Source organism: Danio aesculapii, chromosome 25 (assembly GCF_903798145.1).
Source record: "Danio aesculapii chromosome 25, fDanAes4.1, whole genome shotgun sequence".
Taxonomy (NCBI): Eukaryota; Metazoa; Chordata; class Actinopteri; order Cypriniformes; family Danionidae; genus Danio; species Danio aesculapii.
The window spans coordinates 35,813,073-35,885,161 of NC_079459.1; the positions used below are offsets into that span (position 1 = coordinate 35,813,073).

General features: G+C 33.7%; 5 protein-coding genes across 5 annotated transcripts in view; 3 read left to right on the top strand and 2 right to left on the bottom strand.

Moving 5' to 3' along the window:
* The window catches only part of itga11b (integrin, alpha 11b), an 84,040-nt gene extending 60,905 nt beyond the window's left edge, over positions 1-23,135 (top strand). Inside the window, exons 18-30 of the mRNA XM_056451307.1 lie at positions 743-853; positions 941-1,026; positions 1,321-1,525; positions 5,168-5,266; positions 6,271-6,347; positions 6,790-6,873; positions 9,056-9,146; positions 9,290-9,403; positions 12,031-12,117; positions 16,130-16,240; positions 18,136-18,231; positions 19,259-19,372; positions 20,282-23,135. Coding sequence (XP_056307282.1) covers positions 743-853; positions 941-1,026; positions 1,321-1,525; positions 5,168-5,266; positions 6,271-6,347; positions 6,790-6,873; positions 9,056-9,146; positions 9,290-9,403; positions 12,031-12,117; positions 16,130-16,240; positions 18,136-18,231; positions 19,259-19,372; positions 20,282-20,356 — 1,350 coding nt within the window. The 3' untranslated portion in view covers positions 20,357-23,135. The remainder of the gene's footprint in view (positions 1-742; positions 854-940; positions 1,027-1,320; positions 1,526-5,167; positions 5,267-6,270; positions 6,348-6,789; positions 6,874-9,055; positions 9,147-9,289; positions 9,404-12,030; positions 12,118-16,129; positions 16,241-18,135; positions 18,232-19,258; positions 19,373-20,281) is intronic.
* Positions 23,136-23,157: 22 nt separating this feature from the next.
* On the bottom strand, positions 23,158-29,164 carry fem1b (fem-1 homolog b). The gene is made up of 2 exons (XM_056451306.1): positions 28,327-29,164; positions 23,158-25,880 (listed from the first exon to the last, which is right to left on the bottom strand). Exons 1-2 carry the CDS (start codon positions 28,599-28,601, stop codon positions 24,245-24,247), a joined length of 1,911 nt encoding a protein of 636 aa, XP_056307281.1. The 5' UTR covers positions 28,602-29,164; the 3' UTR covers positions 23,158-24,244.
* Positions 29,165-30,967: 1,803 nt separating this feature from the next.
* cln6b (CLN6 transmembrane ER protein b) lies at positions 30,968-40,856 on the top strand. Its single transcript, XM_056451542.1, has 7 exons — positions 30,968-31,026; positions 31,680-31,797; positions 34,620-34,718; positions 37,551-37,739; positions 39,767-39,822; positions 40,017-40,139; positions 40,322-40,856. Exons 1-7 carry the CDS (start codon positions 30,968-30,970, stop codon positions 40,605-40,607), a joined length of 930 nt encoding a protein of 309 aa, XP_056307517.1. The 3' UTR covers positions 40,608-40,856.
* Positions 40,857-41,979: 1,123 nt separating this feature from the next.
* calml4b (calmodulin-like 4b) lies at positions 41,980-52,572 on the top strand. The gene is made up of 5 exons (XM_056451543.1): positions 41,980-42,030; positions 42,176-42,206; positions 45,020-45,160; positions 49,474-49,662; positions 52,316-52,572. The coding sequence occupies exons 1-5, from the start codon at positions 41,980-41,982 to the stop codon at positions 52,405-52,407; spliced, it is 504 nt and encodes a 167-aa protein (XP_056307518.1). The 3' UTR covers positions 52,408-52,572.
* A 2,493-nt stretch (positions 52,573-55,065) lies between these two features.
* rxfp3.3b (relaxin family peptide receptor 3.3b) lies at positions 55,066-58,102 on the bottom strand. Its single transcript, XM_056451314.1, has one exon. The coding sequence runs from the start codon at positions 57,947-57,949 to the stop codon at positions 56,738-56,740; it is 1,212 nt and encodes a 403-aa protein (XP_056307289.1). The 5' UTR covers positions 57,950-58,102; the 3' UTR covers positions 55,066-56,737.
* Positions 58,103-72,089: the final 13,987 nt, after the last annotated feature.

Here is a 72,089-nt window from a genome sequence, read left to right on the forward strand (position 1 = left end):
TACGGTGTGTTTATTCCTTATAATGCACAGAGATTTGAGGTAAGGGACGTTTTCATTTGCCATTCACTGACAGTCAGACAGGCTCATCCAGTTCATCAAACTCCGTCTTTTAAAATCGAAAGCAGAATATGTCTCCTTATAAATGCCGCCGTATCAGCTCGCTGCTACATTGAAAACATATGATTCGATTTGCGCCTTCTGATTGGTTCTCGGGATATAGCGGCTTTTGCTGTCAAAGGCAAGTGGTGTTTAGCGGCTTTTGCCAACAAACTGTTATTTCTGAATGAGCTGACGCTGGGATTTGGATAATTTGAAGCAAATCTATTGGTTGATGGTGTAGTACGTGCCTAAAGCATTCTCTCAATGTCATTAGCTCATTTTTGGCGGAAGTGGCGTTTAGCTTTTGCATCTGAACTCTTCATATATCTTTTATCATCACATGTGTGTGTATTATATTCATAAGGTATTAAAATCACAGCATGTATGCTATTTTTCTAAATTATTATCTATTTTTATGTAACAAATAAATTCTAACAAATCCAGAGCAGAGCAACAGCAATTCATTCCTGAATGAATCTGTTTCCTGAACGATTCATTTGAATCAGGGATCCATTCATTCACTCACCTTATTTCTAATTGAATCAACCATTTCGAATGAATCGTGACTTTATAAAATGTTGTTGAATTTATTTATTGCATCATTATTGCAGCATTAATAAAAACTGTGTGTTTGTTGACATAGGAAGTGACGGACTACACGCGACCTTTGACCTTCACTGTAAACGTGGGTCTGCAGAGAGCAGATGAAGGACCGGTGCTGGACGACGGCTGGCCAATAAGCCTGAAGTCAGAGGTGAAACAGATGAAGACTGATCAATAACTGATTCAATAACTGATCAATATTCTTCACAATGACGTGTCTCTTGTTTTTCCTCTTTAGCTTCCTTTCTGGAACGGCTGTGATAATGATGATCAGTGCGTTCCTAACCTCATCCTGCAGAGCAGCTCCGACTTATTAGATCTCAGGTTTGTTTTTGCCTCTTTCTCATGCATTGCAGGCTTTTGAATGGAGGAATGCATTATAAATCTTTAGATACATTTACAAGCGAAGTTGTAGCACTTTTGGGTTTGTTTTGACCCAGAAGAGATGCATAATTGTGGACAAAATGCATTGTTTTTAGTAGGGGAATTTTTTTTGTTCAGAACAGACCCGTTTTGAGGATTAGGAGCTTTTTTATTATGCTCCTACATACATTTCTGCAGATTGTACATTCATTTTTGAGTGAATTTCCTACATCTGTTTGCTGACGTGTGCTTCAGGGAGTTCTGCAGCCGTGATGAGCGCTCCTCGTGGCCGCCGTGTGTCCATCAGAGCTCCATAAACAGCCACGAGCGTTTGCTGGAGTCCAGCAGGAGGAAAGTAGTGGTGGAGACGCACTTGGAGAACAGAGGAGAAAACGCATACAACACCATCCTGCACATCACACACTCTCCAAACCTGCAGTTCTCCAGTCTGGTGGTGAAGGTGCGTTTTCATTTTAGATTTATTACATTTGTTCATTTAGCAGACGCTTTTTTACAAGTGAAGAAGCACTACAAATCATCAGTAAATTTTTATTTATTATTTTTCAGAGCACTCTCAGTATTGCACAATGAAACATATTTTTACTCAATTCTAAATTTACCCATTGATTTAATCCATTTTTTCTTTGCCCCATTACTTCCTACAACCTTTTTATTTTTATAGCTTAATCATTATTATTATTATTATTATTATTATTATTACTTAAGTTTGTTTATTTAATATTATTTTATTTTATATTTATTTTCTCTACTTTATTAATATGTATTATTATTACTTAAGTTTATTTAATATTATTTCGTTTTTTTTCTCTACTTTTATTATTATTTTATTATTATTTAGTTTATTTAATATTTATTTTTCTCTACTTGTATTATTATTTAGTTTATATATTTAATATTTTACATTTTTTGGATATATTTTTCTCTACATTTATTATTTTTTTATTATTATTACTTAAGTTAGTTTATTTAATATTATTATTTATTTTTCTCTACTTTTAGTATTATATATTATCATTATATTATTATTACTTGTTAGTTTATTTAACATTATTTTCTTTTCCTCTACTATTATTAATATTTATTATTATTATTATTATTATTATTATTATTACTTAAGTTAGTTTATTTATTTAATAATATTTTTTTTCTTTACTTTTATTAATATATATTATTATTATTTAAGTTAGTTTATTTGTTTTATATTATTCTATGTTTTATTTTTCTCTACTTTTATTCATATTTATTATTATTACTTAAGTTAGTTTATTAAATATTATTATTTTTTTCTCTACTTTTATTAATATTTATTATTATTACTTAAGTTATTTATTTATTTAAAATAATTTTATTTTTTATTTATTTTTCCCTAGTTTTATTAATATTATTATTATTATTATTATTATTATTATTATTATTATTATTTAAGTTAGTTTATTTATTTAATATAATTTGATTTTTTATTTATTTTTCTCTACTTTTAGTATTATTTATTATCATTATATTATTATTGTTAGTTTATTTAACATTATTTTCTTTTCCTCTACTATTATTAATATTTATTATTATTATTATTATTATTATTACTTAAGTTAGTTTATTTATTTAATATTATTATTTTTTTCTTTACTTTTATTAATATATATTATTATTACTTAAGTTAGTTTATTTGTTTTATATTATTTTATGTTTTATTTTTCTCTACTTTTATTCATATTTATTATTATTATTATTATTATTATTATTATTATTATTATTATTATTATTATTATTATTATTATTATTATCATTACCTAAGTTAGTTTAATTAATATTATTATTTTTTCTCTACTTTTATTAATATTTATTATTATTACTTAAGTTATTTGTTTATTTAATATAATTTTATTTTTTATTTATTTTTCCCTAGTTTTATTAACATTATTTTTTATTATTACTTAAGTTAGTTTATTTATTTAATATAATTTTATTTTTATTTATTTTTCTCTACTTTTAATAATATTTATTATTATTATTATTATTATTATTATTATTATTATTTAAGTTAGTTTATTTATTTAATATAATTTGATTTTTTATTTATTTTTCTCTACTTTTAGTATTATTTATTATCATTATATTATTATTACTTGTTAGTTTATTTAACATTATTTTCTTTTCCTCTACTATTATTAATATTTATTATTATTATTATTATTATTATTATTATTATTATTATTATTATTACTTAAGTTAGTTTATTTATTTAATATTATTATTTTTTTCTTTACTTTTATTAATATATATTATTATTACTTAAGTTAGTTTATTTGTTTTATATTATTTTATGTTTTATTTTTCTCTACTTTTATTCATATTTATTATTATTACTTAAGTTAGTTTATTTAATTAATCTGTTTTATTATTTTTTTTCTCTACTTTTATTCATATTTATTATTATTATTATTATTATTATCATTACCTAAGTTAGTTTAATTAATATTATTATTTTTTCTCTACTTTTATTAATATTTATTATTATTACTTAAGTTATTTGTTTATTTAATATAATTTTATTTTTATTTATTTTACTCTACTTTTATTAATATTATAATTATTACTTAAGTTAGTTTATTTATTTAATATAATTTTATTTTTATTTATTTTTCTCTACTTTTAATAATATTTATTATTATTATTATTATTATTATTATTACTTAAGTTAGTTTATTTAATATAATTTTATTTTTATTTATTTTTCTCTACTTTTATTAATATTATTAATATTATTAAGTTAGTTTATTTATTTAATATCATTTTATTAATTTTTTTCTCTACTTTTATTAATATTTATTAATATTAATATTATTACTTAAGTTAGTTTATTTAATAATATTTTATTTTTTATTTACTTTTTCTCTACTTTATTATTATTATTATTATTATTATTATTATTATTATTACTGAAGTTAGCTTAATTTAATATTATTTTATTATTTATTTATTGTTCTCTACTTTATTGTAATTTATTTATTTATTTATTTATTATTATTATTATTGTTATTATTATTATTATTATTATTATTATTATTATTATTATTATTATTATTATTATTATTACAAAAAATTGTGTCTCCTACAGGTGGTTTGTCACCGGCGTGAAGAAAACTAATAATCGCGTTGATAAGAAAGTGTCTGGTGCATATGGAGAGGAAAAGAGTGCGTCAACCCTCCAGAGCTTCAGCTGGATTTATGAGGGTTTAGAGGTTGAAAGCAGGAATGAGAACATGAGAATGAAGAGCTTGAGATAAAGAGGGCAGGAGTGAAGGAAACTGTGAGTCAGTGTGTGGATCTGCTTCAAAAACTTCCTCACTGACTTCATAGGCAACATTTCAAGCTCAGAGGAGTCTGATAAATGCCACTCAAACACATCCAGGAGAAATATGATCACTTCAAATTATTTAAAGTACAATAAATTATATATAAAAAAAAACAAGCTAAAACTGCTAAAAAATCAAGACCAGCAAAAAATAAATAAATTGTAATTTGTTGTTAAAATAATGCTATTTTTAATCAGTTTGTATTCCTTAAAATGTATTTATTTTAACAACAAAGGAAATTAATACATGTTTTTAATATATACTGTACATTTATATATGTTCTGTAAAATACTTCATTAATTGGATGGATGGATGTCCTGACATTTTGTTGTAGCTTAATAAAATAGTTGAAAAATAATACAGAGGTTTATAATCATATATAGGTGAATGATAATTAAAAAAACATATTTGGGCAAAAATAAATACATAATATTGATGAAATAGAAGTGATTTTGTCTCCCTCTAAATAATCGTAATACCTAAAAATCAAAACTAAAAAATTAAATGTATTTACACAAAACAAAATATATTTTTTATATTTTTACAGTTCTACGTTTCTTGTTTTTACTGTGAAAATCTCACAAAATTGTCCATGTTAAAACACTCAGTCTGATATGTAAACAGTAGCTCAGAGATAGAGGAATATGAAAATAATATGCAAAAAAATACTATAGAAGTCTCTGTTTGTCCATTTTATAATAAAATTTGTTTCATTAATTTTTCAGGCACCGTCAGACATTGCGATCGAGTGCCCGAACTCTGACGATATGAGTCTCTACCGAACCTGCAACGTTAGCGCGCCGTTCATGAGGTCCAGCGCTCAGGTGAGCACATGACATTATACTTATATATAATCATCTGATTGACTGTATATTGCTTCGTTGAACCATCTACTCACATCAGTTCAACATTTTTAAATGAATTGTTGTAACTAGCAAAACGTTTGCTGAGAAACTACATTACCCACAATGCAATGCTTGCTTACCAATCCACCAATCAGCAGTTATAGTGCATCAATAAATATTTTTAACTCCGCCCACTCACTTAAAGCCCAGCGAATTACATTGTCGCTCTTACAATGCATAAATCACTTTAATAAGTCCTTTAAACACAGTGTGTCAGCAGTGTGTGAATATAACCAGCCACTTGTGGTAAAAATTAATTAATTGTGTTTGTTATAATCAGACTTGATAGAAACAGTCTGCAGAAACACTTTGATTGACATTGTCCCTTTGTACGTGTCATCAGAGGGGGAAAAAAGCCCCGCCCACTAGTGCCCATCTCTCCCTCATTAGCATAAACAGCAGCCCTGAGTGAGAAGCAGTCGTCTGTCCATTAGAGCTTCGAATCTACCACTATGCTGACACACAGGCATCTGTAGCTCCGCAGAACGGAAATTCATCCCATAATTCTCCTCACATGCAGATATTTGTTCATACTTGTCGAAATGGGACTTATAAACAGTCATTTCTGTGCTCATTTTCTGCATAGCGTCTCGTCTTTCTCTCAGTGGGATTGTTCCTCAGAGAGTTTACAGGTACTATGTGTGATTGTTTGGTTTTTTGGTGTGATTTCCTGAACTGGCGTCACACCAGACTCTTCTTCAATTCCTCTAGTTTCTTTTGAGCTCGTTTGGAAATTCAGTACATAGCAGCAATTCCATCAATCACAGCATCTGCAATTACACAATGAGAAATGCAGAAGCCGTAAACAACTGCAGAGTAGATGGACAGAGTGTGTGTGTGTGTGTGCGTGTGTGTGTGTGTGTGTGTGTGTGTGTGTGTGTGTGTGTGTGCGTGCGTGCGTGTGTGTGTTTCTGTTTATTCAGGTCTATTTTCGCCTGGAGTTTGAGTTCAGCAGATCTGTCTTCTTAAACTATGTCAACATCTCACTGAGGGTCTCCAGGTAAGGTCACGATCCTTTGGTGAATGGATGGATGGATGGATGGATGGACAAACAGATTGATGGATTGGCAAATGAATGGATAGAAGGACAGTGTGATGGATGAATATATGGATGGATGGATGGATGGATGGATGGATGGATGGATGGATGGATGGATGGATGGATGGACAAAGTGTTGGCTGGACAGACAGATGGATAGATTGATAAATGGATGGACAACTGAATGGATGGATGGATGGATGGATGGATGGATGGACAGACAGATGGATTGACAAATGGATGGACAACTGAATGGATGGATGGATGGATGGATGGACAGAGTGATGGCTGGACAGACAGATTAATAATTTTTTTCCTATTGATTCCAAATTAGACTGATTGTTGTCATTTAGTTTTATCGTTTTGCTGAATTTAAAGGTGTTTTTTATTTATTTTGCTGCAGTGAAGGTGAAGAGATGTTTCCAGAGGACAACCTCAATAACATCCATCATAATCTGAAATATGAGGCTGATATTCTCTTCACAAGGTAACACAGTAGAAAGATTCTCACAATGAAATGAAAATAAAACAAGTAATTATATTTACAAGGAGTGTTATTATTATCATAGTTTAATCTGTCACACATGAAAAAATACTATAGTAATTTAAAGTAAACATAGTAAACATATAGTAAACCATACTATAGTAAAGTACTTGATTTATCTGGTGTGGTGACAACATCTACAGTATAGTAATAGATCTGTTTATTAATTCTGTAGTTGCTATGGAAACACAACATTTTAGTATAGTAATTGATCTGTTGGTAAGTCTATAGTTGCTATGGTAACACAACAACTACAGTATAGTAATTGACATGTGGATAATTCTAAAGTTGCTATGGTAACACAACAAGAACTACAGTATAGTAATTGATCTGTTGGTAAGTCTATAGTTGCTATGGTAACACAACAACTACAGTATAGTAATTGACATGTGGATAATTCTAAAGTTGCTATGGTAACACAACAAGAACTACAGTATAGTAATTGATCTGTTGGTAAGTCTATAGTTGCTATGGTAACACAACAACTACAGTATAGTAATTGACATGTGGATAATTCTAAAGTTGCTATGGTAACACAACAACTACTACAGTATAGTAATTGATCTGTTGGGCAGTTCTATAGTTGCTATGGTAACAACAACTAAAGTATAGTAATTGATCTGTTGGGTAATTCTATAGTTGCTATGGTAACACAACAACAACTACAGTATAGTAATTGACATGTGGATAATTCTAAAGTTGCTATGGTAACACAACAAGAACTACAGTATAGTAATTGATCTGTTGGTAAGTCTATAGTTGCTATGGTAACACAACAACTACAGTATAGTAATTGACATGTGGATAATTCTAAAGTTGCTATGGTAACACAACAACTACTACAGTATAGTAATTGATCTGTTGGGCAGTTCTATAGTTGCTATGGTAACAACAACTAAAGTATAGTAATTGATCTGTTGGGTAATTCTATAGGTGCTATGGTAACACAACAACAACTACAGTATAGTAATTGACATGTGGATAATTCTAAAGTTGCTATGGTAACACAACAAGAACTACAGTATAGTAATTGATCTGTTGGTAAGTCTATAGTTGCTATGGTAACACAACAACTACAGTATAGTAATTGACATGTGGATAATTCTAAAGTTGCTATGGTAACACAACAACTACTACAGTATAGTAATTGATCTGTTGGGCAGTTCTATAGTTGCTATGGTAACAACAACTAAAGTATAGTAATTGATCTGTTGGGTAATTCTATAGTTGCTATGGTAACACAACAACAACTACAGTATAGTAATTGACATGTGGATAATTCTAAAGTTGCTATGGTAACACAACAAGAACTACAGTATAGTAATTGATCTGTTGGTAAGTCTATAGTTGCTATGGTAACACAACAACTACAGTATAGTAATTGACATGTGGATAATTCTAAAGTTGCTATGGTAACACAACAACTACTACAGTATAGTAATTGATCTGTTGGGCAGTTCTATAGTTGCTATGGTAACAACAACTAAAGTATAGTAATTGATCTGTTGGGTAATTCTATAGTTGCTATGGTAACACAACAACTACTACAGTATAGTAATTGATCTGTTGGGCAGTTCTATAGTTGCTATGGTAACAACAACTAAGGTTTAGTAATTGATCTGTTGGGTAATTCTATATTTGCTATGGTAACACAACAACTACTACAGTATAGTAATTGATGTGTTGGGTAGTTATATAGTTGCTATGGTAACACAACCACTGCAGTATAGTAATTGATCTGTTGGGTAATTATATGGTTGCTATGGTAACTTGACAACTACAGTATAGTAATTAATCTGTTGGGTAATTCTGTAGTTGCTATGGTAACATTAACTATAGTAATATAAACAAACGGCTCAATACTGTAGTTTTACTCTATAGTAACTATAGGGTTACATACAGAATACATAGAGTAAAATACACTTAAGCATTTACTATAGTATATTTTCATGTGGTGTAATGAGGGGATTCAATCTTGTCAATGTATTTGCACAAAATAAGATATTTTAATGAATATTTTGTCATGAAATATGACCCTTCACAGCTTTAATAGATTCAAGCAGAAATAAATGTATCTTTGACACATTTGATTGATTCTGGGAGTATAGCAGTGTTTTTCTTCCAGAGACTCCAGTCCGTCCCGTTTTGAGATCAAACCTGAACAGGCTCAGAGCATCCCTGTCGGGTCTGGACCACCGTTTAACCTCTCTTATCAGGTGAGCTCCTCATTTACAACCAAAAAATTCTTTAGAAGACATTCTTCAGCGTGAACCAGGGAATCGTTCTTCATTTGCTGTGCATCTGAACTAAATAAATGTTTGCTTTGGACAAAATCTATTCAGAGCGATTTGTTTTGCAGATCCAGAATCTTGGCCTGTTCCCCGTATCTGAGCTTCTCTTCACATTAAACGTCTTCGCCGTGACCAGAAAAGCAAACACTCTTTTGCACCTCTCAGACCTGTACATCCAGCAGGTGCGTTTTTAGACAGTGAATAGCTTCTAATTGAATGTTAAAGTTATTTGATTGAGTACAAATATGTCCAAGATACTATTTACTTATTACACATTACTGTATAGATTTCATTTTAATTAATATAAAAGTTATATAACATTCTGTTAATGAATTACATTTTAAAGCTACTTCATAATGCAGAGAAATGATTTGAATACTCAGTATTTTAAATGTTTTAATAGCACAATTATGTAAACATATACTATAAACATATACTGTTACCTAAAAAAATAAATATATATAATTTTCTTAAACTAATATGAAATTTATATAATATTCCACCAATTAATTTCATCCTTAACCTACTTCCCATTGTAGAAAATAGTTTTCATTACTCACCATTATTAATTGTTTTTAAGCACAAGATATTGTCATTTAAACTGCAAAATAGGCAGCACGGTGGTTCAGTGGTTAGCACTGTGGCCTCACAGCAAGAAGGTTGCTGGTTTGCATTCCAGCTGGGCCACCTGGTGTTTCTATGTGGAGTTTGCATGTTCTCCCCGTGTTTGCCGTGGGTTTCCTTCGAGTGCTCCGGTTTCCCTCACAGTCCAAACACATGTGCTATAGGGGAATTGAATAAAGCGAGTGTGTGTGTGTGAATGCGAGAGTGTATGGGTGTTACCCAGAACTGGTTTGCAGTCTGAAAGGGCATCCACTGTGTAAAACATATGCTGGAATAGTTGGCGGTTCATTCCGCTGTGGCGATCCCTGATAAATAAGAGACCAAGCTGATGGAAAATTAATGAATACATGAATGAATTGATTAATTAATGAAAGGGAAAACAATTAAAAATATCTACATAAAATGTAAATATATATATATATATATAGAAATTAAAATTACATCAATTAATTGCATCTTTAAATTACTTCACCAAATTATTTTATTATTCATATATTTTTAACACAAATATGGCCAAGATACTGTCATTTTAAAATTTAACAATATATATTTTTAAATGTGAAGCCAACTCAGGGTAAACCCACAGAAAAATGATAAACAAAAATACAACAAAACAAACTAAACACCCAAATGAAACTTACTACACCTAATAAAATAGCAGAAATAAAAACACTAAATCTACACCTGTCTCCCTGACGAAGAACAAAACAGGTGAAAATATTTACTAAAAGAAAAGTGGCGTCCAACCCCTACTGCCTCTTACCGTGTATATATTTACAATATTAACAATCAACAAACACACAAAACAAAACAATAGGAAGGGGGAACACGGATGGGTATACAACACAAAGTCAAAACTAGTACAACAGCACGGGAAACACAATCAACGAAAACAAATCAGCAACAGGAATAACTTTATCACAACAACCTCAAACAACACGCCAAGAAAACTCGCTCTCTCTCGTTCCCTTTTTAAAGGACGCCCTGGGTAACCTCCTCCAATCCCAGGGCACGTCGCCTGCGTAGTTAGGGTGGGGCCTGCAGGTGGAAAGAGAGGGAGAGAGAGAGAGACACACACAAACACACCTGTTAACGCAACAATGTATAAAAAATGAAATCAAAAGTAAATAAATTAATTCATTAATTAAGATTATTAATTTTAAATACTCAAGACATAATGGCTCAGTGGTTAGCACTGTGACCTCACAGCAAGAAGGTCGCTGGTTCGAGTCCCGACTGGGCCAGTTGGCATTTCTGTGTGGAGTTTGCATGTTCTCCCTGTGTTGGCGTGGGTTTCCTCCGCATGCTTTGGTTTCCCTCACAGTCCAAACGAGCCTGATCTCACGAGAAAACGTAAGTATTTTACATTTTGTCAGTTTAGTGGCTAATTCGTACGAATTCGTATGAGGTCAGTCGTACGAAATTGTACGATTTTAAAAAGGAGGCGTGGCACCTAACCCCACCCCTAAACCCAACCGTCATTGGGGGATGAGCAAATCGTACTAAATTGTACGAATTAGATCGTACGAATTCGTACGAATTAGCCACTAAATCAAAAAGTTACGAATTGCCGTGAGATTGTGTTGGCCAAACACATGCGCTATAGGGGAATTAATGAACTAAATTGGCCAGAGTGCCTGAGTGTGGGTGAATGAGTGTGTATGGGTGTTTCCCAGTACTGGGTTGCAGCTGGAAGACATATGCTGGATAAGTTGTCAGTTCATTCCGCTGTGGCAACCCCTGATGAATAAAGGGACTAAGCCAAATGAATGAATGAATAAGTAAAGAATACAAATTTTTAATGTATCAAAATTAAAGAAAAATAAGTGCCTAATAAATTAATTCAAATTAAGTTTTGCAGATGTTTGTTTCTGCTATAAGCATAAAACCACTTGACTTTTATATTTTTTTGAAGACAAATGTTGTTTATAAATGTGTCTTCATTTAAAGTAAATGTGTCTTCATTTAAACGCGCTCAGATATTTACTGAAAATCATTGTTGGCTTGTTTTGAAAGGAATCGCTGATCTGAACCGAAGCACTGCTGTAAACAAACGCTTTAACTGCTTCCAGAGTGTGTTGTTTGCTAATGTGTGTTTGAGTTGGATCAGTAGTTGTGTTTTAGTAAGTGCTGTTCTTGTGTAAATCCTCATTTGTGTGTGTGTGTGTGTATGTGTGTGTATCAGATGTCAGGATCGCTCTGCAGTTTTCCACGTGTCATCACCGCCGGCTCATCCTCGCAGGAAGAAGATCTTTCCCTCAATGCACACATGGTACACACAATACACACTGTCCCTCAATACACACACACACATCTCACTTTATTTTACACTTTGTCTGAACTTCTCAGAAAGTTTTCAATATACTGATATACAGTTTAAACCAGAAGTATTCGCCCTCTTGTATATTTTTTCCCCAATTTCTGTTTAACGGAGAGCAGATTTCTCCAACACATTTCTAATCATAATAGTTTTAATAATTAATTTCTAATAACTGATTTATTTTCTCTTTGTCATGATGACAGTAAATAATATTAGACTAGATATTCTTCAAGACACTTCTATACAGCTTAAAGTGACATTTAAAGGCTTAACTAGGTTAATTAGGGTAAAGTTAGGGTAATTAGGCAAGTCATTGTATAACAGTGGTTTGTTCTGGAAACAATCCAAAACTAATAATGCTGAAGGGGGCTAATAATATTGACCTTAAAATGGGTTTAAAAAAATTAAAACCTGCTTTCATTCAAGTCAAAATAAACCAAATAAGAGTTTCTCAGAAGAAACATTATTATAGGAAATACTGTGAAAAATTCCTGAATCTGTTAAATATAATTTGGGAAATATTTGACTTTATCTGTGTGTATATTTTATATATGCTTCTTTCTGCCATGAAAAAAAAAGTTAATGTCAAATTTCGAACTATTGCTAATTAAAATTTGTACATTTTAGTTTACAACTTGCCATTCTGAGTTTTTGTTGAATTCAAAATTAAATTTAACATTTTTTTTTATATATTCTGAGTTTGCATATCGCTATTCCTATTTGTTTTTTTATTCTTTGTTTACGTCTTGCAATTCTTACATTTTTTTATTATTACTTTACATTTTGCAATTCTTACATTGTTTAAAATTTACTTTATGTTGAGCAATTCTTGCATTTTTTAAATTATTACTTTATGTCTTGTAATTTAACATTTTTTGAAATTGTAAATCCACGTCTCGCAATTCTTATATTTTGTAAATTATAACTTTACGTCTCGCAATTCTTACATTTAGAAAATTATAACTTTACGTCTCGCAATTCTGACTTTTTTTTAAACTAAGACTTTACGTCTCGCAATTCTTACATTTAGAAAATTATAACTTTACGTCTCGCAATTCTGACTTTTTTTTAAACTAAGACTTTACGTCTCGCAATTCTTACATTTTGTAAATTATAACTTTACGTCTCGCAATTTTTACATTTGAAAATTATGACTTTACGTCTCGCAATTCTTACATTTTGTAAATTATAACTTTACGTCTCGCAATTTTTACATTTTGAAAATTATGACTTTACGTCTTGCAGTTCTTACATTTTGAAAATTATAACTTTACGTCTCGCAATTCTGACGTTTTTTTTAAACTAAGACTTTACGTCTCGCAAATCTTACATTTTGAAAATTATGACTTTACGTCTCGCAATTCTGACTTTTTTTTTTTAACTAAGATTTTACGTCTCGCAATTTTTACATTTTGAAAATTATGACTTTACGTCTCGCAATTCTGACTTTTTTTTAAACTAAGATTTTACGTCTCGCAATTTTTACATTTTGAAAATTATGACTTTACGTCTCGCAATTCTTACATTTTGAAAATTATAACTTTACGTCTCGCAATTCTGAAGTTTTTTTTAAACTAAGACTTTACGTCTCGCAATTCTTACATTTTGAAAATTATAACTTTTACGTCTCGCAATTCTGACTTTTTTTTTAAACTAAGACTTTACGTCTCGCAGTTCTTACATTTTGAAAATTATGACTTTACGTCTCGCAATTCTGACGTTTTTTTTAAACTAAGACTTTACGTCTCGCAAATCTTACATTTTGAAAAATATAACTTTACGTCTCGCAATTCTGACTTTTTTTTTAACTAAGACTTTACGTCTCGCAATTCTTACATTTTGAAAATTATGACTTTACGTCTCGCAATTCTGATGTTTTTTTTAAACTGAGATTTTACGTCTCGCAATTTTTACATTTTGAAAATTATGACTTTACGTCTCGCAATTCTTACATTTTGAAAATTATAACTACGTCTTGCAGTTCTTACATTTTGAAAATTATAACTTTACGTCTCGCAATTCTGACGTTTTTTTTAAACTAAGACTTTACGTCTCGCAATTCTTACATTTAGAAAATTATAACTTTACGTCTCGCAATTCTGACGTTTTTTTTAAACTAAGACTTTACGTCTCGCAATTCTTACATTTTGAAAATTATGACTTTACGTCTTGCAGTTCTTACATTTTGAAAATTATGACTTTACGTCTTGCAGTTCTTACATTTTGAAAATTATAACTTTACGTCTCGCAATTCTGATGTTTTTTTTAAACTAAGACTTTACGTCTCGCAAATCTTACATTTTGAAAATTATGACTTTACGTCTCGCAATTCTGACTTTTTTTTAAACTAAGATTTTACGTCTCGCAATTTTTACATTTTGAAAATTATGACTTTACGTCTCGCAATTCTGACTTTTTTTTAAACTAAGATTTTACGTCTCGCAATTTTTACATTTTGAAAATTATGACTTTACGTCTCGCAATTCTTACATTTTGAAAATTATAACTTTACGTCTCGCAATTCTGAAGTTTTTTTTAAACTAAGACTTTACGTCTCGCAATTCTTACATTTTGAAAATTATAACTTTACGTCTCGCAATTCTTACATTTTGAAAATTATAACTTTACGTCTCGCAATTCTGAAGTTTTTTTTAAACTAAGACTTTACGTCTCGCAATTCTTACATTTTGAAAATTATAACTTTACGTCTCGCAATTCTGACTTTTTTTAAACTAAGACTTTACGTCTCGCAGTTCTTACATTTTGAAAATTATAACTTTACGTCTCGCAATTCTTACATTTTGAAAATTATGACTTTACGTCTCGCAATTCTGATGTTTTTTTTAAACTAAGATTTTACGTCTCGCAATTTTTACATTTTGAAAACTAAGACTTTACGTCTCGCAATTCTTACATTTTGAAAATTATGACTTTACGTCTCGCAATTCTTACATTTTGAAAATTATGACTTTACGTCTCGCAATTCTTACATTTTGAAAATTATGACTTTACGTCTCGCAGTTCTTACATTTTGAAAATTAGAACTTTACGTCTCGCAATTCTGACGTTTTTTTAAACTAAGACTTTACGTCTCGCAATTCTTACATTTCGAAAATAATGACTTTACGTCTCGCAATTCTTACATTTTTTTCAATTGTAAATCTACATCTCGCAACTTTGACTTTTTAAAAATTCTGAGTTTACATCTCGCAATTCTTATGTTTTTTAATATTCTTTAATATTCAAAGTTTGCAACTTGCTATTTTTGCGTATTTTAATCTAAATTTACATCTCACAATTTTACATTTTTACTATTCTACGATTGCAGCTTGCTATTTTAATGTTTTTTTATTCTGAGTTTATATCTCGCAATTCTTATGTTTTTTTAATATTCTACGATTGCAGCTTGCTATTTTTACGTTTTTTTTATTCTGAGTTTCCGTCTCACAATTCTTTTTTTTTAATTCTGATTTTACATCTTGCGGTTTTCACTTTTTAAAATACTGAGTCGACATATCGCAATTATTTTTTTCTAAATTAGCTGATCTCACAATTCTTACGTATTCTTAATGTCTTGGACGTCAAAAATTTCCTCAATATACTAAGTTTGCATCTGCCAACACTGACTTTTTAATGTTCTGACGTTGCATCTTTTGGGGGGAAATTCTGAGTTTACATCTCAGTTCAGATCTTTTCAAGCGATTTCTTTTTATTCTCTACTAAATGCATTCATCTGCATTCACAAAGCAGCAGAATGCAAAACTAACAGTGCTAATAAATCAAACCATTCAACCTGCTTTATCACTCTCTGTTGGCTACAGATGGCATGATTATTCATATGCAGTCTATATGCGCTCCAAATTGGAAATGATTCGCTCACAGCTTCCTCTCTGGCACATTCTCTTTCCAAATTGGCGACGTGATCAAATGCATATCATCCATATTGTGTTGTTTATGTTGACAGAACGCCTCCACCAGCGACGCATTATTAGCACAGTGCAGATTCAACCTGTCTCCACAAGCAGACGTTAGCATCACCGTCACAGGATGGCTCAATCTTCACACTTTATTAGCTGTGAGTATGTTAGAAATAAGTAACGAATGATTGACCACTGAGTTTATGACTGACAATCAAGACTTTTTTTTTTTTGATTTTACGTTGCACAATTTTGTTTTTGTTTTTATTTTGTGTTTATGACTATTACCAATTTTTACATTTTTTTATTATTGACTTTATGTATTATCCCGTAAATTGTAAGTTTTTTTTATCTGTTTACATCTTGTAATTCTTAATTTTTTTATTAAGATTATATAATTCTCGTAATTCTTGTTTTTTTATGGAGTTTACATCTCATAATTCTTATGTTTTTTTATTGAAGTTTACATATCGCAATTCTTACGTTTTTTTTATTGGAGTTTACATCTCGTAAGACTTAAGTTTTTTAAAATCAGAGTTTACATCTTGCAATTCATGTATTTTATTATGAGTTAACATCTCATAATTCATGTTCTTTATGAGTTTACATCTCGTAATTCTTAATTTATTATGACATTACATCTCGTAATTCGTTCGTTTTTTAATTAACAGTTTACAACTCGTAATTCGTACGTTTTTTAATTAGCAGTATACATCTCGTAATTTGTACGTTTTTTAACTAGCAGTTTACATCTCGTAATTCGTACGTTTTTTAATTAGCAGTTTACATCTCGTAATTCGTATGTTTTAATTAGCAGTATATATCTCGTAATTCGTAAGTTTTTTAATTAGCAGTTTACATCTCATAATTCGTATGTTTTTTAATTAGCAGTATACATCTCGTAATTCGTACGTTTTTTAATTAGAAGTTTACATCTCGTAATTTGTACGTTTTTTTAATTAGCAGTTTACATCTCGTAATTCGTACGTTTTTTAATTAGCAGTTTACATCTCGTAATTCGTACGTTTTTTAATTAGCAGTATAGATCTCGTAATTCGTACGTTTTTTAATTAGCAGTTTACATCTCGTAATTCGTATGTTTTTTAATTAGCAGTTTACATCTCGTAATTCGTACGTTTTTTAATTAGCAGTATAGATCTCGTAATTCGTACGTTTTTTAATTAGCAGTATAGATCTCGTAATTCGTACGTTTTTTAATTGGCAGTTTACATCTCGTAATTCGTACGTTTTTTAATTAGCAGTTTACATCTTGTAATTCTTATGTTTTTTAATTAGCAGTTTACATCTCGTAATTCGTACGTTTTTTATTACGAGTTTACATGTCATAATTACGTTTTTTAATTTATGAGTTTACATCTAGAAATTATTATACATTTTAAATTATCAGTTTACATCTCACAATTCTTATGTTTTTTTGTTCAATTCTAAATCTGCATCTCACAATTTTTACATTTCTTTTTAATTATAAGTTTACATCTTGTAATATCTTCATTTATAAAATTATTAGATTGCATCCTGCAAATCTTATGTTTTCTGTATTTAGAATTCATATCTCACAATTCTAATTAATGGGTTGTTGAATCATTAAAATATAATACACACCTGAGGTGGTGATAAGATTAAGCAGTGACCATTTTTACTTACTGCATTATTTTCTTATAATTCAACGTCCAAGAGTGCATTATTCTGTTTATACTTCGGCTCCCAACACTAAATCCACTGTTGAGATGTTGTATTTGAGAGTTTATTTGTCAGGTTTTTGTCCATGTGTGTAGCACTAGTTTCTTCCTCATCTCCTCCGAAGCCTTCTGTTATGTTTTGATGTGACTTTTGACTGTCGTAGCTGTGTAATAACCATTCAGCGGAGTGATATGGAGCTGTAATGCTCACGAAACCTGCCGGACACCAAACCAAACACCTTAGAATGACCATCAGACAATCAGAATCAAGGATCCAACAGAGCCATAATATAAGCGTTTTATTTTTCTTGAAAAACAGAGCCAGTACAACACTTTTTTCTGTGTTTTCTCAGGTGAAGTTTAAGCGTTTGGATCTGGTAATGACTGCGGCAGTTGAATTGAGCCCTTCAAACCCAATGTTTCTCCACGAGGAACGGCCTATGAGACACGTGAGTATAAAAACAGACACATCTATAATTAATATATGGAGATTTTATGACATTGAAATGGTGGTTGTTTACCGTCTGAAACGTCAGGTTTTTCCATGAAGTTTTAGCACATTTTGTTCTGCACAGCTGCTCATTGTCAAAGCTTTTTCTGGAAAAATGTACATTTAATAGATGAAAATATTTCAAGTGACACGCTGCCCTCTTCTGGCTAATAGTTATCAAGATTTTTACCTCATATTAGACAAGTTAAAGTTATTTATTACTCATTTTTAGCCTGTGATGTTCAATTATTTATCGATAATTTAAAAAAACAACAACATATTGACAAAAGAAGGACAAGATTTAGATGTGATGACTTTTAATTAATTTTGAAATATATATATTCTCTTATTTTCTAAGATTTTGGATTTATATGTTAATTATGCTAATTTAAACATAGTTTCATTATGATTGTGCTTTGAATTTTTCCATATGGATGCCCATTTATAGATATCGGATATTTGAATGGGTTTTTTTGTTGAATTGTGTGCGTACACTAAATTAATTCATTTATTTATGCATTTTCCTGCAGCTTAGTCTATATTTTAGAGGTCGCCACAGTAGAAGGAACCGCCAACTATTTCAGCATGTGTTTTTTTATGCAGCAGGAATGCCCTTCCAGCCACAACCCAGTACTGGGAAACACCCATACCTCATTCACACACTCACTCATACACTACGGCAATCTCTCCTTTACTAATGCACTAATGCAAACTCCCCACAGAAATGCCAACTGGCCCAGCCGGGACTCGAACCAGCGACCTTCTTGCTGTGAGGCGACAGTGCTAACCACTGAGCCACCATGCCGCCTCATACACAAAATTATTATATCTCAAAATGCTGCTGAGAAACACGGAAATGTGAAAAGGGTCCATAGAAAAGCAGCGCACTGGAGAGGAAAAACGCATTCTGTGTGAACAAACCCTTAACTGTGCGAAAGCTGCTGAATCCTCCATGAGTTTAACTTGAGCGTTGTGTGATTCTGCAGATTATCCTGGAGATTAGAAAGGAGGAAGATTACCGGATCCCCGTCTGGGTGATCATCGGCAGCACTCTGGGAGGACTGCAGCTTCTGGCCCTGCTGGTGCTGGCCCTCTGGAAGGTCTTTAAGTCAATAATTACCACACTAATATCAACTTTCCTATGCTTAAACTAGCCTGCCTTCAGTTTTCTCCTCATTGACACCTAAAAGTACTGTTTTTACAAGTGTGGCAACAGCAATTTAAACTGTACTAATACAGTATATACAGTTGAAGACAAATATTCACCTTCCTGTGAAATTTGTATTATTTTTCAATTAATTGCTGATTAACAGAGTTTTTTTTTCAACATATTTGTAATAACTCATTCCTAATAACTCATTTCTTTTATCTGTGCCATGATGACTGCATATAATATTTAAATAGATGTTTTTCAAGATACTAGTATTCATCTTAAAGGTATAACTAGGGAAATATTTGAAAAATAATTAACATTTCACAGGAGGGCGAATCATTTCGACTTCAACTGTGTTTATTAGTACAATATACCCCTTTAAAGCCACTTTATTACTGCTGACACTTGTAAAAACAGTAAATTTAGGTGTTAAAGAAGAAACTGAAGCTAAGCTAGTCAAATTCTAAATCATTTCACAGGAATTCTGCTAATAAATGACAAATATGGTGTATATGTACATATGCATAGACAAAAAAATGGGGTTTCAAGCATCAAAATTAAGAAGTAATATAGCTTTCCTTTTTTTTGTACATTAAAATGTGTCATTTCATTTTAATAATCAATTTATTTATATATGAGCATTTCCAGCGTTATGGATGTGACATTTGTAGTAAAAACTCAAAACATTCATTCGCATAGATAGTATACGTTAACATTACATTGAAACATTTGTTTATATTCTTCAAAACAACTCACCACAGAGTTATAAGAGCAGAAAAATATCCATCTGTAAACATTTTTTATATTTTAAATGAGGAAAATAAACATGCGTTATGGATTTTCCCTTCATCCGCAGCTCGGATTCTTCCACAGGCAAAAGAGAAAGAGAGACGAGCAGGAAGCCAATGAGAAGACAACAGAGGATCGGTAACAACATGGCAACCACCTCAGCCAATCACTCAGGGACTCTCCAGACGCGGGAGTGTGTCAGCCAATCAGCTGCTCTCCAGCGCTCCCGCAAGTCTAATGCACAACCAATCAGCTCGCTTCTCTAGGACGAGCGGCCAATTAAAAGTGAAATCTAAACTAGTAAACGAAAAATGCTAATGAATAGTCTTCAGTTTTGAACCAGAGTGAGGTTTTGGTGCTGATAAAATGTTATCAATATTACAAAAATGAATAATAAATGTGTATCATAAAACAAACCTCAGATTGTAGACCTTCAGCATAAACTCGAGCTGATGCACTTGCACATTGTAAAGAATTTTGAACTTGAAATTTGTAAATACCAAAAGTTCAGCAATATAATGTCATACAATGGTAGAATATTTAACCTTAAAATTATTAATATCGTGCACCTTAATGCATTTTATTGCTCATGACTGTTTTGTGTATAGAAAAAGTGCTTTTTTATTGTACCTGGTCATAATTTTATAATACAGTTTGAGTTTTATTGCGGGAAGATTTTATTCTATGTATTTTTCTGTGTTTTTATTATTATTGTTTGGAATTGGTTAAAAGGTTTAAGGGTAGTTGAAGTAATAACCAAAAGACCAAAATGCAAACTTTTTCAAAAACAGGTTTGAGTCATTTTTTAAAGTGTAATCAAAAACAAAAAAAAAACGTGTGTGTATATATATATATATATATATATATAAATGTAAATATATATATATATCAGTGGTGTAGTCCTTGCTATACGCACGTATACTCAGTATGCCTACTTTTTTCACGAGCTGTTTGGGTATTACGACTTCTGAGGATCATACTCTCGGTATACTCACTTGTTTTCGTGATTAGACTTCCCTAATTTTTGTGTATTGAGTTTTTGAGTTTTTCGAAGATCACAACAAATCAGCTGAATGATGTCTCGCTGAAACGTTCAAGTAAAATTATAAAACAGCATGGGCGTTGCTTTAGCCCTCGTATTTTCCATTCAGCCCCCCAACACTTTTGCGATTACCTGTACACTACTAAATGATCGCCTCAGTCCCCTTTAAATTTGATATAAAAACAGCGGCAGAATCCCGCTCCTGAACTCGTTTTTTAGCTAGTCAGCAAACTACCACAGCTGTGCAGTGCAGTGTGTGTGTGTATATATATATATATCAAATGAATCAAAGATACATTGACTTTCGTCGTTTCTTTGCCTAATAGTACACCACCTATTTTTTTAGGACTACACCACTGATATACATATATATACTGTTAAATACAAAACTTGACCAAACCAAAACCATATATCAACCATAAAACAACCATCTATTGGTTGCCATCCAGGGTTGCGTTTCTGAAAACCATCGTTAGTCAACTAGGGTAGCAAGTTCCATTGTTACAAACATAGTTCGTTAATTTTGCGTTTACCAAATCCATTGTTGCAACAAACATTCGCAAATTGCATCGCAAACTTATTCGCTTGCAACTACACCTCTAGAGCTGTAGTTAGAAGCAGAGTTCCTGGTTGTGTTCTGTTCCCACTTATCCCCCTAAGCCCTTTTCCATTCCAACGTTCAACATTTAAACTTGGAAGATTAACAAATAAAAGTATTAAAGTATTAAAGCTATCTCTCTTAGGTGCTTTCAAAGTATTTTTTACAGTTCAGTTTGAGCGATCTTCACATTGACAATTGTGTTCTCTTCCTAGTGCAATTTGAAAACATTTATGCCATTTTGAATGCAGCCGTGGCTCATGATGAAAGCTATTATTAAGAATATTCTCAATAATATATGTAAAGGAAACATAGTTTTTACCAAAACTAATATGAATTTTTTTTTTAATGCGTGTGCGTGTAACACAATATAATTTGCACAAATAATAATGTGTTTTTTCTCTAAAGAAGTTTTTACTGCGCTCCGTTTAGAGCATCATAATGGATGTTTTACGTTATAACTAACGTGGTACAACTGATGGATCTGCGACAGCAACTACGGTTTGGGAAACACTCATCACTACATCGTACTATGATAATTCAGCCACGAGTTATGTCATTGTTTGGGAAACGCACCCCAGAAAAGCATTTTTTGTTTTTTTTTTTCATTTTTGTGAATTGTTTTGCCAAATTTTGTCCAAAAAAAAAATATCATCTTTCATTTAATTTGCAGTTTTTTCTTTGCAAAAACGTCCTTTGTTATGTTTTAACCATTTGTTTTTTATTCAGTTCACTTCATTGAGAAATCTTTAAAAATGCAATAAAAATGCAATATTCAGTATAATCTCCATTTATATCATCACAATTAAATATTTAGCAATAAGGCAAGAATTCACGAACATATTCTTGACATCTCAACTACCCTTAAACCCAATATTCGTATCAGCGTGTCTCAAAAACAGTGGCTGCGATTAGAACCAAACACTAGTTTTCTGCTTAATATAACCTTATATTGCATACTTTCAAGATATTTGGTCAAACTGTGAGTCAGTAAACAGATTTTGCACATTTGGAGAAATAAAAAAATAGCGCATTTTGCACAGTATACATATTCCAGCAATAATAATTCATGTAGGTATGCTGTTTTGAACACCGTCACTCTGACAGAATTGTATTTTATGACATGGCTTTACAAGCTTTCACAATAAAACAGGATGAAGTGAATTTTACAGTCACTCGCTCAACTTGTCATTATTTATATCTGCATTTTATCGCATGTAAAGATGACAAACAAATGCTCAATGTGTTTAAAACACTGAATAAATTAAAATCACCTGAAAAGATTAAATCTTTGTTGTTTTTTTAATTCAAAACAGACTGTTTTATAGACATTATTGGTTTACTTATGTAAATATTGCACATTTTTTATTAAAAAACAAGCGAAGGAGCAAATAACCAATGAGAAGGCAGCATAAGCTGGCACAGCAACAGCATAGCAACCTCCTCAACCAATCACCAGTTTGTGTCAACCAATCAGCAGCTTGACCACGCCCTCCGAATGTTATTACAGAGTTAATAAACATTAGCTAACAACTGTGTTCAACTTCTACACAAACAGAATCACTTTTGTTCGATGTTTTTAATCTTGTTTGATTTGGTTCGGAAATAAAACACAAACAGTAACCTCCAGTAATTTAGGAATTAAACATGGTGCAAATATACATAGTTTTAAAAAACTCCACATTCAGATTCGCCAATTTTACACACACATGCACTCAAACACACACTAACGGAGCCAAAAGCAGGAAGACATGCTGCTCTCTCACTCACACACACACACACAACAGCACCATCCAGAATAGTAAGGCCCCGTGACTCCAAAAGAGCTCCAGCACATGATCAAGTCTGAATCCCAGACTCACGAATTGGCTTTACAGTGGCGTCATGTTAATAAAAACACCAATAATAATAATAATAATTATAAATGTCCAACTTCTGGTTACAGGCACATTTTAATATTCAAATAAAAGAAATCTGGCACGGAGTTTAGCTTTAGGACATCAACACTCGCCGACTGATTCCTTATAAAATAGACATCTTAAACTCTGTTTAAATAAACCTTTTATAAAATATGTTAAGAAACAAAATGAAAACCTGACAAAAGAGCAGCTTTTTTAAATAAAATTGCTGTTCAAATTGTCAGAACTAAACAATAAAATGCTGTTCATGAAGAGTCTTAAGTCTGTAGCCATTAGCATCGGCGTTCTCTTAGATTTGTTAAAAAAACAACAACCAGGGTGAAGCTAGAAACTCTAGTCGCTAAAAATGCAGCAGTTCGGAAAAATGAGGAACATTATTCACGTAAACAAGGTCAAAATAAAAGTCCTCAGCACCGTTTCACAAGTTAAAACAAACCCCAAAAGCCAGATCTGAGTGGAAAAATAAACAGTTCAATGAAATTCAACAAACTCCTCCAGGCTTTTGGGAATCTGGTCTCGATACAGGATTTGATGATGCTGCACGGCGCGCGCCGCCAAACATTTCAGACTCATCTTCATCTGCGTCTTCAGGAGGATTTCAGAAACGCCTGTTGTGCTCTTATCCAGCGGCGTCTTCTTCTGCTTGTTGGTCATGTCGGTGTGAGCGCCGGCTTCTACTAGGCTAATAATGATAGCATGGAGGGTTAAAAAGTCGCTGATGGGGCGGTTGTACTGTACTATGAGGTGTAGTGGACTGTTTCCTTCATGATCGACTGCGTTCACTTGAGCGCCGCAGTCTATTAGCAGCTTAGTCACTTGCGCGTTAGGAAAACTGCAAACATCGTTAGTATGGAAGTCGTCGACAGGCGTACTAGAGCTAGCCGCTAGGTGCAAAAGTGACGATCCCTCTCTGGAACGTGGATCTAGGCGTATTAAATCGTAGATGTGCTTGTTTATGCGCTCTCGTTCTTCTTCGCCACACTGCGTTTTCGTAGAAATGCAAACTAAATAGAGAAACGTGAACACGTTGGATTCGTAATTATCGGTGGCTGCCGGGTATTCTGCTTCGGTGGTGGTTTGTAGGCGTGCCATGCTACGTCGGATTTCTAGTACGCTGGCGCATAAAACATGTTCAACGTCTGACGCAATGACCGGCTCTTTTAAGTGAACCATCTGCGAGAAAACTTGAGCAAATCGTAAAAGATCCTTGTGCGTGTTGCGGTTTCCCTGTTGGCGTAATTGTAAGGCGTGCAGCCAAAGTTTGATGCACTGCTCAAACTCCATGTTGTCAGCATAAACTGCGCCTCGGTATATAATAGGATGTGACACATCAATATTATCCGCACCCAGAATTCGTTCGCGAATCATTAGTCCTTCCATATGAAGTGCGTCCCGATCGTGTCGAATAGCCTCCAGTTGTTGTAAATTCCGACATTCGGATCGTCCACCGTATGCGTCAATAGGGGACGGCAACTCTTTAGCGATGGCTCTCTCAGGATCCCGAAACCGTTCCAGCATTGCTAAATACAAGTAGTGGTAAGTTTTAAGAATGTCGTAATTTTCTCGATCATTAGCGAAAGACGCTCCAAGTAGTTCCAATGCTTCAATACGACTTTGTACTTCACAGTCTGGATGGGATAACAGCAGCTCTACAACGTCAGCCTTGCAACTCTCTGCAGCCACTTTTAATGGTGTCATCCCGTGCCCGTTCATCACCATCGCCGCTTGGCATCGTACCAACTCCTTCACAATCTCCAAATGTCCGGCTTCGGCGGCGAAATGTAGCGCGGTGGCCCCGCAGTGAGCTGTAGAGTTGGGATCCGCTCCTCGCTCCAGAAGGAAGTAAACAACGTCTGTGTGCCCTTTGTAGGCGGCGATCATCAAGCAAGTGTTTCCGTATTTGTTGGCGATGCCGATGTCGGCCTTGTGCTCCACTAGGTAGCGCACGATGTCCAGCCGTCCGTCGAAGCACGCCGCTCTGAGTGGGGTGGAGTTGGTGAGCGTGGTGTGGTTCACATTGGCATTGTGGGAAACCAGCAAACGCACCACCTCGAAATGACCAGCGCCAGCTGCGCACCAAAGAGCCGTGGCACCATCAATGATATACCTGTAGAGGTTGAAAGACAAGTCAGTAACAACGAATTTTAATGAAAAAAGATTGAAATAAATAAATAAGATTTCTAATATCTATTTAATTTTATTTCTAATATCTATTTAATTTTATTTCTAATATCTATTTAATTTTATTTCTAATATCTATTTAATTTTATTTCTAATATCTATTTAATTTTATTTCTAATATCTATTTAATTTTATTTCTAATATCTATTTAATTTTATATTGGCCACACACACTTTTTAAAATCAACTTTATAAATAATCAATGGATAATGTTAAGATATCATTTACTGTTATTTTTCAAATTTAATTAGACAACTAATTAAAACTACTACACAACTTTTCCATGATTTTGACTGGATATTTGTAGCATTTGGCAGTCTATTTGTCTCCAATACCAATAAAGTGCATTATTGCTGCCCAACGTCTCCTTAGGTATTTTTCCCATTTTATTTCTTTAGTCCGCTTTGCTAGCTGTTGCTTTCTGAATTTTAAAAGAATTGGTAGAACGATTTAAAAGTGGTTTTACACATAGATCGAATAGGGTATATGCCGAGCTAGTGTTGTTCCGGTGACCTGTTATTGTGAGTTATTTTTCGTTTTATACGATTCCGTATACAGCATGGCTGTTGTAATGTAATTAAAATACAATCAGTTAAATAGACTTTGGCATTCATTTAGTTGACAAAACAAGACAAAAAGTTGTTTACTCGCACGTGCCCGTCAGCTAGCACAGAAGCTCCATTGAATATCCTGGGGTAAAATAAATGCTAATATTATAAAGACATGGCGGGGAAAATGTAATTTAATGAAGTTCTTCTTGTGCAATCTGAGACTCACTTTATATCGGATATCACTCAGCCAGTGGAGATCTCTGATTTTTAAAGAAAACAAAACTTGAACGCACCGATTTTGCAATGGCATACAGTTCACCGGAAGCGCTTAACTTAGGTTACTGGCAAATTAAAAGTCCTTTTAGCATGCTTCGGCATATACCCTATTAGGTTATAACTATGAACTAAGGAGCTCATCATTGGGTGCTACTTTCGTAACCTCTGCTGCAAAAATGTTAGTTTTTTTCCGCAATCTCAGAATGCCTACCTGGCAACCCAATGACTTGTAAGTGAGCAGGTAAAACTCTTTGATGGCCCATCACATATTAAATTAGCAAAATGTTAGTTACAACCACATCTTAAAAGGGTACTCAGAAGTGTTGTCTGGTGTGCGAAAAGCCAGTCAGTTCGAGTGTTGTCACAATACTGGAATTTGATGCCAATCAGAACTGAAGTTTTAAAAACATCAATTACCTGCAAACATTTCAGTGCTGTGGATCACATTCTTAAACAGCACTGATTTGCCATTGTGTTCATGTGCTCAACAGAAATGACTGTGATTGGCTGTGGAGGTAATTGATTCACGAAACTCACACTGTTTACAGCGTGTAACCACAGATACAGGGACACACACAGAAGCATGCGGTCTCGTTCACGCTTTTAAAAACATGAATCAATGAACGATGGGCATCCCGTCCTGCAAACGTTACTTTAAAGTACATGCTATTAGTCATTTTCATGTGAAGCCGAGCTTTGCAGAGCAACAGATGTGTACAACTGGAAAGGGGGCGGTATATGACGCAATAATCGTTTATCTCCATTAATGCTTTTTTCATAATCGTTAGATGCCAAAATCGAAACCGGATTTTTGATTAATTGCACAGCCCTATCGTTGAGTTCGATGAACTGATGACCCTCACAGCCAATCACAGTCATTTCTGTTGAGCACATGAACACAATGGCAAATCAGCGATGTTTAAGAACGCGCTTAACAGCACTTAAATGTTTGCAGGAAATGGACATTTTTAAATCCTCAGTAGCAAGTGGTATCGAATTCCAGTATCGTGACAACCCTAGTCAGTACTTTAACGCGGATCTTGTATCTACAAATATGTGTTTTACAAAACATCAGAGAAAATAAACATTTCCCTTTCTAGAAATCCAACTATTGCCTCTTGTTGGAGCAAGAAAGATTATGGGCTACATTTTATTTATTTTGGCTGAGATTCGAGTTGTCATAAGGCTGAAAATTATCCTTGGACCTGGCAACCCCCGTACTCCACGAACTCCCGCTCTTTTTGCCTCTTCGACCGTTGGTAAACAAAACAAACAAACAAAAAACACCTCAGAAGTGTTCAAACTGTACCAATATTATATCGTACATTTTTATTTACTTTCTAATGTTTTGTACATGAAGCTTTGGGATAATATAACATTATAGGTAAGCTTCTTAAATATATATAATAATTTAATCTAACATATGAGAAGGCTAACGGTGATATTCAATTAACAAATCTACACTCTTATAACGTTAAGCTATAATAACGTAATATGCAGTGTTGTAAAAGTAACCACACATCAAAGACAAACGTTTAGTGCTCACCCGTCAAATCTGACAGTCCCGGTTTGTTCCGTGTCCACTTTATAGTGATCCAGCAGCAGCCGCACCACCTTGTCGTGTCCGTTCCGGGCAGCGATGATAAGCGGTGTGGATCTCTGTCCCGCCAGCTGGGTCACGAACTCCAGCAGGTACCGGGTCTGCACGGTGGAGTGGTTCAGGAGGAGGGCGGCCAGGGTCAGGACTCTGCCTTCACCTGCCGCTTTGTGCACATACCGTGCCAGGGACTCCAACCGGGCCAGAGCCGGTACCTCCGCCATCTGTGCAAGATTCGCCCACTGATTTCAGAGCTGATCAACCGGCCTCCCATTAAAAACACCTGCCGGAGCTCCACCGCTCATAGACGAGGCTTGTGTAGAGTTTCGGAACGACCAACAGCCATTATAATCGATTAAAAATATAGTTATTAATAAGATCTAACGTTGCTGAGAGCTTTTTTAACGTCACTGCAGTTCGATTGTGTAACGTTAACACAAACGGATTTTATTTAACATATCATATAGTTACTTATCTTAAAATATGTACATACTTGATTAGTATTGTAAGGTTTAATAAATATGCAGATGATGACGTAATTCAAACGAGTTTCAGTCGGAATTGTTTCACTCTGTGTGAGTAACGTTAAAAATGAGGTTTGTTTACTTTGAGTTTCGGGTTTTAAAATCTGAATCCCTCGGCGATGGTGTCCGACGACCGCGTCGACTAAGAAAAAGCAGATAGTTATTGAAATAAATGCGAATTTTAGCTCAAACCGACGCTCTCTGTGTTTGTGTCTTTCACCTCTGCCAGTATCGACGCCTGGTAATGAAGTCAGCAAAAACAGGAAGTGCGACATTCGTTTTCCTGCTGATTCCGAAATAAAAGTAAGCAAAATAAAAGTTTAAAGTTTTTTTTATCGGCGATTTCTATGAGAGTGATTATAAATAGATAACGTCATTATATAGCTCAGTGTTTTTATACCGGGGATCGCCAAGGAGTGTGCTGAGGTACCCGTGGAAATGTAAATAAATAAGTGTAAAAATATATTATTAATACTGAAATGCACCTGTGTCCGTGGAAATCTTCAACAATTAGTAGATTATTTATTTAAATAAAACTTCAAAATATTTCAATAATAAATAATTTATTGAGACCAATTAATAAACATTAGTATAAAAGAAACAAACAAAATTAATTAAAACAATCTGTCTCTCTGTCTGTCTGTCTGTCTGTCTGTCTGTCTGTCTGTCTGTCTGTCTGTCAATTAATTTATCTGTCTGCAGTATATTATAGTATACAGGACAGTAAATATATATTATATTATATTATATTATATTATATTATATTATATTATATTATATTATATTATATTATATTATATTATATTATTTTATATTATATTATATTATATTATTTTATATTATATTATTCATTCATTTATTTTAATGTCAGCTCAGTTCCTTTATTAATCTGGGGTCACGACAGCGGAATGAACCACCATCTTATTCAGCATTTCAGCATTTTACGCAGCGGATGCCCTTCCAGCTGCAACCCATCTCTGGGAATTATATTATATTATATTATATTATATTATATTATATTATATTATATTATATTATATTATATTATATTATATTATATTATACCATATTATATTATATCTTATTATATTATATTATATTATATTATATTATTTTATATTATATTATATTATATTATTTTATATTATATTATATTATATTATTTATATTATATTATATTATATTATATTATATTATATTATATTATATTATATTATATTATATTATTATATTATATTATTTTATATTATATTATTTATTTATATTATATTATACCATATTATATTATATCTTATTATATTATATTATATTATATTATATTATATTATATTATATTATATTATATTATATTATATTATATTATATTATATTATATAATATCATATTATTTTATATTATATTATACCATATTATATTATATCATATTATACCATATTATATTATATTATTTTATATTATATTATATTATATTATGTTATTTTATATTATTTTATATTATATTAAATTATTTTATTTTATATTATATTATATCTTATTATATCTTATTATATTATATTATATTATATTATATTATATTATATTATATTATATTATATTATATTATATTATATTATATTATATTTTGTTATATTTTGTTATATTATATAATATTATATTATATTATATTATATTTTGTTATATTATGTTATATTATATTATATCATATTAAATTATATAATAGATTTTGTATAGAACTTTTTCTTTATGGACTGATGTTTTCAGTAAATTCATAAGAAATATTCAATCTGTTAGACATGTCCTGTGTTCCTCAAAGGGAGGGGAGGTGTTTTTGGATTAAAGGTTAATCTTGCTTATATAAACGCCAACAAAACCCAATCTTTCAGGATTTACTCGGACCAGACAGGCTTGATTTATTCATTTGCTCATTTTCTAAATCTCTCCATCTCAGTGAAGTGAAGAGAATAACGTTTCGTCTTGTGTTTCAGAACCACACGTCAGGATTCAGGCTGTTTTTCTCCTCATGTTTTACTCACTGATGTGGAAAATGATCATCTGATGCCGCTGAGATGCCGACCGTCATCCGCAAGAGGCAAAACTGTGGCCTGAACACCACATTTATGAGCAGGTCTGACACTTTTGCATACTCTCAGTTCGTTTATTTACTTAAACAGTGTTGGGGAAAGTTACTTTTGAAAGTAATGCATTGCAAAATTGGGTTACTCCCCAAAAAAGTAACTTGTTGCATGTAGCTGTATCAGTCGATGTCGCTCCTGTTGCTGCTTCATCTAAAACTCCACATCTATAATCCTCTTAGTCTATGCTAATGGCTAATGGACAGACGGCTGCTTCTCACTCAGGGCTGCTGTTTATGCTAATGAGGGAGAGATGGGCACTAGTGGGCGTGGCTATCCCCCTCTGATGACATCATACAAAGGGAGAATGTCAATCAAAGTGTTTCGATCAAGTGTTTTGATCAAGTCTGATTATAAAACACACAATTAATTAATGTTTACCATTAGAGGCTGGATATATTGACACACTGCTGACACACAACTGGGTTTAAACCCCTTATTAAAGTGATTTCTGCATAATAGCTCCGCTTTAACTTGTGCCCCAGCTCCAGAAAGTCAAACAATCATAAAAATGACTACACGGAGTGAAGCAGATGGACATAAATAAATGAAAATCCTTGGCAGATGCTCTGGAAACACACATCAGGCTTGACATGCTTCATCATATTTCTCATTATCTTTTCATATTTGTCATTGTGTGTTTCAGATGTGCATCGAGGGAGTTGAGAGAGTCCTGTCTGACCCCAGATCAGTTTCACAGCCATTTCTGGTGCTGTTTTACTCTCCAAAACTGGCTGCTAGACATCGGCAGGCCTGTAATAATGGTGATTAGACAATAAAACATCTCAAGATTTGTATTTAATGCATATATTTATGTATAGCTGTATTTTCAGCACATTTCTAAACATAATAGTTTTAATAACTCATTTCTAATAGCTGATTTCTTTTATCTTTGCCATGATGACAGTAAATAATATTAGACTAGATATTCTTCAAGACACTAGTATTCAGCTTAAAGTGACATTTAAAGGCGTAACTAGGTTAATTAGGGTAAAGTTAGGGTAATTAGGCATGTCATTGTATAACAGTGGTTTGTTTTGTAGACAATCCAAAACAAATATTGCTTAAGGGGGCTAATAATATTGAATTTAAAATGGTGTTTAACAAATTAAAAGCTGCTTTTATTCTAGTCGATGTAAAACAAATAAGACTTTCTCCAGAAGAAAAAATATTACAGGAAATACTGTGAAAAAATTCTGAGTCTGTTCAACATCATTTGGGAAATACTTGAAAAAGGAAAAACAAAAATCACAGGAGGACTAATAATTTTGACTTCAACTGTATACAATTTAATGTAAAATAATTCATATTTTGAAATTCTATACATATAGCTTAAGTATTTTTTTTTTATTGTATGCCCATATTCACAAAACATTAACATCAAAATGTTTTAACATATTAAAGAGGATGTACAATCTTGATAGTGAAAGTAACAGAGAAATTAATGTAAAAAAAATAATAATAAATAGGTGAAGAATAATTAAAAGTACAATTACATCATCTTAGAGTAGTCTTTAAGTGTAGGTTATAACAAAAAGTGTAAATGAATGTCAAGGATGTTGTATTAATTTAAGAGAGCTCTTTTATGTACTCCCAAAGGGGAGACCAAATTGACCAAAATCTATCAGATTTTTTATGTTTGTCATAGGTAAGTTTTTCTAATGGTAGCCATGTAGCAATCTGTGATATCCACATTTTAGTCGGTGCCAATGGCGTAGTGGAAAAGTGCACCGACACATGCACTCCGGTGTTCGCGGCGACCCGGGTTCGATTCCCGCCTCGAGGTCCTATGCTGATCCTTCCCCTCTCTCTGCTCCCCACACTTTCCTGTCAATTCTCTCTACTCTCCTGTCCAAATAAAGGTGAAAACCCCCTAAAAAAAAAAAAAAAATTATATCCACATTTTAAAAGATGGAGCTTGTGATGCAGACCAGAGTAGCTAAATACATTTTTAGCTAAATATACCGATACAATAAATAACTGGAATGCATCTTTTTTAAACAGATTATTTGCATTAAGATTCAATAAGTACAGAGCTGGGGTCATGTCAAAATTAAGCTTAAGAATATTTTCCAGTACCTTATGTATTTTCTTCCAAAATGGCAAAAATTTTTCACAGTCCCAAAAACTATGAATGAATGTACCTTTATCTTTTGTACATTTAAAACACAGGTCTGTGGCATTGGCAAACATTTTCTTAATACTATTGAGGTGTATTGGAGTAAAGTAGATCCTATTAAAAAATTTAAAATTAAGCTCATGGATCCCAAGAGAGGTACACTTCGGATATATATTATCACATACAATTTTCCATTCATTTTATAGCTTAAGTATTTTAATTTCTCAGGGGCTCTGGAGCATTTTTCACGACACTATTTACATTTGCACAACAGTTCATGCATTTCTCAAAACATTTAGTCATTTTTCCCAACACAATCTCACGGCAATTCGTAACTTTTTGATTTAGTGGCTAATTCGTACGAATTCTTACGATCTAATTCGTACAATTTAGTACGATTTGCTCATCCCCCAATGACGGTTGGGTTTAGGGGTGGGGTTAGGTGCCACGCCTCCTTTTTAAATTCGTACAATTTCGTACGACTGAACTGTGCTGTTTGTGCACATCATAGTAGCAGTTTCTCATTCCATCCAACAAATTGCACATGCTTTTGGAGATGCAACTCTCTGCTGATTTAGACCATTATCATCTGCTTATGTCATGTCAGTCAAAATGAACTGAACTTGTGAATGCTGAATAGTCATTCCATATTAAACTAATAGTCCTCATTTCATTACTGGAGTCATTACAGACACAAATGTTGAATTAGTGTTAAAATCTGACAAGCTAATTTATAAAACTTTTAAATCTTTTTTTCTTCCTGAAAATGTCTGCTAAATTGAACAGTTTGATGAAGGATTTACAGACCTGTGTATGTTGTAGGTTCAGTTCCAATATGTACTACAGTTTTGTTTACAGTTGTGCACAGCTCTACCCTAGGAGAGTTTATATATGTTGTAAATAAGGGTGTGTTTATTCTTTCGCACAATGATGTGAATAAATTAGAATTGTAGAGCAAATGCAGTAAACATGTGAAACACACATATTCAGTGTCTTGTACTCAGATACCTCACTAAATGCAGTGATGTCGAACTTTACTGTAGTCTTCAAATGGCTGTGCTAATAGTATACAGTGCTGTCTTTAGCATTTTCAGGACGTGTCACCATAATCTGACTTTTTTGCATTGGAAATGTAGAGAGTAAACTGTGATAATGAAAACATGACAAAGCCATTTGACTATATTGATCATAAACAATGGTGTCAGGACTTTTCATGGTGATGACACTCACACTTTCATTGACATCAATACTTGCTTTTGAGGAATGAGCTCTCCATTTGAGCAGGTGACACGCTTCATGTTATCAACTAGGTTTTCAGTTTGTACTAATAGTTTTGAGAAATGCATTAACTGTTGTGCAAATGTAAATAGTGTTGTGAGAAATGCACCAAAGTCCCTAAAAAACTGTAATTAAGCATCTACGCCTGTATTTGTGAAATGATATGTAATGTCTCTGGAGTTTTTCCAGATCTTCTGTCCGCTGGATTGGTTTCCTCTCAACAAACCCAGCGCTGCAGATTATTTCCACATGTTGTACAACATCACAACACCATTGCTTCTGCTCAAGGTGAGTTATTGAGGGATTTATCTATCCAGCATCTGTTTAAAATGCTAAACCACATCCATTCACAAACCGCAACACAATGATTTCTGACTCTGGTTTTGAACACTTTGTCACTGTCACGTTTCTTGGGTAAAACTCTGGTGTTTTATTAGCAAAGAGAGCAAAGAGAGCAGAGAAACAGGTGATATTTATAACCTGAGCTGTTATTTGTCACTGAACTAAAGCATCTCTGACCTTTACGTCACCAGAAATATCTGCTAAAACGTAGCGTGTGTTTCATCTTCTTGAGCAATTCCTCTGTCAGGAAAATAAACGCATTTTGAATGATTGATGAAACTCGCTGCAAGCATCAGGAAATCTGCTATCATGACGAAACTGTACGCTGCAACAAATGCTTTTCTTATTTAGAGATTTCGTCTGGTTTCTAGATCAAATATCTAAAAATTTGTAAACCAAAAAGCATTTTCTAGACAAGCAAAACATATTGTCTTATTTTAAAACATAATATGCCAAAATTAAGGTTTTTTCCTTAAAACAAGCAAAACAATAGTGGGGTAAGATAAATAATAAGTTATTCTGCTTAATCTATTGGCAGATTATTTAGTTTAAGTGAGAAAAAACTTTGAAAACAAGACTATATTTGTTACTTGTCTAGAAAACGCTTCTTGATTTAAGAATGTTTAGATATGTGGACTAAAAGCAAGACAAACTTTTTTTTGCAGTGTACTCAGATCAGTGTTAAAGTTATGCTATTTGCCGTTGCATAAGAAATTAAAGGCGCAGTATGTAAGTTGGACACCCAGTGGTTGAACTAGGTATTGCACCCCTGGTTCAAAACACAATCGCAGATTACCAGATATCAACAGGAGCGAGTCTGACTGTCGAACATAAAGGCTGATTTAAGCCGTGCTCTAAATAAAAGCAACGGCACCCGATAGAAGGAATATTTTCCATATTAAAAGGAGTTTTCGTTCTAACAGACACCTGAAATTTATATTTTAGAAACAGCTATTTCTCTCAGGTGAACAACAGGATAATCTATGATCACCTCAGGTAAACCTCGGATACTTTATTCAGTGTTAAATGCTAATAACGTGAGTTTAAATGCCATTTTACATCACATTTATACAACTGAAAGCAGCAGCAGATAGTTCACCTCAGATCTTGACAATAAAATTAACCATTTGAAATTGAACCTCAGAACTGTGACTCAGGGCAAACCAACACATATTAGTAATTCGGCATGTACATTTAATAAAGAGATTTAATATTTACTAATTAGGTTATGAACTTTAGCATCTCGTTGAAGTGCAGTGAGTGCACTATTCTGTGCTTCTGAATTTCTGTTGTGTTTCGTCTAGTGTGAACAGCCAACTTGCTTATCACTGCAAATCTCGTCATGTAGCTTGATGTTGGGACACGGGGACAATGTAACCTGCTCACCTAATGGTATTATGGTTATGGTTAGGGTTATGATATTTTATGCTTTAGAAAAGTCAAAAATTATATACAGCACATTTAATGTTTTTTGCATTAAAAACACTATATATATTTATATATAATGCTGTTTATTTTTTTTTTCCCAATTTCTGATTAACGGAGAGAAGATTTTTTTCAGCACATTTCTAAACATAATAGTTTTAATAACTCATTTCTAATAACTGAATTATTTTATCTTTACCATGATGACAGTAAATATTATTTGACTAGGTATTTTTGAAGACACTTCTATACAGCTTAAAGTGACATTTAAAGGCTTCACTAGGTTAATTAGGTTAACTAGGCAGGTTAGGGTAATTAGGAAAGTTATTGTATAATGATGGTTTGTTCTGTAGACAGTTGAAAAAATATATAGCTTAAATGGGCTAATAATATTGACCATAAAATGAATTTTAAAAAATTAAAAACTGCTTTTAGTCTTGCCGAAATAAAACAAATAAGACTTTCTCCAGAAGAAAAAATATTATCGGACATACTGTAAAAATTTCCTTTATCTGTTAAACATCATTTGGGAAATATAAAAAAAAAAATGGGGGGGCTAATAATTCTGACTTCAACTGTGTGTGTGTGTGTATATACACATATATCATTATTTTACAGTATTGTTGTATTATATAATTATATATAGTTATAATTAATTATAAAACTACATACTTTTATGTAGTACACTCTAAAAATATTTATAAACTACTTAATTAATATTAGCTCAAACAACACAATTCTTGAGGTTTTAGGAGGGACAGCTTAAAAGTTTTATGTTCAACCAACTTACTGAAAAAATTGCAAAAACAATTTAGTTAACTTTGCACTGGCACGACATTAAGGGATGAACCCTTTTCACAAGGCTGTTATGACACCTTTGATCGTCATCAGCATCTTAAATCCTTGAAAATTCATTTATTAATTTTCCTTCAACTTAGTCTGTTTATTAATCAGGGGTCGCCACAGCGGAATGAACCGCCAACTATTCCAGCATATGTTTTACGCAACAGATGCCGTTATCAGTCTTACACTATTTTTATCCTTTTTCTGAAAGTCTTGATAACAGCATTGTGGAGTTTTTATTGTATTATTTCAGCAAATCTGATTGTAAAATAATGATTTGTTGTACTCTCCCATTCAATGCGCTCTTAGTTTACCAACTGTGATGACTTCTGCTGCAGAGAAACACGAAATGTGAAAAGGGTCCAATGTGTGGAACCCAGCACTTTATTTTTTTTTGCAGCGTTTCCCTAAATGTTGTGATTTTTGCCAATCATAAGTCAGAGTTAATCTTGACCAAACTAGACATGAGAACTGAATGATGTTTTTGTGTGTGTTTTCTGTGTGTTTGAGCTGATGGAGCGCAGCCCGAAGACACTGCCTCGCTCCGCCATGTACCTGTGCATCATCACCTTCGTCATGGGCTCCAGCATTCACCTTATGGGGGAATCCATTAACCAGCGGCTGCTGATCAGTGGATACCAGACACACCTTACCCTCAGAGAAAACCCCATTATCAAGAGACTCACACCACACACACTGGTGAAACACACACTCACACTGGTGAAACCCACATATATGCACACACACACACAAAACTCAACCTTTCTGAGGCCATGTCCACACTAATACGTTTTCATTTAAAGATGCATATTATTCTCTCCATTTCGGCCTTCTGTCCTCATGGAGACAGCATTTTTAAGCTATTTAAGTATCGAGTGACTGAAACCGAACCTTTCTGAAAACTCGTTTTGGGTGAAGATTTTCCAAATAGTGTTGCCAGATGTTGATGACTGTTTCCAGCCCAAAAGCTGTAAAAAAACGCTGAAAACCAAAAAGCGCCACCCAACAATCAATAGACTATAATAACCTGGGTTGAAGCAGAGGTGGTGGGGGGGATCACAAGTGTTTCTACACTGTTCTAAGCATGTGTATGTGAAGAACGGGGGCTTTGGCATCTCTTTGGGAGATCAAAACAGGTGTATGGGTGCAGACCGGGGCTGGCGGCGACGCCGTTGCAAAACCGCCCAAATTTACACTACCTGCCAATGTCATTTTTTACACGGAAAAGTAAACTCAAAATCGGCCAATTGGGTGGGAAACCACCCAATCTGGCAACACTGTTTCCAAAACTCTGGGTTCAGTGTGGTTGTGCCTCATGATGATTCTGCTTTCTGATTGGCCGACATTGCTGGGTTCACACCAAACATGGAAGATGCAAATGAGGCAAATTTGCAGGAAACACATCGCATATTCCATGTCGTTTGCCCGGGGCATGGGAAAATCCACCTCTGTTCATACGTTTGCATTGACTTATATGCAATTTACTCACGAAAATACTTAATTTAACCCTGTTTGGTGTGAACCCAGCATAAAAGTCATTATGGCTCCCTGTTAGTTTGGCGTGCCCTTAACATGCATCACAATGTGTTTTTGCATTTTTATGTGAACTGAGTTTTTTTTTTAAATGAAAGCGAGGAAAACTGTTCATAAAACTACCTGTTTACGTGTGGACATGGCCTAAGAAACAAAAATGTGTCCTTTTGAAAACGCTGTCCAAAGTGGATAAATTTGAAAACATAGTTTTTGTGTTGCAGTGTGGACTGTGAAAATAGAGGCTTTTGAAAATGATGCATTTTAGTCATGTGACCAATTCAGCTAACATGGTGGACATCATTGTAAAGCAGATGTTTTGGATGCTGGCCTTTTTGGCAGCTATATATACAGTGGAGGAAAAAATATCGAACACGTCATGTTTTTTCCTGGGAATAATATTTCTAAAGGAGCTGTTGACATCAAATTGAACCAAATTTTGGTAAAACCCCAAACAATACAAACAAAAATATAACAAAACTAAAATTGCTCTTTGTAATGAGAATGGAATGACAGAAGGAGGAAGCACTGAACTACTGAAATGTCTTTAATACTTTATATAAAGGCTTTTTGGTGCTGCAGCTTAAAGACGCCTCTCATATGGAGAATGAAGTCACATGCATTGCTCAGGTGTGAGTGTCTCACAGACTTCAACAGAGTGTCAAAATCCTTATGGTTCTTTGGGTCTCATCTGTCACATCTGATCTTTATTTTGTATTTTGGATTGGATTCGGATCAGGTGATTGGCTGGGCCATTCTACAGCTTGATTTTCTTTCTCTGAAAGCATCTGAGAGTCTCCTTGGCCGTGTTTTGGATCATTGTCTGAAATGTCCACCCTGGTTTCATCTTCATCCTCCTGCTTATGTAGATATTCTATTGAAGCAGCTGATATTCATTTACACTTAGGAAGGGCAGAGGGTTGCTGAAGAACTACTGAGAGATTTCAGCTGCTGTCTGGGCTTTCACTGCCTTGCTTCATGTGTTCAATACTTTTTCCCTGCTTCATTTCATTTTATTACACAGAACTTAATTGGTAAAGTAATGCTATTTGTTTTCTTTTCATATATGGATTTCTTTGGTTGTTGTCAACATAAAATCAAAAATTCAGGTCAATAGCACCCCACTGTACCATGACAGATTTTAGTGTACAGTAAAAAATGCCTAAACAATGCCTTTTTTCTGTGTTTTCTGACAGATTGACTCATTTGAGTTACTACAGTATTATGATGAAAGTCTGGGCCATTTTATGTGGTAAGCCTTAAGATATTTTACAACCTACAGATTTGTTTCATACTAATTAACCAAATGGATATGAAAATAGTTTATTAGAAAAAAAAAGAAACTCATTAAAACTACCTGAAGTTCATATTTTTTTGTGTATACACTAATTCTCTTGGATTGTTTATTTCACCTGTAAATGATGTAAAAAGTGTTTTATTTTACAGGTATGTCCCTCTGTTTCTCATCCTGTTCCTGTATTTCACTGGATGTTTCACAATTGTCAAAGCAGAGGAGAAGATGCCTGTCTCAGCTTGGCTTCTGCTGGGTCCTAGTGGCCTTTACTACTGGTTAGTGTATCTAAAAGTCCTGGTGAAATGAATATAAAGTTTTCTAGATGTTACCATCAATTAACATTTATGTCTAACTCATAAAAGGGTTTTTACTGTATTATAATAGACACCTTTTAGAAGAGTTTTATTTTGTTTAAATTAAGTTGGAAGTAAATTATAAATTGCTATTTAATTCCCAGGTATCTGGTGACAGAAGGACAGATTTTCATCCCATTTATTTTCACGTTTTTCGCCATGACGGCTACAGTTCTGCATCAGAAGCGTAAAGGTTTTCTTCCTGACAGTAATGGACTGTTTCTGCTCTACAGTTTCTCGATTTCGCTCTTTTTAGTGAGCGTCTGGGTCACCTGTCTGTGGAACGATGAAGTGTTGCGGAAGAAATATCCAGGAGTGATGTATATCCCAGAACCGTGGGCTCTTTACACATTACACCTCAGAAACAAACACACCACACTTACAGACTGAAAAATATCACTTACATCACAAAACATAAACTCTTTCCATCATTTCACTGTTGTTTTTGGAGAGTGTTGTTCCCATTTCAGACTCATTCCTGCAATACTTTACTCTATTCTAAGTTGTCAAGATTGATTTTCTTCACTATTACTTATAAACACCAAGTTTTCCAGTGTTGTTCCTTTCTATATTCCTTCATCATTCACCTTCATTTTTTATTTCTTATGGTCATGTATTATTTGTCTGGTTTATATTACATTTTATACCTAAAAACATTGTGGAAATCTAAGTTCTGTATGTTGACAGTGAAAACTTTGACAAGATTAAATAAAAAGCTTTGAACTTCAGTTTCTTTAATGTTCAAATTTCTGAAAATCGATTCATATTTAATTAAATATGTGTCTGCTTAGGCTATACATCATTATATTACAAGTCTTAATGTTCTGCGATTAAGAAAAGTGAGATTTTGTTTTGGTTGGTTTTTACTTTATTCATCATTAAATCCTGTTTAGTTAATGTAGCCTACTAACAAATACACATAGACAGATTTACAATGGTTTATTACACTTCCCTACTGAAAATCCAGCTTAAACCAGCCTAGGCTGGTTGGCTGGTTGACCAGCCTGGTTTTAGAGGGGTTTTGGCCATTTCCAGGCTGGTTTCCAGCCATTTCCAGCCTGGTCTTAGCTGGTCAGGCTGGAAAATGATCAGCTTAAACCAGCTTGACCAGCCTAGCCAGGCTGGGAGCCCAGCCAAAACCAGCTATGTCCAGCTTAAACCAGGCAGGTCAAGCTGGTTTTAGCTGGATTTTGCTGGTCATTTTCCAGCTTGACCAGCTAAGACCAGGCTGGAAATGGCTGGAAACCAGCCTGGAAATGGCTAGTAGTTATTTCTTTTATAGGTATAATTTATTTATATTGTTTCTCAGAATTCTCAGATTTCTGCAAATTGATTTATATTAAATAACATTAAGGTCTTTACGCTTTTATATTACACGTCTTTAATGGGGAAAGTGTGATATTTATATAGCTTTTTTACTCAATTCATCATTCAATCTAGTTTTATGTACAAACAAACAAAATTAGCTTATTATTGTATCTTCTTGGTTAAATATAATACGTAAATATCCTAATAATGCTACAATTGTACATAATTTTATTTATTTAGTTTCTCAGCGTCGATCAAGCGTAAAATCAAGTCTGACGACCGTTGACGCAGCTGTCACGTGACCCGCGCTTTTTTCCCAGTGCTTGCTTGGTTTGTTCAGTGATTGTTACCGGAGACATCATATTAAAATCACTCAAAAAGGATTGAATGGCATGATGTACGTGACACATTTAAGGATATTATATGTTTTAATAACGTCCCTCGAAACCTGTCAATGGTATTTGATGGAGATTTTGCCTTCTGTTGTCGAGCGCCATCTGCCGGGGTAAAAGTTCGCTTCATTACAAACGCCTGACGACATTTAGAGCAGGACAGAACACCAACATGGTCAGTTTGACATCTGTTTTATATATCATTTAAGTGTAAAACAACATATTAACTAATTGAATTGACTTCTTATGTTATCGCAGGCGAAATTCCTCAGTCAAGATCAAATCAGCGGTAAGCAGGTTTATTCTCTGCATTATAACGTCTCTTACAGATATTGTGTATTTGCTATCCGTTTAGTTATATAAATTTGGTTTTGTGTCTTGCACAAAGCTCCAAAATATGGTAATAAGCCACCAGAACACATTAACTGTCATTAACTATCAAAGCGTGGGATAAAATGTCGAAATATGGGTGAAATAGCCTAATGTTTTGTCGTCATTCAGTAGTGATATGTTTATTTTATGTAAAAATGAAATTATATCCTTTTCTGACCTGTTTTTATTCACATATGTAAAACATCAAGTGAACACAGTCAGTTTAAATGTTGTTTTAAATGATTAAAAAAAACATATTTATGTCAAATAGGTGAGAATTAGAGTTTTGAAGGATTAATATTTCAGAAAACAAGTATTTTGGAGCAGAACTGAAAAGAGATTTTAATGTTTTAATAAATGATTCTTGTTCTAATATTTCATTATCATATGTATAATCAAATTTTTTAGCTGAAAAATACTACAGTTACACCCGGCACATGCTATATACATTTGAAGACAAAATTATTAACTCTTCTGTGAAATTTTAATTGTTTTTCAAATATTCCTTGCCTAGTTAACCAAATGAACCTATTAACGCCTTTGAATTGCAATGTAACCTTGCAAAATAATTTAAAATACTGGTGTCATGACAAAGATTGATTAGTTAGTATTAGTAATGAGTTATTAAAACTTTTATGTTTACAAATTTGATAAAAAAAAACAATTCTCCTTTGAACAGCAATTTGGTAAATAAAAAAACTAATTATTTTGTTTTTAACTGTACATCATAAATTATAATATACAATTGCTAAATAATGCCAAGCATGACAGTATATAAATGTGTATTGCTGGTTTAATGGGTTATGATTATTAAAGTAATTATTATAAAGCATGAACGGACACTGAAGCCATTCAACATGCTATTCTTTTACTAGAGACAAAGTGGTATTTGTTGCTGATTACTGAAGCACAAACACAGGGAAGATCCACTGATGCATAAACACACAGCAAGAGTGAACAGGAAACACAAATGTACACAAAATAAGGGAATACAAACAAAAACACGACATATTATGCACTGTAAACTCTGCAGAAATGCAAAAAAGTATTGTGTCACGCCATCCACCTGCTGTTGTTGATTCTGCTGTAATCTTGATGCTCTGCTAAACGGGTTGTCTGAATTTTTGCCAAAGCTAATCCTTCATTTGGGATTATAAAGATACCCTGCCAAACTATATCCTTATCAGCAAGATAAACAAACATTGTAGTCTGTGATCTGGATACATCTCAATTATCTGATGATGTCACTTATAAGCTAACTTTGGTCAATAAAAATGTGACTTTTAAGATTGCATAAAAAAGATTGCACACCACGCTGTTAATGATTACTGTAATTTACTGTATTTTACTGTAATATGAACTGATTTTTACTGCTGGACAGTTTTGCAGTATGTTGTTGTATTTTAAAGTTGCATTGTCAGATTACAGTAAATACTATAGTGTAAATACATGTACAGCAATATAAATGGTGCTGTAAATGTACATAACATTTACATTTTCATATTTACATCTAAACTTTACTGTATAACAGTTATGCAGGATGTTACTGTATTTTACAGTTGCATTATAAAAATTACTGTCTATCTTACACTAAAGATATAATATACTGTAAATACATATAGAGCAAGATAAATGGCGCTGTAAGTTAATAACATTTTCACATTTACATCTGACTTTTACTAAAGATCAGTAAGACAGTATGTTACTGTATTTTACAGTTGAATTGTAAAAATTACTGTACATATTTACAGTAAAGATATAATATACTGTAAATACATATAGAGCAAGATAAACAGTGCTGTAAATGTAAATAACGTTTTCACATTGACATCTGAATTTTACTGTATTACAGTTATGCAGTATGTTACTGTATTTTACAGTTGGATTGTGAAAATAACCGTATATATTTACAGTAAATATATACTATACTGTAAATACATATAGAGCAAGATAAACAGTGCTGTAAATGTAAATAACGCTTTCACATTTACATCTGACTTTTACTGTAGATCAGTTCGGCAGTATATTACTGTATTTTACAGTTGCATTGTGAAAATTACTGTACATATTTACAGTAAAATATAATATACTGTAAATGCATATAGAGCAAGATAAATGGTGCTGTAAATGTAAATAACGTTTTCACATTTCATCTGAATTTTACTGTATGACAGTTATGCAGTATGTTACTGTATTTTACAGTTGCATTGTGAAAATTACTGTATTTATTTACAGTAAAGATATAGTATACTGTAAATACATATAGAGCAAGATTAATGGCGCTGTATGTTCATAACATTTTTTACATTTACATCTGCATTTTACTGTAGATCAGTTCTGCAGTATGTTACTCTATTTTAAAGTCACATTGTGAAATATACTGTATATATTTACAGTAAAGATATAATATACTGTAAATACATATAGAGCAAGATAAATAGTGCTGTAAATGTAAATAACATTTTCACATTTACATCTGAATTTTACTGTAGGACAGTTAAACGGTATGTTACTGTATTTTAAAGTTGCATTGTGAAAATTACTGTACATATTTACAGTAAAGATACTACACTTTAAAAACATATACATCAAGATAAATGGTGCTGTATATATAAATACAGTATTTTGCTGTAATTGATTTGCTGTAAGTTACTGTAGATCCTACAGGAAATTGTTCACAGTGTAGACTCTTTCAGTGTAGTAACACTTTACATATTTCCCTTTATTTAGAGTATAAAGAGTGTTTTTCGCTGTATGATCAGAAGCGCAATGGTAAACTGAAGGTGCAGGATCTGCTAACGGTCATGAGGTCTCTGGGTTGCTGTCCGACCCTGCTGGAGCTCCGCAGACACTTGCTGACCCATAGAATTGGTATGCATTATGTAAAAGTGAACTGTGAAATACAACATAATCATGTTTCCAAATGGTTTTCCATATCTCTCCTTCTGTCAGTCAGATAAGAGTGCACTTTTTCAGAATCTATTGCTGTTTTTTATAGCAATTAAAAAAAAGTTGTCAGTCATAAACTAAATTATCCATCTAATTAATAATTCATCCATAATTTATCCATATTTTAACTCGTTGTTGATGGAAAGAACTACAATCCCATGATTGGTACCAATGATGGTTGAAATAAAAAGTAAAGGACATATATAAAATATTAGTTTTAAGATTCTGATCATCTACAATACACTCTAAAAAGTGCTGGGTTGTTTTAATTCAGCACTGGGCCAAATATAGACAAACCCAATACATTTAGGTTGAAAATTTTTAACCTATTTTCTATTATTTATATATTATTCTCAATTATTTTATGTTAATAATGTATTATATTATTATAAAATATTATTAAAATATATATTATTATTATTAATACTATAAACTGTATTTTTATTATTTATATATATATATATGTATACAGGTATATGGGGCAGCATGGTGGTGCAGTGGGTAGCACAACCGCCTCACAGCAAAAAGGTCGCTGGTTCGAGCCTTGGCTGGGTCAGTTGGCATTTCTGTGTGGAGTTTGCACGTTCTCCCCATGTTGGCATGGGTGTCCTCTGGGTGCTCCGGTTTCCTCCACAGACCAAAGACATGCGCTATAGGTGAATTGAATAAACTAAATTGGCTGTAGTGAGTGTGTGCAAGAGCGTGTGGGTGTTTCCCAGTGTTCCCAGGGTTGCAGCTGGAAGGGCATCCGCTGCGTAAAACATATGCTGGATAAGTTGGAAGTTCATTCCGCAGTGGAATGAAAAGAAAATGAATATATATATATATATATATACTCTAAAAATGCTGCATTGGAGTCAAATAAGGACAAACCCAACCATCAGTAGGGTTTATATACATTTTTAATGTATATAATTGAGTGTATATATAATGTATATATTAAATAATGTATAGACAATAATTTGCATCGCTTCATACTAATTTTTTTGCATATTTATTAATATGTCAAGCACCTTTAAGACAATCAATATTGCAAAAAGCACTATATTAATAAAAAATTGTCTTGACTAAAATGTATCATTAAAGACTCAGAAACTCAGAATCATTGACTTATAGTGACTCCAAACATTAAACTGAAGTACTGAAAGTATTTAAACGTCCAAACAAATGACTCATGTCAATGTTAAGTTATCTGTGGGACATCCTCCTAAACATTCAAAACCCCAGGTAAAGTCAACAGTGTAAACTTTGCTTACTACGTAAAACAAACTTGAAATCTGTAGGAGTGAGTGGATAAAGCTCAACCATAACATTGGCAAGCCTCGCTGCCCAATACGCCCAGATAAGGACAGTGAATGTAGAAAGATGGTTTATAGAGTCATCGCAGAGGAAAAACAGAGCGCTGGATTTACCACAGTGTTTCTTACACTGAAGAAGCGTTTGAATTTGATCTAACATCACAGCATTGAGTATGTTATTTCAAAACTGTTATTAATTACTAATTGCATAATTTAAGTTGTATTTAAATTACTTTTCTAATTACTATAACTAATTTATTACTCAGTAAGGACTTTAATTACTTGACTCAGTCTTACATGAAATCCGTATAAATCACAAATCATAGACATAATTAAACTCTCTATTTATTTACAGTATTTAAATATTTAAATTGAGTTATCCTGAACTGTTGAATATATTTACAGTATTTAAATATTCAAATTGAGTTATCCTGAACTGTTGAATATATTTACAGTATTTGAATATTTAAATTGAGTTATCCTGAACTGTTGAATATATTTACAGTATTTGAATATTTAAATTGAGTCATCCTGACCTGTTGAATAAATTTACAGTATATAAATATTTAAATTGAGTTATCCTGAACTGTTGAATATATTTACAGTATATAAATATTTAAATTGAGTTATACTGAACTGTTTAATATATTTACAATATTGAAATATTTAAAATGAGTTATACTGAACTGTTGAATATATTTACAGTATATAAATATTTAAATTGAGTTATCCTGAACTGTTGAATATATTTACACTATTTAAATATTTAAATTGAGTTATCCTGAACTGTTGAATATATTTACAGTATTTATTTAAATTGAGTTATACTGAACTGTTAGATTTATTTACACTATTTAAATATTTAAATTGAGTTATACTGAACTGTTTAATATATTTACAATATTGAAATATTTAAAATGAGTTATACTGAACTGTTGAATATATTTACAGTATATAAATATTTAAATTAAGTTATCCTGAACTGTTGAATATATTTACAGTATTTAAATATTTAAATTGAATTCACCTGAGCTGTTGAATATATTTACAGTATTTAAATATTTAAATTCAGTTATACTGAACTGTTGAATATATTTACAGTATTTAAATATTTAAATTGAGTCATCCTGAACTGTTGAATATATTTACAGTATATAAATATTTAAATTGAGTCATCCTGAACTGTTGAATTTATTTACAGTATTTATTTAAATTGAGTTATACTGAACTGTTGAATATATTTACAGTATTTAAATATTTAAATTGAGTTATCCTGAACTGTTGAATATATTTACAGTATTTAAATATTCAAATTGAGTTATCCTGAACTGTTGAATTTATTTACAGTATTTAAATATTTAAATTGAGTTATCCTGAACTGTTGAATATATTTACAGTATTTAAATATTTAAATTGAGTTATCCTGAACTGTTGAATATATTTACAGTATTTAAATATTCAAATTGAGTTATCCTGAACTGTTGAATTTATTTACAGTATTTAAATATTTAAATTGAGTTATCCTGAACTGTTGAATATATTTACAGTATATAAATATTTAAATTGAGTTATCCTGAACTGTTGAATATATTTACAGTATTTAAATATTTAAATTGAGTCATCCTGACCTGTTGAATATATTTACACTATTTAAATATTTAAATTGAGTTATCCTGAACTGTTGAATATATTTACAGTATATAAATATTTAAATTGAGTTATACTGAACTGTTGAATATATTTACACTATTTAAATATTTAAATTGAGTTATCCTGAACTGTTGAATATATTTACAGTATTTATTTAAATTGAGTTATACTGAACTGTTAGATTTATTTACACTTTTTAAATATTTAAATTGAGTTATACTGAACTGTTGAATATATTTACAATATTGAAATATTTAAATTGAGTTATACTGAACTGTTGAATATATTTACAGTATTTAAATATTTAAATTGAATTATTCTGAACTGTTGAATTTATTTACAGTATATAAATATTTAAATTGAGTCATCCTGAACTGTTGAATATATTTACAGTATATAAATATTTAAATTGAGTTATCCTGAACTGTTGAATATATTTACAGTATTTAAATATTTAAATTGAGTTATCCTGAACTGTTGAATATATTTACAGTATTTAAATATTTAAATTGAGTCATCCTGAACTGTTGAATATATTTACAGTATATAAATATTTAAATTGAGTTATCCTGAACTGTTGAATATATTTACAGTATTTAAATATTTAAATTGAGTTATCCTGAACTGTTGAAAATATTTACAGTATTTGAATATTTAAATTGAGTTATCCTGAACTGTTGAATATATTTACAGTATCTAAATATTTAAATTGAGTTATCCTGAACTGTTGAATATATTTACAGTATTTAAATATTTAAATTGAGTTATCCTGAACTGTTGAAAATATTTACAGTATTTGAATATTTAAATTGAGTTATACTGAACTGTTTATTTATTTACAGTATTTAAATATTTAAATTGAATTATCCTGAACTGTTGAATATATTTACAGTATATAAATATTTAAATTGAGTTATCCTGAACTGTTGAATATATTTACAGTATTTAAATATTTAAATTGAGTTATCCTGAACTTTTGGATTTATTTACTGTATTTAAGGCAAGTATATTTTCATCCTTTATTTGTATCAGCAGATAAGTAATTTAATTACAATAACTGGTTACATTTATTATTATAATTATTATTATTATTATTATTGTTAATATTGTTATGGTAACTAATCACACCCAACACTGAACACCACACGTTTTCCTCATGATCATCTGAATAAATGTGATGCAATGTGCTAAATATAAACCTTTGGGAATATAACTCTCAGCCTGTCAGATGTGATTCTGTATGCAAAGCTTTTTTGGCGAAGCTCTCTGACTCTCTGTCTGTTCCAGATAAGCGCGGAGAGTTAGATTTCTCCACGTTTCTTAGCATCATGCATGAGCAGATCCAGCAGGAGAACCCGCGGGCCGAGATCCTGCAGGCCGTGAGGCTGACGGACACAGAGAAACAAGGATTTATCACTGCGGCAGAGCTCAGAGCCAGACTCACGCTCTTTGGAGAAAAACTCAAAGATCAAGAAGGTTTGGATTTATTCAAAACAGCCTCAGATGTGACCAAATTGGGAGTCTCCATTGGCTGCCCATTCAAAATCGATTTTAAAGTTCTCTTACTGATGTATAAATCCTTACATAATCTAGCCGCTAGTTATCTTTCAGAGCTGTTGCATTTTTATACTCCCACTAGAAGTTTAACCCTTGTGTACTGTTCAAATTAACTCATTGATTCATATGTTGGGGCAGCTTTTTCCCAATGACGTCCATTATAATCACATCTTTGATTGCAAAGCCATGACAGTATATATAGATCTCATTTACAAGGGTGACCTGGCCAAGAGGTCTGCAGCACATGACTTATGAAAAAAAGATAATCAAAATAATATAAAAGTATAGTTTGGTTGTTTAGCCACACCACATAACAATATGTTAAAACATTGAGAATAATTGAGCAATTGAGCGAAATGATTTAATTGTGATGAGCTCAGACATTTTCAGTTCAGACTAGGCATGGGCCATTATAAGATTCTGACGGCATGATAACCTTAGATAAAAATATCACGCTTTCACGATATCACGGTATTGTGATCACTAAAATATATTCTTTTTAATATCTGACTTAAAAACAAAACCTTTTTTCCCCTTTGAAAGCAATATATTTTATGTTTTGAAAGATTTATAATATTTTGGAGGAGTAAACATGTCAGGCTAAATAATGAAAATTAATCACTGACTTCTGCTGACTTAATTAGTTTTAAAAACCACCGATACTTTACAATTTAAAACGGCATCTTTGGATATTTTTTTCTGCTAAAGATACTGCACTGAAAAAAATTATTCAAAGATGATTTCTTGGATTTACTCAATTTTTTACGTTAAGTGGTTGTAAACAATTTATTTGGGTTGAATTTAAACAAACAAATTAAGTTGAACATTTTTCTATTTAATTTGTTTGTTTATATTCAACACAAATAAATTGCTTGCAACAGTTCTGCTTGCAACACTTTTTTCAGTGTGTTGTCCTAAAAACAAACAAAAAAAACTGTAAAAAAAACTTACCTCAGGAACGGTATTACAGAAATTGTTGGCGGTTTTAAAACCCTGACTGTTCCAAACTGCGGTATACCTAGTTCAGACTGAAGAGTATTCCAGGATGAGGGGGCGGCATGACTAAAAGCTTGCTCCCCTATTTCAGTTCGAACCTGGGGATCAGATAAATGATAACTATCACTTGAACATTGGGCATAGTGGCTTTTTGACCTATGAAGAAGGGAACAGGTATAAAGGCGCCAAACCAAGAAGAGCCTTGTAGACCAGAGTCATCCTGTACCTTCTAGGGATGGGACAATAACTGGTTTCAAGGTTTAATGTGGTTTGGAAAAGTCAAGGTTTTAAAACCTCAAACATTTTCTGTTATGTATATATATTTTCTGCATATCTTTCCTAAGGTATATGCAAGGTTTTTTTAAATGTTTTTGTATGTGTTGTAAAGAAATCTGTGCTTTTGAAACTAATGAAGAGGATTTATTTTAGTTTAGATCATGTTTACTGTTCCAACATATTATAATTATTTCCTAAAATAAAATATATTGTGTTCAATGGGGGAGAAAGGTTGTTGTTATTTTACCTAGACATTTAAAAGAACTCTTTTTGAGCAGTAATCAGAGTACCGTGATATCCTGAAACCATGATATTTTTATCCAAGATTATCATACCGTCAGAAACTTAAACTTTAAAGTATCTTCTTACATTCAAAGAAGGCCACTCAGCTTCGGCATACAGTTCAGAATGGTGCGTTAGTCTACAGACAGCCTGTAGCAAACCTCAAATCGCTATGATAAATAGAGTTTAAAGGCTGAAGGCATATAATCGTGAATTCTTGACTGTTGCTGTTTTTTGTCTGTTGGGTTTGTAATTTTTACTGTTTATCATCTGTTGTCAGCATTAACCCACTATACTCCATATAAAAAGGCATAAGCTAAGCTCTTTTGTGCTGCAACTGATGATCCACAGTAAAAATGACAAATTTGACCTCTTTGCAACAGGGAAATCCAGCAGCAACCAAAAATGCATGATTATATGCTGTCATGGTTTTCAATCAAAAAATGTCTTTATAATGGAAGTCAATTGGGCAAAAACATCCCCCAACATAACCAAAGGGGAGTCAACTTGCTAAAAATGTATTAAGTTTTTGAACATTTTCAAAGTGTTTTCCAAAAATATGTGTCAAAATAAGATTTGTCACCAAAAATCATTCAATATGCTTGAACACAGAGAAAGTTGTGGCCAAATTAAGACTCAAAATCACCCCAAAGTGCATGAAAACATCCTCAACAGCACACAAGTGATAAAGGGATAGTTCACCCAAAAGTGAATATTTACACACCATTACTCTCCGTCATACTGTTCTAATCCTTTATGACTTTCCTTTTTCTGAACCACTGACTTCCATAGTAGGGAAAAACAATATTAAGGAAGTCAATGGTTACACGTTTCTAAATTTTTTTAAATAAATCACTCTGTTTCTTGTTTTACAGGCTTTCTTCAAAATATCTTCCTTTTGAGTTCAGTAGAAGAAATGTTCAGCTTAACCATCTCCCATAGCTTACCCATAATTACATTTATAGTGCTAATTAGTGAAATGAATCGAATAATAATGATATTTATGTTTGTGTCACAGTTGACGAGCTGCTGAGTGAATCCGGTGTGGCAAATGACGGACAAATTAAATACGAGGACTGCGAAAGGATAGTGACACTTCTGACCAGGTGATGCTGAACAAACCTCAATAAATCAGTAGCAGAATGTCCCTCCAGCTGAAAAACACAGATATTACGGCCTCTAAATCTTCCTAAAACAGCAGAAAATGAAATAACTACACGACCCACCATATTTAACTGATAAACCACCTGCCAGACGGCTTCAATCATTAACCAACATCCGTGGGACTGTTTTCAAAGTGCCAGATGTGTGTGTGAGACTTTCCTTAAAATAGTTTTCTGACTTTCCAGAAGCGTTGAAGTGTCTTTTTAATACGCTGTCAAAAGTGAGTCGACTTCACTTAAATATATGCAGTAAAACCTCTTGCTTTAAAGCGACTAGTTGACTTTAAATAAAAGAGTGAGTAAACCTGCTGCTTTAAAATGATTACGCCATCTTAACAGTTACAGCTGTTGGTTAAAATTGTGATTGCACATTCTAGCCAATGCTGGGTTGTTTTAACCCAACACTGGGTCAAATATGGACAAACCAACAGTTGGTTAAAAAAGGTGATTTAAATTTAGCTGATTTTGCCCATATTTTATTTTGTAATCAAAACTGTAGTGTTTTTGCCATTGGCTATTGTTTAAAGTGCAGTGCATCCTTGAGGATTTTAGTTTCCACAGATCTACTGTAGATTTAGTTGAACGCATAATATCACATTTCATTCATTAATTAATTTTCCTTGGGCTTAGTCTCGTATTCATCAGGGCTCGCCACAGCGGAATGAACCACCAACTAGTCCAGCATATGTTTTACACAGTGGATATCCTTCCAGCTGCAACCCAGTTCTAGGAAACACCCATACAGTACACGCTCATTCACACTCATACACTACAGCCAATTTAGCTTATTCAGTTCCCCTATAGCACATGTGTTTGTACTGTGGTGGAAACCGGAGCACCCAGAGGAAACCCACGCCAACACGAGGAGTACATGCAACTCCACACAGAAATGCCATCAGACGCAGCCGGGACTCGAACCAGCGTCCTTCTTGCTGTGAGGTGACTAATCACTGAGACATCTTGCCGCCCCAATATCACATTTCTCCAAAAAAATATTAAGCAGAATCTTGTCAATGTGCTAATGTACACTAATGTGTACTAATGTTACTTTCACTAATGTACATGGTAAACATGCTGTTCTAAAAATTAGTTTAAACAGCATATAGCTTACACTGTAAAAGACGATGGGTTGTTTTAATCCAGATTTGGGTCAAATATGGCCCACAAAACCAACTTTGGGTTAATTTATTTGAACTAAATCTAAATGACCTTTTTTAACCCAACTGTTGGGTTTGGTCATATTTGGCCGAGCATTGGGTTAAAACAACCCACAATTGTGTAGAATGTGTAATCACAGTTTTAACCTCATGGCATTTTTATCATTTAAACTACACTGTAAAACGCGATTAAAGTAAAACCCAACAGTCAACTTTATCAAATAAAATGAGTGTAGTTAACTCAAAGTTTACTGAAAGTTAATTCTACTCATTTGAAGAGTTTTGAACTCAGTGTTGAAGGTAATGAGTTAATTAAATACCTCATTACTTCAACTTAAATGGAGTAAGTTAACAGTACTCATATAGATTAGTTTTTAACTCAAATGGTTTGTAGCAATCGGTTTCCTCAAATGGTTTGAGTTGCCTTAACTTACTGGGTTTTACAGTACTCAGTTAGTTTGAGTTCTCTTCATTTATTGGGTTTTACTGTGCTCAAAGTGCTTCATTTACTCAAATAGATTAAGTTCACAGAACTCATTAGGATTAGTTTTTGAACCTTAATGGTTTGTAGCAATCGGTTTCCTCAAATGGTTTTAAGTTGCCTTAACTTACTGGGTTTTACAGTACTCAGTTTGAGTTCTCTTCATTTATTGGGTTTTACTGTGCTCAAAGTGCTTCGTTTACTCAAATAGATTAAGTTCACAGTACTCATTAGGATTAGTTTTTGAACCTTAATGGTTTGTTGCAATCGGTTTCCTCAAATGGTTTGAGTTACCTTAACTTTTTAGGTTTTACAGTGTACTTATTAAACGAGTAAGCCAGTTGTAACTTGGAGCTGTTAAGTCAACTTAATTTTTGTAGTTCTGCAGTTTATTTACATAATAATTTAAAGGCAACAGGTTTACTCACTTTTATTAAGTAAAATCATTTAATCACTTTAAAAGCACTGGGTTTTATATACTATTTTAAAGTAAAGTCTTAATTTTTAAACCTAATTTTTCTTAAATATGCATATAATTAATTTACTTAATAATGTTATGACATTTGGATAATTCAGCCCAGCATTTTTTTACTTCCCACAGACACATATATATAGTTCATTGTGTAATATCACATTTCTTCTAACATAAATGACTGAACAAAGTCTTGTCAAAACTAATATGTGACCTGTTTAATCAGCGTATCACCTCTGAAAAACAAGAGCTGAAAGCAAGCTCCGTTGTTTTGTGAACTAAATCATCTCCTCATCATAAAGCTCGTAAATTCCCCTGTTGTCGTGTTATTGTTTGCTTGGGTTTATGCATCTGTGTTGAGATAATAAACTAAGGTTTCTCCAGCCAGCGGGAGATTTACTCCCTGAACCACAGACCTGCTGTTAAATGTTAATTAGATGGAATAACAGTAAACGTTCGCTTTGTAATTGTGTTTATGAGCAAAACAAACATCGCTATGATAAGACAAGACTTTATTACGCCCTTCAAATGGACAACATAGTAACACTGTTTACATTCATTTCCGTTCGGACCATCTCCACCACATGGCTGAGGTCACTGACACAGCTTTATTACACTGCAGATGAGCAGAACATTTTAATTATTTCAGAATTTCCAGACAGCTCAAACAACAGAAAGAGGTCACAAACCAGATGCAAAAAAAAACCTGGATCTTAAGTTGCTGCTTAAAAATCTGCTCCTTTTACAATGCAATCACTGGTGAAAGAAATGCTGGGTTATTTAAACACAAATTAGGTAAAGTATAGAATAAGCCAAACGTTAAATCCAATTTGGTCCGATTAATTTAACACAGCAGTTGGTTTACTCTGTATTACACCCAAAATTGAGTTGAAATAACCAAGCATTTATATATATATATATATATACACACACACACACACACACACACAATTGAAAGCCAAATTATTCGCCTTCCTGTGAAATTTTATTATGATTTATTTATTATTTAAGTGCTGTTTAACAAAGCAATAACATTTTCTCAGTATTTACTATTATATTTTTCTTATGGAGAAAGTCTTGAAATATAAAAAAAATCTTAAAAAATATAAAAATCTGCTGTGGTCAAAAGTATTAGCCCCCTTAAGAAACATTTTTTTCTGATTGTTTACACAACAAACAACTGTTGTGCAATGATTTGCCTAATTAACATAGTAAACCTTTAAGTGTCAATTTGAGCTGAATATTACTATCTTGCAAAATAATTGATCAAAATATTATGTGCTGTCATCAATGCGAAGACAAAAGAAATTAGTTATTATAATAATCATGAGTAAAAATGTGTTGAAAAAAATCTTCACTTGGAAATCACTGTGTGTGTGTGTGTGTGTGTCTACAAGATTTCATAGTATTATTCTAGTTCATTCATATTTTATATTTATTATTCCAATCCTAATTAAAAGTGTAATAATTAATGTAAAAAAAGTAAAACTTAATGTAATTAAAGTAAATGTGATTGCTGAGACGTTTTAACAAATAATTTTAATATATCAAAATCAAATTCATGTCATATATTTATATAAAGTTTTTATAATTCACCAAGTATTTATAATTCCAAATAATATCTTGCCTATTGACTTCTTTCAAGTATATAATATAGTTTTATGTTTCTTAATACTCTCAACAAGACAGGCTGGGTCATTTCAACTCAGTTTGTTGTAATATATGGACAAAACTATTTTTTTTTTTTTAATAATAGAACCATATAGCTAAGACCAAATATAATTTAACACTGAAGGATGCTTGCTGTCCAAACCTTTTTTCTCTCCTGTTGTTCATTTATTGAGTGCTGGGCTTTTTATGGTACCAAATATAACCCAACAGTCGGATTTGTCCATATTTAACCCAATTTGGGTTGAAATATCCCACCATTAGATTTAGATTTATAGATTTTTAATGCAGCAATATTCCCTCCAAAACATGAGTGAAACGGAACGGTATAAAAAGTGCAACGCAGCTCAAGCCCAGAATGGCGTCTCAATACTCAGTACATCCAGAGCTACGCGTTTAATTCACGGTGCAGAGATGTGGACAGAAGGGCTGCAGCTCTCCATATAACAACAACAACAACAATGAAAAAAGTTTTAACAAGTCCGCTCGGTCCTGCAGTCTACCTCTGAATGGCGCAGTCTGTGGAGGGCAGCGCGTCAGTTTGCCCGTTCGCCACTGACAGGCGGTACTCCTCGGTCTCCAGCACGTGCAGCGGGATCGCCGCCTGGCTGTCCTCGCGCTCCTTCGCGGTCCCGGAGAACGGGCGGATCTGGCAGCTGTTGGCGATCGCGGGAGACGAAATCCTCCAGAAGAAATCCTTCAGCATCTTCCTGAACTCCCTGCGCATGAGGCAGTACAGCACCGGGTTCAGGCAGCTGTTGGAATGCGCCAGGCACACGGTCACTGGGAACACGTAGCTGTGCAGCATATAGTACACCTTATCCCAGTGGATCACGTTAAGTTTAACCAGCACTCCCCAGAAGGTGATGGCGTGGTTGGGCAGCCAGCAGATGAAGAAGGAGAGCACCACAATGGTGACGGATTTGGTGACTCTGGATCTGCGCTTGGGCAGGTTGTTGTTCATGCTCCGCCGGCGGATCAGGCGCAGCAGCAGCGCGTAACAGACCACCGTGATCAGCATCGGGATCACGAAGCCCACCAGGATCTTCTGCAGGTGGTAGATCGCGTGCCAGTTCTGGTTGTTGGGGAAGCGCTGCAGGCACAGCTTGACGCCGTTGATGGTCTTCACGGAGGTCACTATGGCGGTGGGCACGGATCCTGCGGCGGCCAGGAGCCAGAGGAGCGCGCTGAGCAGACGCGCCGAGCAGCGCTTATTCCGCGTGCGATCCTTCAGCGCCGATGCCACCGACCAGTAGCGCGTCACGCTCATCGCGGTGAGGAAAAACGCGCTCGCGTACACGTTCATCACGGTCACCGTCACCACCACTTTACACATCACATTCCCAAACGGCCAGTGGAAGTCCCGCGCCATGTCCACAGCCCAAAACGGCAGAGTCAGGACGAACTGGAAGTCTGTGATGGCGAGGTTCATGATGAAGTAATTAATAGTGGACTTCTTCCTGCCCTGGCGGACTCTGATGAGGAAGAAGACCAGCAGGTTACCCACCAGCCCCATCGCGCACACCACCGAGTACACGATGGAGATCATGACGCGCAGGGTGCCCTCCGACGCCGCGTCGATGTCCTCCAGGTTACTGAAGCGGCTGTCGGAGCTGTTGGCGGAGCTCTGGTTTTGCGAGTCCCCCATCCTGTCCTGTAGCAGCTCGGCGTCTGGAGCCCGGGGCAGCCCGGGTCTGTGGAGGACTTGCATCAGCTTGTGGATTGGGCAGGAGCGCTAAAGCGGGTGTGTGTTGGACACCGGGGAGACCTGAGACCCCATGGCGGAGGCGGAGAGCTCGAGTTCCACTGCTGCGGAGGGATCAGCAGCGATTTATGAAAACTGCGCCGCCTGACGCCCCGCCCTCTAGGGGGTGGAGACGCGATGAGACACGCCCCTTCTGGAGCAGGTTTGACTTTTATGTTATGTTGATTACAAATTAAATGACTTTAAATGGGTCAACATTTGAATTTCCGTAAGACAAAAATTAGGAATCAGGGAATCGATCAGTAGTTTTAGGACAAGATTTTAGGACAAAATCTCCTGAGAAATGTTGATTCTTTTTTAAATATTTCCAGAGTGCCCAAGAGCAATACCATTTTTCAAATCATTTCTTGTTATACTTTTCTTCTGGAGAAAATCAGAACATTTGACCATTTAGATTTACGTGTTAGTATTAAAACAGAAGGAAACAGTGTATCAGCACATTGTACAATATATAAATAATAAATAAAATGTTAACATTTTTATAAGAAGCTTTTAAGATCATATTGGATACACATATATATATATATATATATATATATATATATATATATATATATATATATATATATATATATATAATAAAATATAAAATTAATTTAAAATAAACACACAAATTACATTTTTATATGAAGTTTTCTACATCATATTGGCCATGCATGTACACTGAAAAAAATTATTCAAAGATGATTCCTTGGATTTACTAATTTTTTTTCGTTAAGTGGTTTTAAACAATTAATTTGAGTTGAATTTAAACAAACAAATTAAGTTACATATTATTAAATTTAAATTGTTTGTTTAAATTCAACACATAAATAGTTTGCAACGGTTTTGCAGACATCATTTTTTTTCGGTGTAAATGAAAATAAAGGACTGAATAAATAGTAAAGTGTAAAATTATTTAATGGAGAGCAGACCCATGAAAAAGGTTTCTGCTTTTGAATATGAATATATAGCTTGAAGCAACATGTAATTGCAGTTTGATAATGGAAAAACAAATTAAAGTCTACATATATGTGTCCTACAATGAATAAAAGATGAGTGTTTCTGACGGATGCTGCATTAGAGAGACCCCAGTTTCTCTCCGCCGTAATACATGTTTAATATTCGGATGCATTAAGTTTGACTTTCACATCTGTGTGCAAAATTATATATGAAACCAAACACACCCGCAGTCAAAGACTTTGACCTCTGCAGACGTCTCAGAGCTGACTGACAATCCGTGTGTAATTATTAATCTCTACACACACACATATGGAGGATGAAGAAGACGGAGATATTATGAAGTTATCCTTGAAGCTTGTTTATAAATGCCAAAGTCTAAAGACGAGCAATTAAATGAAGCAGTGTTTTATTCTGATCAGTTATTTTGATCAAACACGTGACTTTTTACAATTCAAAATAACTTCACTGTAGTAAAATCTCTTTAAATAAGCTGTTTTCTGTATTTTGTTATTCTTGGTTTTCATTCATTCATTCATTTTCTTGTCGGCTTAATACCTTTATTAATCAAGGGCGCCACAGCGGAATGAACCGCCAACTCATCCAGCATTTGTTCTACGCAGCAGATGCCCTTCCTGCCGCAACCCATCACTGGGAAACACATACACACATTCATACACACATACACTACGGACAATTTAGCCTACCCAATTCACCTGTACTGCATGTCTTTGGACTGTGGGGGAAACCGGAGCACCCGGAGGAAACCCACGCAAACGCAGGGAGAACATGCACACAGAAATGGCAACTGAGCCAAGGCCCGAACCAGCAACCCAGCGACCTTCTTGCTGTGAGGCGACAGCACTACCTACTGCGCTCCATTCTTGGTTTTAGTTTTACCCATTTATTCAGTCTGATCTCACAAGAAAAAAAGTATTTTACGTTTTGTCAGTTTAGTGGCTAATTCGTACGAATTCGTACGAGTTCAGTAATACGAAATTCCTCTAAACCCAACCATCATTGGGGGATGAGCAAATCGTACTAAATTGTACGAATAAAGCTGCGGTCACACCGGGCTTTGTGTGTGTGAAATTCTGTGGTACCCCGCTGCGAAAAGGGGCGGGATTAAACAAGATAATTAGACATTTAAAAAAGCCAACGATTGCTCTATATTTTAAATTTCTGTCCAGAGAGGTCGTGTTTTAATCCTCAATTGGTCTCACGCAGTCAAGTGATGCGATTTCGCAGGTCAGAGTTCACCAAGCTTGAACTTTGCACCGCAGCGAGCTGCGAATCTTAACGCATGACCCTGCGTTTCCGGTCTGACGCATTCGCGTGTGTATGAATGGAAGTCTATGGGAGGAAAAGTCAAGTGTGAACGCAGCTTTAGATCATACGAATTCGTACGAATTAGCCATAAATCAAAAAGTTACGAATTGCCGTGAGATTGTGTTGATTTATTTATGTTTGTGAATTGCATTATGGGATCTTGATCTCTCTTCCAACAACTTTTAACCTTAAAAAGTTTTAAAAAAGTGACTTTTATGAATATTTTTAATAGTTTGAAGTGCTATATTGTCTGGGTTTGTGTTGTCTATTATGCTACAAAACTCTCGTATTGAACTGCACCACATTTTCTGTTATTTTACAGACTCTGAACTACACTGAAAAAAGTGTTGCATGCAAAACTGTTGCAAACAATTTATTTGTGTTGAATTTAAGCAAACAATTTAAATTGTGCAATGTTCAACTTAATTTGTTTGTTTAAATTCAGCCCAAATAAATTGTTTACAACTACTTAACGTAAAAAAATTGAGTAAATCCAAGGAATCATCTTTGAATAATTTTTTTCAGTGTACACTGTTCCTATTTACTATGATCTTTTATGTGAAGCTGCTTTGACATAATTGTAAAAGTGCTATACAAATAAAGGCGAATTGAACTGAATTGAATATATATTATTCTTTATATTATTAGTCTTTGCTACTAAAATGTCAAAAAAAGTCACTTTGTTAAACTGTAGAGTTGAATTTTCAACATCAAAAATGGAGAGAGCAGAGATCAACATCCCATAATGCAATTCATCACCGGAAATGCGAATCATTTAATACAGAAGCAGTTCATTAACATGGTTCTTTTGATGTTTCTATTTAATATATTGCAAGATGTAAATTAATCTAGCAATTCAAAGCTAAATCAGCATCATTGCTCCTGTGTTCAGTGTCATGTGATTCTGCAGAAATTCAATTAGCTTATTCTAGTGCTGGGCAATTAATCGGAAAGTGATCGAAATCGGCATTCATAATCAATAATCAATCAAATTTTTCCAGGTCAATTTTTTCAATTACTTTCCCTATCGCGTGTGGAGTCACGTGACACCACTCTGTTAAGGCTACTTTATACTTCTGCGCCAAACGCATGTGTATGGTCTGGCACAGCCTTTATGCGTATACCCATGTACCTCTTAAAAAATGTTGCAAGTTTGCATTGATGATGATTGCAAGCTGCGCCAGAGACGGCATATTTCCATTACAATAAAATAAAATATTTGCGTACAGAAGATTCAAGAAATGCAATGTTTAAAATATTATTTACAGGATATACAAGAGGGATTTTATTTAGAAGAGATACTGATTTTCTACTTTTAATATTAAAAATGTAACATTGGAAAATAGTTAATTTTGGCAACGCGGTGGCGCAGTGCCTCACAGCAAGAAGGTCGCTGGTTCGAGCCTCGGCTGGGTCAGTTGGCATTTCTGAGTGGAGTTTGCATGTTCTCCCCGTGTTGGCGTGGGTTTCCTCCGGGTGCTCCGGTTTCCCCCACAGTCCAAAGACATGTGGTACAGGTGAATTGGGTATGCTAAAATTGACCATAGTGTATGAGTGTGTGTGAATGAGTGTGTATGGATGTTTCCCAGTGATGGGTTGTGGCTGGAAGGGCATCCGCTGTGTAAAAACATATGCTGGATAAGTTGGCGGTTCATTCCGTTGTGGCCTGATGAATAAAGGGACTAATGAATAATTAATTTTGCTTCCAAAGTGCAAGTTATTTATTTTCACTTTTTTTATTCGGTTTTAGGTAATGTGTGATTTAATTTCAGTTCTTCAATGTTGATGTTCAATAAATAATCATAGACAGTAGATAGCTAAACATAAGCTTAACATAAATCATTAAATAGCATTAGACTATTAGCATCTCCCTTTTAGTTTCCCCCAAAACAAAAATGGTCATCCTTTACTCAACCTTTACTTGTTCCAAACAGGTTTGTCTTTTTTCCTTCTGTTGAACACAATAAAGAAGATACTTTGTAGAAAGCTGGAAACCTGTAACCATTGACTTACATTGACAACATAGACATGGTATTTGTTTTTCCTTTCGTTGTGGAAGTTAATAGTTAAATATATATATATATAGCTAATGAATCAAAGAAACATTGACTTTCCTCATTTCTTAGCTTACTTTCGTTTTAAATTTGGGTCGGGTATAATAGTACACCACCTTTTTTTTAGGATTACACCACTGCCTGTAACAGAAGAAAATATTCTCTCAGGGGTCGTATAAGACATGAGCTCATTTATCCAGTGTTTTCTCTCTGGGGGTTTCTCAGATTTCCATTTTTTAAGTATACATTTTTTAGCTTCAGTGCTTGCAAGCAAAATAAAATAACTTTTGTGGTAGGTCAATTGAAGTGAACTGATATCATACAGTATAATCCAAATTTTAGGATCTGGTTAAATCTCTTCTATGTATTTATATTTTGCAATGTGCAGAAAGTCCCAATGATGCTATAAAAGGCCATAAACTCCGCATGCATGAACAATCTCAATATTGATTTAATCTTAGATTAGACATTTGCATTGTGTCATTGCAGTGCTATTAAATGTTTAACTTCTAGCCATTGTAATTAAACTCTGCAAACTTGTAAATGTCAGTATGTGGGTGGTGTTCATGATGCTGTAAAAACAAAGATGTCCTCAACTTGAACATCTGAATGCTTTTTTTCTTTATCTGTAAAGCAGAATTGCTTAAAAATATATAGAAATAAAGCTTAAAACATAAGGATTCATTCATTTTCAACCCCTTTTCTGGGACCGGGTCACAGGGGCAGCAGTCTTAGGAGAGAATCCCAGACTTTCCTCTCCCCAGACACTTCCTCCTGCTTCTTACTCAGGGTTGTGTATGCTAATGAGGGAGAGATGGTCACTAGTGTACGGGACTTTCCCCCTCTTTACAAAGGGAGAATGTCAGTCGAAGTGTTTCTGCAGACTGTTTTTATCAAGTCTGATCATAAATAATGCAGTCAATTAATTTTACCATTAGAAGCTGGTTATATTCACACACTGCTGACACACAAAAAATGGCTGAGGTCTTGCTTATATTATACTAGAAGTTTCTTCTGTTTTGAACAGTGTTGAATGGAAATGTCTTATTAAAGACTTTGTGTAGCCCTTATCTGCACTTAAAGGCTGTGTTTAAAGCATATAAATGAATAAATAATCGGTTTGAACGTTCATAATAATCAGCACTTTTAACAATTCTTATTGCTCTTATTGCTTTTGCAGTCGTATACTGATTTTATATTCATTTTTATATTCATGTTTATTAATTCAATCATTAATTTTCCTTCAGCTTAGTCTTTATTTCTGAGGTTGCCACAGAATGAACCGCCAAATATTTGGGTATATGTTTCATGCAGCGGATGCCCTTCCAGCCGCAACCCAGTACTGGGAAACACCCATGCACTCTAACATTCACACACACACTCCTACACTACGGCCAGTTTAGTTCATCAGTTCCCCTATAACGCATATGTTTGGTCTGTGGGGGAAACCGGAGCACCCGGAGGAAACACACACCAACATGGGGAGAACATGCAAACTCCACACAGAAATGCCTACTGGCCCAGCCGGGGACTCGAATCAGAGACCTTCTTGCTGTGAGGTGACAGTGCTAACCACTGAGGCACCGTGTCACCTCTTTTACATGTTTATATTACAGAGTATTTTTAATTCAGTATATATTTTGTTCTATTTAAAATTACTATTGATTTGGTTGTTTTTGTTTTGACATGATTAATATTTGTCTTTATTTATGATCAGTAATCAGTAAAACCCAAATATTTGTACACTGTTTGCTCATTATTAAGTCTTACGTTAAATAAATTGTTGTTTTTATGATATTATAAACAGTCAAGGTTAGTTTAGACAAGTAAAAATATCTATATTTCCGCCGTGTTTATTCCTGTACAAACATTTAAACTTTAAATCAACATACATTCACTTTATATGCAAAATGGCACAAGGTATTAACTCCTATATTATGAGAAATAATTAAAATCGAGTGAGTTCTTGTTGAGAAGAGAATAAATATTTGCCAGTGGCATCAGAATGTTAAGCCTGTTTTTGTTTTGATTTCAGATTTATTTTTCTGACCTATTTTGTTTAACTTTTCAGAAAACAAGCCATTGGATTTGTCCATGTTTATTTATTTGTACTAGAAAACGTAAATACTAGGTAGTGTAATCTCTTTCTTATCATAACACGGATGTGAACAGCATAATTCATTCATTTTCCTTCAGCTTAGTCCCTTTATTCATCAGAGGTCACCTCAGCGGAATGAACCGCCAACTATTCCAGCATGTTTTACGCAGCGGATGCCCTTCCAGCTGCAACCCAGTACTGGGAAACACCCATACACACTCATTGTCTCACACACACTCATTCACTACGGCCAATTTAGTTAAGTTCAATTCCCCTATAGCGCATGTGTTCGGACTTGTGGGGGATACCAACACGGGGAGAACATGCAAACTCAGAAACGCCAACTGACCCAGCCAGGATTCAAACCAGCAACCTTCTTGCTGTGAGGCGACAGTGCTAACCACTGGGCCACTGTGTCGCCCCTGAACAGCGAAATGTAGATGGATAAAGTCTTTGTTTTCAAACGTTAATCTCCCAGTTCTGTTGCAGTCGGTGTTTTGACATGTAAAGTGCATGTAGGTCAAATATTTTTAGAGTTGACAATTCTTCACATTTCCGGCAGCTCATTGATAATAAGCGAGTTTAGAGAAATGAAATAATTACCGCTGTCTGTCTGCAGTTCCGCTGTCAGAAAATAAAGAGCTCCAACATGACAGAATCATGAGGAGGATTCGTCTGTGCTGTGGTTATTAAAAGATTCCAGGTTCAGAACAGCCTAAAATAACATTTTAGACAATATAAGTGCTGGTACAAAAATACTTGCTGCGTTCAGCCTTCAACGTGTCAGGAATCATTGTGAACGCATTTCTCGGAGGAATTTAAGTCAAATTGATCAATTCTGCTGTGAATAAAGTGATTTTTAAGTTGAAAACCTGGCAAAACACTGCCTCCAGGTTTGATGCCTTTGGTATATTTTTACAAAATGTGTTTTATTTATTTATTTATTTTTTAATTTAGCAATAAATACAGAACAGTAGTTCACACAGAGTCTACATTTCCCATCGCTAAATATTTTTCTTTTTTACAAACTATAAAGTAACAGAGCAAAATAAAAAAACTAAAGTTTCATAAAATAAAATATATGAAAATAACAGTAAAACGGTAACATAAATAAATATACATAGAGGGTCAGAAAGGGTGAAATCTTTATTTATTTACTCAACGTTAGGTTATTATCAACTGTAAACTCCTAATCTAAAGAGAGGACTAAGAGGGGGAGTTCAATGTGTCGTAAATTGAAAATTGTTTGTTCTGTGGATGGGAATTAGATAGTAATATTTTTATAAATCTACGAAGATTGTGTGAGAGGCTAAATTATCTTATGCATTTGTTTATATGACAAAACATGTATGTTTGACTCAAGAAGGTCCATACTGACTCCAAAGGCGGATAGTGAAAAGATCAGGGCCTGGTGTGTGGACTTTGGGAGTTTACGATGTGGTCACATGTTGATTGGTTAGTTTGAATGTCTCAGCATTTGGGCTTTAGTCACATGGTCAAGAAAGATACAAAATAGGTGGTAAAACGCTGCTCTGGCTCTTTTCCAGGCCTGTCTTCTCCTGGTCTGCTTTCCTGCTCTGCTCCTCTCCTCCTCTGGAGTCTATCTTCTCTGACTCTACTGCAATCAGGCTAACTTCTGGGCCTGCTCTCTTCTTGCTGTGAGGTGACAGTGCTAACCACTGAGCCACCGTGTCGCCTCTTTTACATGTTTATATTACAGAGTATTTTTAATTCAGTATATATTTTGTTCTATTTAAAATTACTATTGATTTGGTTGTTTTTGTTTTGACATGATTAATATTTGTCTTCATTTATGATCAGTAATAAAACCCAAATATTTGTACACTGTTGGTCTGACTCTACTGCAATCAGGCTAACTTCTGGGCCTGCTCTCTTTGTCTCTCTCTCTCCCTCCCCTATGTCTCTCCTTCTACCTCTGGTAACTTTAATTTTACATTTAAGCTGGGTACAATTTAGATCATATGTTTTATCACTCCATATTTTATAATTTTATACAGTTATTTTGTACTTAATTCAGTTGTAACTATAGAGAGTTATTGTCATTAAATCATCTCATTATCAAGTATTTCTGAATTACTTTTGATTTAACATCAATACTTAATTGCTCCATATTGCAATACAATACAATCACATAATATCAGCGCTCTCCCACATTTATAGCTATTAATGCTGCCCTTATCTTTGTTTTTGGTATAAGATTGCAGAAGAATGGTTTGACTAAAATGTATAGTTTTTTGCCATCAATACTGATAACTCTTTAGTCATTCGGCAGAACTACAGTTCGAACCGCTGTGATTTAAAACCCATTCTTACAATTGGACGGAGCGATCTAAATGTATTCAGTCCACTTGGACCACATGTTTCTAAATGCATTAATGAGAGAATGTAATTTTTTCCATCACATAAATATTAAATACTATTTCTAGCCATTCTTGCGTTGTTGGGTATTCAGGAAGTAACCAGTGTCTTGTAATTGCTGTTTTGGCTGAAATTATTTAGTTACTCTGTTTACAGTACGTTAATATCACTACAATGTTATGGACTGAAATATCCGCTGTAAATGCTGCTCTCGAGTTTAACATCGCAATCAAACTATGACCATCGTGTTGAATTTTCGCTGCATTTTGTGATACACACACAGCTTTCTGATGCTACCTACCCAGTGCATCTAAGTTACAGAGAAATGCGGAGGGTTTTTTCACTCTTATACGACGTGTGGTATCAAACATTCCAGTCACTATCTCCTCTGCGTCTGTGTGTTTGTTTTGCCGCTGTAAAATAATGTGTGAGACTCATTGGCTGCATAAAATATGCATATTTGCTATTTAACGTTGGCAGAAACACCATGTGAAAGAGTAGTGTGTCTCAATTCACAGTACTCAGGAAAAATGCAGTGTTTTTTTTCTCCTATACGACGTGCGGGATCAAACATTCCACAGTCACTGTCTCCCCTGCGTCTGTGTGTTTGTTTTGCCTCGGTGAAAATCAGCGCGTGCCCAAATGGAAAATCCAATTTTTATCCAAATCCTTCCCTCTTTCCCTCCCTCGACACTCCCACCTAAACAGAGCTAGACACACCCACTTTCCTGAGTTTTTCCAAACTAGAGGTGTGAAAACAGCCTGTTGAGACAGGGGGGTTTCATGGCTGTTTAAAACATCGAGTAAGTATTTTTCAGATTTACTTAATTGCATATCAGAGCTTCCAAAATAAATAACCATGAATTGAAAGGGTAGTGCAATATTAAGTATGTTTTCTATTACTACTTCTACCCGAAATTGATGTATTACTGGACATTCCCAAAAAATGTGCCAGTGATTAGGTTCCTGAGACCCACATAGTCTCCAGCACTTAGTGTCCTTTCCTGTGGCGTATGCTCTTTAGTTTGGCGTGATGAAAAATCTTGATAGACTTTCCATCCAAACTCTCTCCACATATGTGAGTTAGTACAGTTTGATGTAAATCTACATTTGTCCAACCATTCTTCCTCCGGAATAATAAAATTACTTTCCTTTTCCCATTTTTCTATAAGCTTGAATGTGTTTTATATATTTAACGCCAACTTCATTCACACAAGTCACTTCAACATGCATTTGTAAGCAGTTTATGGATTATTTTTAACCTAAAATAAAATCTATTACTAATTAATACGTTAAGCAGACATAATGTAATTAAATTAGGGTGAACATACTGTATTTTTTTGCATTAAGACAACCAAAATTGAGTAAGTTCAACTTAATTTGTTTAAATTAAAATTGCTTGCGAATACTTACCTTAATAAATTATATAACCATTTTCAGTGCACTTAAACTCGAAAATGGACATTAAATCTTTACTAATAATTTTTATAAATTTTTTATGGTCATAAAAAATATTTTTCTTATAAATAAGTTGCGATAACGCAATTTAAATGAGAAATTTAAGTTATACCAATGATTTTTTTGAGTGTATATTTTTAAATCAACATTATTGTCTGTTTTAATCATTGTTGTTGCTCATAATCAAATTACGTAAAAATCTTGATAATACAAAGTCAATGTCATGCTGTGTTGGTGTTATGCTGATTTGACAGTGATTTAGTCTTATCGTTTCTGCTCAGATGGTCTCTTTTAAATTTAATTTATAATGTGAGTCCTAATATGGCTAACTAATCCATCACAAACATCCACACCTAATCATCCTTGTTTTTCTCCTTAGCTTCTGGCTTTGAATTACCAAACATCTGTGCGCGTTCTGCATCCAAGTGTGTCTAATGAAGTAAAATCCCACAAAAGAGCAATGAAACCGAAACTGGAATGAGATTTTCTTCAATATCATTCAATAATATCATAATAGTCATGATACTGGGCTGTTTCTGTGCCAGGCTTGTGTCGTTTATGTCAAAAACGCGTCCAAAAAAACACTATCTTTGACCTTAGATATGTTAAGTTTCTCTTTTTTTGCCTCTTAAAACAAATATTAAACGTTTCTTTATGCTCAGCTATGGCGAGTTCACATAATGAACGCTTTTTATTATGTTATGTCAGTCTCCAAAACAACGAACGTGGTGTTTATCAAAATCGTACGTTTTTGCAGTTACATGTTCGTGCTCTTTAAATAAGGACGGACTGTGATTGGCTGTCCGCGTTTTGCTTGATTACGAGCTGGAAAATGGCGTTCGTCTGTGTGAATATATTGTTTTGATCACCTCATCATGAATTTAAAGCTATTATTAAAGTATTTTAACCATTGTTATTTTCTGCTTGCTGAAATGTGGAGCCTGTATATTGAGGCCACTCATAAGACATTTATTTATAACACAGTTTATAAGCTGTATTTTAATATATTACAGTAATGTTATTTTCCAGAGCCATGTTTGTTTTCGTGTGAGTGGAGATATTTATTTTATGGATTATGAAGAGATTGACTAATCGCTAAACTATTTGTATAAATATAAACCTTAACCTCAATAACCCGTCTGCAAGAATAGTTTAGACTTTTTAATATTTCGTTTTTAGTTTAGATAAGAAAATAAACCTTTTATAAAGAGGTGATAAAAACGAAAACGTGACTTAAGTAGGCATGAGCTGGTATAAAGATTCTGATGGTGTGATAACCTGGATAAAATTATCACGTTTCATGGTTTTGTGATTACTGCTCTAAAATATATTCTTTTTGTGTTGTCTGGGTAAAAAACACACCTTTTTTCCCCCTTTGAACGCAATATATTATAATATATATATATATATAATATATATATATATATATATATATATATATATATAATATATATATAGATATATATATATATATATATATACTGTATATAATATATAATCCACAATAAATAATTAAATGAATCATTGCTTCTGCTGTCTTCATTAGTTTCAAAAGCACAGTTTTTTCTTCTTAATTTAAAAGCATTTTTGGATATATTTCTGCTGGAGATACTGTTGTTCAAAAATAAAAAATAAAAAACGTTAATAAAAATCTGACATATACCTTAGGAACAGCATAGCAGAAACTTTTGCCGGTTTTAATACCTTAACTTTTCCAAACCGCAGTTTAATAAGGAATTGATTGACCCGACTCGCAAATCCGACTGTCGAACTGATTCTGTCAGATTGGGGGAAAGCAAAGACACCTCTTATAATGTATGGATTTAAACATTAAAGGGCACCTATGGTAAAAAAATCTACTTTTCAAGCTGTTTGGACAGACATATGTGCATGTATGGTGTATAGACCCTCATATTGGGCTGATATAAACACACCCAGTGCTTTTTTTTTCAATTTAACAACATAAAAACCGGTGGACCAATTGGAGCGGTTTTCAGATCGACCGCAACTTTACGTAGGAGAGCGGTCCCCCCGCCCACCAATATTGATTGACAGGCGCATCATCATATCCTCAGTTTGTTGATTCACGTCCGTCATTTTCAGCGTGAGTCGAAGCGATATCACTAAAGGAACACGCTAGCTCTATTTTTAGATGCAAGGCTCATTGGGCTCAACACAAGATCAATATTCTCCACATTATCACTCTAATCGGAATTATTGGTTGTATCTTTAGGTAGGTTTGCAAACATGTGTACTTCTCATTGAGTCTACCTTATACTTCAGCCGTTTGCATTTCTCGCGATCCCAGAAGCTCCCTGTGATCTTAACTAGCATGCGTTTTACAATTCTAAACATCGGTTTCTATCAGGGTACACTCAAGTCGACGACTGGGCGCCGCGGACCGCTGCAGAAACCTATGTTTAGAATTCAAAAATGCGTGGCGCGACGATTCGGGACACTTCATGTCTCTGCCACGCTACAGAGAGTGTCTGGTGTGCCGTGTCGCGGCTTCGAGCGGGGCATCGGTCAAAGTTAATTCAGTGTGCGTGGTTATTAGTTTCTGTGTACAAGCTCGACACTTGAAACTAGCACACAGTTGGCTGTAAAACTGTACAAAGACACAAATGATTTTGTACTCTGCTTGGTCTGTGTCCGAGTCGTACATGTACGACTGAATGTGGATCCTCTCTCTCCTTCTCAGTCTGCCTGTCTGTTGCAAACGCAGAGCAGGTGAACTCATTGCTCCGCCCCCTTGTTTGGTTGGCGGGAAGCCGAAACTAATCTACATGTGAAGCAACACACCCCTAATCAGCGAGCTGTGGACACGCCCCCAACATGACACTTTTTAACACATTATAATAAAACAAATCTGAATTGTGTTTTAAACTGAACCTAAACTGACACACTCAGAACCATAATATTAATATTAAATCATAAAAAAGAGGTAAACTATGTGCCCTTTAATACTAAATATTCATTTATTCATTCATTTTCTTTTCAGCTTTGTCCCTTTATTAATCCGGGGTCACCACAGCGGAATGAACCGCCAACTTATCCAGCACATGTTTTTACACAGCGGATGCCCTTCCAGCTGCAACCATCTCTGGGAAAATACTAAATATTAATGTATTATATATTTTATGAATGAATAAGTTACTTAAATGAGTCCATTTTGCTTGCTTTGCAAATAAATGTATGCTCATTGATGACTCGTTTGATTTGCTTTGTTTTTAAGGCCCTGTCTACACTAGTATGTTTCAGTTTTAAAAGCGGCGTTTCGCCCAGCGTTTCTGAATAACTCCGTCCACATTACACCACTGGAAACGCACAATCACGTGACCACACACACTCTCTGGCATGCACTGCAGCGTGCTTTGAGCACATACCCGCATGAGAGCTGTGCACGTTGGACTGTTCATCAAGGATCTACCGCTGGATCTATCTCACTATATTTGTTAAACGTGATATTTAATTCATCTTGTTGTCTATACTACAACATATTCCCTGACTTTGGTCTTTTGAATCTATTACTTGTTCTCAGGTAACGTGGTTCTGAACTGAGCGCAAAGATAAGTTAGGATATATTCATTAATGTAACCGCGTACACTGATTCTGCACATCTGACCGATTGCTTGCCTTTATTTTCTCTATTGTATTGTAAGTAAGTAAGTTTATTTATAAAGCACATTTAACTTCAGTTTGGCACTGACCAAGAGCTGAACAAAACCATAGCACACATTCTAAACAGTAAATAACTTATTTTGTTATAAATAACTAAATAACTTTGTTTTAGCCGGTACAGACATCCAATCTCCATGCTGGAATTTAC

Bases quoted from the DNA above. Each gene is read 5' to 3' on its own strand.
- fem1b (XM_056451306.1), bottom strand. From the start codon at position 28,601: ATGGCGGAGGTACCGGCTCTGGCCCGGTTGGAGTCCCTGGCACGGTAT. The intron at 25,881-28,326 runs GTGAGCACTAAA...CAACCTCTACAG, and splicing joins GGGACTGTCAGATTTGACGG to GTATATCATTGATGGTGCCA.
- cln6b (XM_056451542.1), top strand. From the start codon at position 30,968: ATGCCGACCGTCATCCGCAAGAGGCAAAACTGTGGCCTGAACACCACA. The intron at 34,719-37,550 runs GTGAGTTATTGA...TGTGTGTTTGAG, and splicing joins CACCATTGCTTCTGCTCAAG to CTGATGGAGCGCAGCCCGAA. The intron at 37,740-39,766 runs GTGAAACACACA...GTTTTCTGACAG, and splicing joins GACTCACACCACACACACTG to ATTGACTCATTTGAGTTACT.
- calml4b (XM_056451543.1), top strand. From the start codon at position 41,980: ATGGTATTTGATGGAGATTTTGCCTTCTGTTGTCGAGCGCCATCTGCC. The intron at 42,031-42,175 runs GTAAAAGTTCGC...ATGTTATCGCAG, and splicing joins GTCGAGCGCCATCTGCCGGG to GCGAAATTCCTCAGTCAAGA. The intron at 42,207-45,019 runs GTAAGCAGGTTT...CCCTTTATTTAG, and splicing joins CAGTCAAGATCAAATCAGCG to AGTATAAAGAGTGTTTTTCG.
- rxfp3.3b (XM_056451314.1), bottom strand. From the start codon at position 57,949: ATGCAAGTCCTCCACAGACCCGGGCTGCCCCGGGCTCCAGACGCCGAG.